Below are 71,739 nucleotides of genomic sequence, written 5' to 3' on the forward strand. Positions count from 1 at the left end.
ACTGTAGCAATGAAATCATAAATTGCACAATTCAGCTAAAGATCAGTTTATTTGCTTCACTAAATGAAAAGTTTGTCTTTGGGAGAGACGTGAATTAAAAATACCTTTTGTTCAAATGAACAGCAACAAAAAAAAAAAAATAAAAAAAATTCAGAATTTGTGGATAACAGAATGATGGCCAAACAAGAGGGCTCCTTGCCTTTCATTGATTAACGGTCAATTGGAGAACCCGGACGGGCGCGTCTGCTACTCCGCGGAGCGTTTTGGCGAACGATGTTCCGCTCCGGCCGTTTGGACCCTGTTCCCAGACGCGATCCATGAACTCAATGGGCGAGCCACTGTTACTGTAACGCTTCAAACAAACGCTACTGGCTCTGGCTGCTATCGCCGTAGCACGGCGCCCGTCGCTTCCTTTATAAAGTTCAAAAAAACATCGCCCGCAGGCACCCCCCCCTCCCCTTGGTGATATTCCCTTGGCGCCGCCGCCCTCCTCACAAGGTGAAGGTACGCCTTCTCCCCCTCGCTCCCCATATCTCTCTATAAAAATCCTCTCCTTTTGCCCCACTCCTCTCCATCGCGATCGTCCCTCTTCCGCCGCTGCTTCGTTCTCGCTGAGAGAACCCCTAAAAGCCCTCGCAGCAACCGGAGGGTCGAATTTCTTGAGGTTTGAAGCGTGTGTCGAGGGGATTCGGTTGTTGATCGAAATGGAAAGCAGGGTACTTAGGGTAACGCTCGATCTTGTCCTCTGTTTCAGTTCTTGATACGATTAGAAGGGGTGGGAATGCGTTTAGATTTGTCAGATGATGGATAGGATTAGTTCTTTTACCCTGTAATAGCGAATGGATTGGGTTATTTATATTAGAGTTGGATCGGTGGGAAAAATTGTGATCTTGAGGTTGCCAATGCTGGATCTTCTTTCGTTGATGAAAGCCTGTAACTTGGGGTGCTAAAGGAATTCAAGTCTCATTTTTTTTAGAGGCGATAGGGCTTCATTTGTTTCCAGTTGAGGGAATGAACGTCAGAAAAAAGACTAAAGGAAGGAGGACGGAAGTGATGGAAAGGGTGATTTGTGGGGTCATTAGTGATAAGACCATTCTCCTCAGACCAAATGGCGTTCTTTAATTAATCACGAGTATTTCTGTTTGTGGCCGTAATGCAACTTCTATCGGCCAAACTTTTTATAGGATCCACATCCTAATTAAATACAACTAACTCTTTAAGCCTGTAGTATATGTATGCATGTGTGTCTCTCTCTCCGTGTGTGTGTGTGTGTGTGCGCCCCAAGAAAGCAAAATTAGTTTTATACACACACACACACACACAAAAAAAAGAAATTCCAATAGAGTTCAAAATGACAAGTTCCAATAGAAGTTTAAATTGTACTATCTCCGAAGAAACACAATTTGATATCTAGGATTTCTATATCTTGGAGCTAATTTAATTAGTTGGCTCACTGAATAATGTGGATACGTCTAAAGATTGTAAAGACTGCATAAAAGAGCATCCATGCAGTTGGCAGTCAATTTATTCCCAAAAATCAAGACCACATTCATAAGTACTCTCAGTCTATAAGAAAGTATATTGATTCCAGGGATTAGATAGTCTTAGCCCAATAATATTTTTGTATTTCATCATTGAATTGGTATATATACTGAATAGCCAACTTATTTTGATAAAATAGAAAGAATATATCTTATTATGTTTACTCTGAAAGGATTCTTTAGTCAATGTGATATTTGTTTTGATAAATACTCTTCTAGAGTGATATTCTTTCACCTGGGATATTCTATTCCTTATTTTTTTGAACTTCTTGTAATCCTAATCTTCACGAAGTTCATTGGAGGAAAGAAAAGGACTCCTATGTTAGAGTAAAGGGCTGATCCTGGTAATCTTGAATTATGATTATTGTAATTTCGATGAATGCTAGCGCCTCCTTGGTATCATAAGTTTATATCACGACTAGTATGCTAGTTTGCCCTACATGCTAATTGGCCTAGCACTAGCTGTAACGTACACCCAGTTAGAGGGTTGATGCCAAGTTAAAAGCTGGTTGAACTTGTTTAGCTTATCTTTCATAAAGCCCTGTTGACTTTCTGCTATGCTGAAATGAAAAAGGATTGAATGAGGATGCTAGGGTATATAAGGATTTCTCATATAATGAAGAATCATACCAATGATAAGCGTAGTTTGTTATTTTGGTTCTATTTATTGTTTTGACAAAAGGAAAAAAACATAGTCGATCTTCTCAAGGAAAACCTCCCAAATCGTGTTTGGATTGGATCTACTGTGTATGGATCACTAGCAATAAATCGTTTCTTTTTGAATACCTAAGTTGAAACTTAGAAGCAAACTACTCTGGAAACAAACTTTTCATGGTTACTAGGTACTGAAGTAAGTTGAGATTCTATTCTAACTTGCTCAAAATCCATGTTCATATAGTCTTGCCCTGTAGTGCTTGAGCTGTGCTCCTTGCAGACAAGATTGCGATTATCCTGACTCCGTACTAATAATTATCAATTATACTAAAGGTTTCAACTCTTTCCTTTACCTTGGAATGTTTCCCTTTTTGCTTAGGAAATCATATCCCTTTTATTCCACATCTTTACTGTCTTTCTAGATTTTAGCTTCTTTCTGCCAGTTAGAACATTTCTTTGTTGTTCACTGAGCAGTAATAATTCCTTTGTTAATCTGTGGTATTTTTCCATTTCATTTTCGTATAAGCATGTACTTCATAAAAATTTCCATGCTTATCCTGCTGCTCAAATTCCTTCATGTTGAAGCATAGTTATATTAAGGACTTGCTGTTGCATGAAATTTACAATTCAGTCTCTTGCGCGAGTCAGTTCTTTTCCTTTTTTTTAAGATATCTGTATTACATGTTAAATTCTTATTGGCACTTTGTTGTCAATCTGGTTTTACAGTAATTTTGCTTTCTTGGGGAATATATGAGTGTGAAGCTCTATTACTGCTGTCTTGGATAATCTCTTCTAATTCAATGGCTCTATCTCCTCAAACTTATGCCATCCACAAAGAAAAGCTTCTTTTCAGGCCATCTACAAATTTTTTGACGAAGTATCCCAGGGGATGTAATCAATCAAGCTTTTATTCAAATTTTTTTACGAAACAGCAAAGCTTGGTCAACTCATCTTCTGCATCTATTTATAAACAAGATAAACATCTGTCCTTTACATGGCCCTCACAGATGGGTCATTTGAGAAGACCAGTATGCAGGAGTGGTGGGCCATGCTATTCTCTTGATGTTGAAAAGTCATCTATCTCAGTAGGAGAGAAGTTTCAACTTGATGATGTAATAGAATCTCAACAGTTTGATAGAGAAATCATGTCTGATATATTTGAAGTGGCTCGTGAAATGGAAAAAATTGAAAAAAATTCATCTGCAAGTAAAATATTAAGGGGCTATTTAATGGCTACTCTATTCTATGAGCCTTCCACACGAACAAGACTTTCCTTTGAATCTGCTATGAAAAGACTGGGAGGAGAAGTTTTGACAACAGAAAATGCACGAGAATTTTCCTCTGCAGCAAAAGGAGAAACTCTTGAAGGTACATCATTTCTGTTTATTGTTAATTTCATATATTATTCCCCCATTTGATGTGAAAGCAAATGGGACATGCAGACACAATAAGGACCGTTGAAGGATACTCTGATATAATTGTCATGAGACACTTCGAAAGTGGTGCTGCTAAAAGAGCAGCTTCTACTGCTAATATTCCAATTATTAATGCTGGAGATGGTCCAGGCCAGCATCCAACTCAGGTACATAAAATATGCAAATTTACTTTTCTCTGTGACAAGACCCCCCTCCCCCATCCCAAAGGGGCAAAAAAGGAAAGAGGAAAAAAGCACATGGTGACATGAATAGAGAAAAAGGAAAAAAAAGGCACAGTAGTAATGAATAACTTACAGAAGACATAAAACAAATGATACATGGGTTATTTGCCATATTAATTCTTTTACAGCTATCAACTTCTTTTGAGAAAACCTAATAAGAATTTCGTAAAGTAATGTAGAAAAACAAAGATTCGGTTATCCTATAAACATGCTAATGACTTTCAGAATATAGCGGTTTAACTTTCTCGGAGACATACTCTATGCATAAATTGGCCTATTATAGGACTTAAATAGGGCAATTCTCTGCAATTTGTATGCCACATAGGATATTGGTTATTGTGCAAGACTCAGTTTATCCATCAAAATGAGTCACCATTTCTGGAAAAAAAAATAATATCCACCTTGATGTCTATTCGTGAGCTTAATTTTGGCCAAGAATTGTTTGTTGCTGTTGTTTCAATAACTCTACTTGGAGATATAAGAACACCTATAATAAGAAGCTTATGACACAGAAATGATAATGTAATGTATGAAATCAGCAAGTTTTTTTCAGATTTAGAAAGCTAAATTTTCATTATTTTATTATATATATAAAAGCATCCTTCTTAGGCAGTGATGACTCCTAAAAGCAATATGAACAAAGAAAAGCAGAATTTGATCGTGTTATTCATTGTTGTAGAACTTTAATTTGTTAGTAGGAAACATGATCTTTCAGCTAATTGATTGTTTCTTTATTCTTTTTTTTCAAAAAGAAAAAATTCAAAGCCACTATATGTTCATATCAATAGATAAGCTGATTTAGAAATAGAGGTTATGATACAGGACAAGGAGAATACCTCACTTCAAGGATGTCCTGCAATTAAATATAATGCAATCTGTATTGCTTGTTAGATGCAATTATTAATTATTATTCTTGAACCCTGATCTTTCCTGTTTGTGTATAGGCTCTTTTGGATGTATATACTATTGAAAGAGAAATAGGTAGATTGGATGGAATTAGACTGGGCTTGGTTGGAGATCTTGCTAATGGGAGGACGGTCAGATCACTGGCTTATTTAATTGCTAAGTACCAAGACACAAAGATCTACTTTGTCGCTCCAGACATTGTAAAAATGAAGGTTAATTTTGTTCACAATGTTCCATTGACTTCATACATTACTTTTTTATATAATTTCAGCTTGTGTCTAGGTAAACTCTTTTCTTTTCTTTTTTTCCCCCCATTTTTCTTGCCTTCTCTTCAGGATGAGTTTTAATATATTTTATTATTAACAACTGTGTTTATTGTAAAGGTAACATTGATGGAAACTGTATTTGTTCTTTACAGGATGACATAAAAGATTACTTGACATCTAAGGGTGTGGAATGGGAAGAGAGCATGGATTTATTGGAAGTTGCTTCAAAGTGTGATGTTGTTTATCAGACACGTATTCAGCGAGAACGGTTTGGTGAGAGGATAGATCTTTATGAAGCAGCTCGTGGGAAGTACATAGTTGATAGGAAGGTGCTTGATGTTATGCCAAAGCATGCTATTATCATGCATCCTCTCCCAAGGCTCGATGAGGTGATTAGTTGTCTACTTTTCACATTCGTAGTTGAAATGTCTCAAATATCACTCTTCCTCCTATGAGCAGTTAAATTTACATCCCATCCGTTGTTTGTACAGATAACAGTGGATGTTGATGCTGATCCTAGGGCTGCATATTTCAGACAAGCCAAGAATGGTCTCTATATTCGGATGGCTTTGTTAAAGCTTCTTTTACTTGGCTGGTGATGGATAATGAGTCAGTTATCTAAATTTTTTTGTCCGATCTTCTAAAATTTCTTTTTTGCTTATGTTTTGCTGTATCCCATTCTGTTCTTTGTTTTGAACTCTCTTTTTTTCTCGTTCTTTCTCAAAATTTTGATGGCCAATTCCAACTTCCACCATCAAAAAAAATCAGCATGATGAATCATTCTTTTTTCCCCCGTTTTTGGTGATGATCAATGTCAATGGACCAACCTTTTGTATTATTTATATTTAATGCTCTCTCATGGTAGTTGATGTATGTAAATCAGATTTTCTTTTTTCTGGTGATTGGTAAGACCATGGAGAAGGATCATTTCATCATATTATCAGCGTCATATTTTCATTCTCTCATTGTGATTTCACAGCTATTCTGGAAAATGCTTCACTATCTAGGTATATCACATTCTTGAAAGCAAGCAAATTGGTTTGCAACTCCCATCCATGAAGAGAGACAAGAAACGTGAGTTTGATCTGTCCTCATTTCAATATTGAGCTCTCAAAGGGGACTGCAGAAGAACATGCTCCATATCTTAGAAATCAGATGGAAGATCGGTGCAGGATCACTAAAACATCTACGCGTAAATGTATGATTTTCTTTCCTATTACGATAGATTTTTTTAGCTGAAACAACCTTTTGGATAATTACATTTTTTTTTTTGGGTTCTCGAAATTTATTTTGTTTCACCCGTTCCACTTCAGCCAAAAGATCTTGTTACTAAGCGTTGATAGATGCAAGAGAAAACCTGTGAGCGGTATGAATGCAAGGCATAATCCTACCAGACTGCCATTGTTATATGAAACACTACATTTTGGTTGAAGGCATCACCGCTTATTAATTTAAGCCTCATCAGCCTTTGATTATGCTATTAGTCAGCATGTAACATTAAGCAACCAGCGGCCGCACCATCCAGTGGGGGTCGGTAATAGATGACAATTATTAACCATTAAACAGTCATCGTTTACTGTGGGTCTCAGAACCAAAATAACTGCATGTTTCTTTTGCCACGGACTGTTTGTTTCGCTTGCAATTTTATTTCTGCAGATGCGACAGCTAAATCTTGTTATTAGGCTCAAGCCTCTTAACACCTCATCAGTAGTGTCCATGTAGAAAAAAAATCAAAAAAAGAAAAAAAAAATTGGCCTACTGCAAGAGGGTCAAATATATGGAGGGGTTCCAGTTTCAAATTTATGATCTCCCAGAGCAACTTTTTATTGCACCAAAACAAAATGAACATATTAAACAAAACAAAATGACTTCAGTGATGGTGCTACGGGAGCTGTGGGTCCTTGTATGAAATTCCTTCCAAAGATATAAAATAACAAAAGTTGTATTACAAGGCAATTCCACCTGATAAGAAAAATTTATAATTCCTGCTTAGCAGATTCACAAGGTGGAGTATGATGAAATCATCAATATTGACGATTATCAAATCCAAGTCAACAGAATTAAAAAAATAAATCAAAATGGCAACTAAGACACAGGAAAAATATTTATATACAAGCTTGAGCTTTTTAAAATAAATGTGCTTGCATTAATGCGCTACGCATGGGAATCGGCTTGTAGCCTACCAGCTGGGAATCGCAAAATTTGTCAAGGGACTAGACAAGAAAATTATCTATCATATGGAAGACCACATCTGCACCATCAGAGTTCAACCAGTAACTCTTCACCTGGACATTTTTGACAAATGGATAAAAATATTAAAATAGATCAGTTAAAAGTCAATAAATGTGAAAAATTGTAAATATCACATAATCACTCAACGGGTACGCGTCAGATGATGTAACAAATGAGAATATCAAGGCGGACGTGGCAAGATCGGGATGGACGGATTTACGGTGGTGTAGCAAAAGAGGGAAATTTCATGTGTCAGATGGAGTAGCAAACATGAGAATTTCATCAATTAAAGCCTGCATGTCTCGTAAAATAGGGACAGACAAAGAAACAAAGTATCAGTGAAAGCTTAGGAGTGGCACATCTAATGTGATACAGAACCACTCAAGATGATCACCTTTGCGCATGAAGAAGGCTACCTATGATCCTATGTCAAGGTGTTAGGTTTTGTGCACTGATTCCCATTATCAGCAAAATGAGCCCCACATGTGCCCAAGAAATGAAAAGAGGAAAAGAATAAGAACATGATCTTCCCCAGAAGTCCCGGAGTGCTTCAAAGAAGGTTCATAAAGACAGAACATGCAAAATAATTTGTCCTCCCCACCCCATCCTTTCCCCCAACCGGTCTCCCTCCCTCCCCCACCTCCCCCTGCCCTCCTTCTTCCTTGCACCAACCCCCCACCCCCCCCCCCCCACAAAATCTTTTATTGACAAAGGATGATCAAATTGTTGGATTCTAGTGATGGTTTTGCACTCTTTCACCAAAAGAATATAGGAGCCAAAAGCAAAGTTGCATCTTTTTCTTCCCCTGAATCTTTTATTAACAAAAGGATGCTCAATTGTTGGATTCTAATGATGTTTTTGCAACTCTTTTCACCAAAACAGTATTGGAAGGGTGATGTATCACGCACATTCCACAACAAAGGTGTCAAATGTTATGATTGTTGGTACTTGCTCTTCGATACTTTTTATGGCTCAGCAAGGGTTTTGATACCATGTTTTATTGACAAATAATGTTAAGCACACAGATGCAAAATGGCCAAACAATCATTAGATACTTTCTGATTCTTAGGCATTTACCAAGTTACTTTAACAATAAATGTTAAGAGCATGATGGTCAACATAGTTAAATACTTGAACCATTAATGACCATTTAGTATTAACATGGTTCTACTAATTTACATAAGACTCTTAGATAGTTAAGCAATTGGGTTATTTGTAAATAGAAAACCTAAAAGATAAAATGATATGTGATTAAACAAAATCCTTAAATAAAGCAATAAAATCTAAGAACTATTACATACAATTCCCTTACTTGTAAGCTAGAACGCATTATTAGTAAACCTAGGAGGCAAAAAAAATATTAGGGGGTAAATAAAAGCAAAGGGCTATTTAAGAAAAAAGATAATTTTGGCATGTAACAGTGAAAAATGAAGTATTACTTAAAGGAACATCTCGAGTGAAGATGAGGGGGGAGGGGGCATGCAACATATGGTCAAGCAATTAAAGGAGGGAGGCCTTTCTCTATTCACGACTGCTAGCACAGGTTACTCATGTCATTTACATCTAACAAATCAAGAGTATGAAATACCTTCAAGGGAAATCAATTAACATACTCAAACCAATTTACTACATCACGTCGAACAATTTAGGCTTTTATATCTAGACAATTTAACTAATAATAAATTATATTAAACAATGTACTTACTAGGTTTCGAAGATATTTGCTAGATCATTTATCCAAATGATATGCTTCTCTGACAGCCACTCAGACATGTAAACAGATCCATTTAGCTAAGTAGACTAAATGGTGCTTGATGTTTAAACAAACACTGCTTTAATGAATTGGCAGTGCCTAGTCATTTTAACTGGCATTACAGGACCCAGTTAGTCATTTTTGGGCAACTTTGGTTAGGATAATGTGCATTGGGCTACCATTGATAAATGAGGACGATATGGCCACCATAGTGTTAATATCACTATAATTCAAGAAAATAGAAAAATATATAATATGTTACACCCATGTCACATAGTAAGATCAGGTCCATCTTAATACATGATAAGAAAATCGGACTCATAGATTTCTTTTAAGAAAAGAAATAATAGTAAATGGGGACTAAAATGAATCTTGGGAGTTTCAATCATCATCAAAAAGCTAAAAATAGTAAAGTTGCCGGTTGACCAAGCTAGCAAAGACTTTGGTTGTTATACCCAGTAACTTGGGTTCCTGCCTTCACCAAGGTGTAAGGGTTTAGCGGTATCTGGAGGAGGGCTACCCTTTTATGTTGTAGCACATTCATTGTCTATAGGCCTATTCTACCATCTCCTCTCCAGCCTCCACCCCCCCTGCCCCACCAAAAAAAAAACAAAGAAAAAGAAAAGGCTAAAAATGAATCAGCAGCATGCCATCTTGATTTATGTGTTGTAGTGTCAAGATCACTGGGGGTAAATATTTTCAAGCTCTCAAATAAGTAATTCGAAATATGGTACAACTAAACATGTGAAAGCAAACTCTACAGCAAATTTCTTAAATTGCTTTGGTATGACCAAGATAAAAAGAAAATATGTGCTTAACTACTTGTACAGAGGGGGCCATGCAAAAGACTATTGTGCCGGATCAACAGTTTAAAAGCAAAGGTCTTATATCTAAAGATTACAACAATTATGACAACAAACAAGTCAAGTATCTTAGAGCAATAATAAAACAAGTCAAGATTTAACTTTTTTACAAATATACTAAGATGAGATGATTTGCCTGAATGGTATTATGTGCAACATATCTTTGCCTACTTTTCTGAAAGCTGACATCCACACGCTCCCAAGGTACTTGTGTAAGACCTCTAATCATCTCCTCTGCATATAGCAGATTATTCATTAGAGCTGCTGATGAAGCATAAGAAAAGTACCATTTTGACATACTCCCCGATAATAATCTAAGATAATTATCTGTTGCAAGGTCTAATACATTCCAAAGATTTTCTTAGGGTCAAGACATAAGTAGCAGAAGAAATGCTGCTGCCATTTATGGATAAGTCCACGAGCTTGGCGTATCCAAAGTATTGCTTGTAACTGGGAAACAGAATACCCAATGATCAGTCCCATTTTTGTACATCTATACAGGGTAAATGTGCTAAAGGACCTAGAATGTGTTGTCAACATAAAAAATACATGAGTCTGCTGCACATAAAGTGTCACTAGATATATTATTTCAATTTCATCATTTAGGAATAAAATGTGGTTTGCGTTTGTGAAGCTAACACAACGTGGTACCACAAGTAATTTCTTATTTCTTCCCTAATGCTTATGCTCCTAGATGACTCAATACAATACATATTAGGCTAGTATGCAGTAGCCATAAAGAGATTTTAGTTCTTTCTCAAACTCTGTCACAAAGTCCAACTCGTTATAAAAGTTCACTCCGGGTTAAGATGTAAGCTACAAAAGATGTGCTCCTATATCCAATCAGAAACCTGGCACTGGGGAATACATTCAGGAACATCCTTTTAAATGTGTATAGAATGTTTATATTGTAAGAGATCCATTTAGCACATCTAGTCGACAGACAAAACACAAGAGTCACCTTTGTGCATAAGTTTTCTTCCTTGACATACTAATAAATCAATTCAATACTATACGAAAGAAAATTGATCTAAAATTATCCAAAAATGCATATCATAGATAAATTTATATTTGATCCTCCAATATTATTTCAACTCTTTTACATCAGTATCTAATGACTTATATAAAATTAATGTAAAGCTAACACAAAGTGGGTATCGCAGATAATTAGTTATTTCTTCTCTCATGCTTCTCCTCCTATATGACTCAATTGATACTAGGCTGGTATGCAGAAGCCATAAAGAGACTATAATTCTTTCACAAACTACCTGTTACAAAGTCCGACCCTCTTAGGGTTAAGATGTAAGCTAGAAAAATATGCTCCTATATCCAATCAAAAACCTGGCATTGGGATTCTAATAATGGGTACAAAACCAACACTTCATGGATTCCCTTCAGGCAGGCCCTTTTAAAATATATATAGAATGTTCATGTATTAAGAGATTTATTTAGCGCATATAGAGACAAAACACAAGGGTACCTTTGTGCATAAGTTTTTACCCTTGACATACCAATAAATCAATTTGATAACATACGAAAGAAAATTGATCAAAATTGCAAAACTACCCAAAAATGAATATCATGGATAAGTTTGTATTTGACCTTCAAATATTATTTCAACTCTTTATACATCAATATCTAATGACTTGCATAAAATTAAGGCTGTAAGTTGCCATATGCTTATATGTTTTGATTTTCGAACCAAGAACTTATTCTCCTTCTACTTATTTACTAAAGTTAACATTAGAAAAGTCCATAAATCATTGGGTCCACAGTGGCTAGTAACATGCAAGTGACTCACTTTGCCCTTCGTGTGCTGGTATTGACGCTAGAAAGCTCATGGAGAAGACATGATTTCCATGCATCCAGATCAGTATCACATTTCATTTTCTCAGGTTTCCAACTGCAATTCAATGGTAATGGGTATGGAAAACAAAATATTGAGCTGGTAGGATGATCCTGACCACCGAACTAATAGAAAATCATTTAACAGTCCACAAAAGCATATACCCAAAGAAGTTGGGATCATCAAATGCAATTGCTTTAATAGGTGTGAGCCTGCAACCAGGGAAACATCCTCAACTGTCTCTGCACCAAAACAAGTTATATTTCTCCTCAAGCCAATGGCCTAGATAGAACACATAAATATTTCAAATTGCATGTCATGACCATATCCAACAAATATGGATACTTACATGCATCAGATATAGCTATGGTATGTGTCAGTTTCCTATCTCAAATATCATGTTGTTGGGGAAAAAAAAAAGGCTTCTGTTACTTGTTGGATATGTCTCAGATACTTCTTGGATCCACTTGCGGATGTTATTTTTTAATAAGAATGTTAACTTTTTGATATTGAACGAGATGGATAGTTAATTCTAGTATCTATACTGTTATAGTATGGGGTATGGACTATGGTCTATGAATTGCAATAGCAAGTATATAATAGAGTTTGTGACTGTTGATGTTATTGGAAGTATGAACTAATTATTGTGAAAACTTGTTGACAATTTTTTTACATATATGTAAATCATACTTATATATTTATTGCTGCACCCCACAATACAGTATCACAAGTTTCAAGATTTCTTGCATTAGCATATCTATATCAAGTTGTACTCATTGTTTTAAAACTCAGCTGTTACAACTACTATAGTGGTTTTGGCCTGAAAATCCTGTGCTGAATACCATAACAGCATTATATGATGCTTGAGTATGCAGTGGCCGATATATCAGGTAAAAACTGCTATAGCAGCCACCAAGATACAAGTTCAAAGTGAGTGATTTATTTCCATAGTGTGCTGGACTGGTTTCCAATTCAACTGATCCAGCAATCAGCCCATTCAACAGGCCAGTGAAAGCACGGGCTAGACTACTTAGTTCATGCCCTAGTCGAACAGAGCATGGGAGAGAAGAGGAGAAAGAAAAGTGAGTTATGTTATATGGTTGTGGAACATTATGTGATTGTGGATATCTTTATTTATGGTTGATATTCTATGATTATGGATATTTTTATCCCATGAGTAATTTTATTGTGTTTGGTGGAGGATGGTATTTCTCATTAGATTATGGGCCCTCACCTATATACAGGAGTTGACATAATATAATGATGTTAGGTGGATAATATTTTATATTTCTCTCATTTTTTTCATTTTTTTGGATGGAGTTGATATAAGGTATAATTTTTGATACTTAGTAAGAAAACTATTTATATATTTTAGCGGCGAATTTTGGGCACATAGCACTAGGTATCATCTATGAAGCCCCCTACTCGTCATGTGCCCACTATACATTGGTCGAACTAGCATCCTTCATCCACATCCACATCTTCATCCTTCACTAAATTCTATAGAGAAAACTGGTGTTATTAATATGTGCCAAGAAAACTCTCTACCATCTCATTTTGTTAGTTTTATGTGTGTAATCAGAAATTAGGTTTTACTACATACACTTGCATGCCATATAGGGACTCGATGACAATGTGTGTGAAAGCCTCATGACACCTAACTAAGGTTGGAACTGGACCATGGTAGGTCGGGTTTCCATGCAGCCTAGGCCCAGCCTGGAATATATTTTCAAGCCTCGGACCAAGCCAAACAATTTAGAGCTTCGAACCAGGCCCGCGCTCAAATTTTTTTTGTGGGCTTAGTCGAGCCCAGACCGAAACCCAAAGGGCCCTAACCTAAATCGAGCCCGAGCCCACCAAGCCCTACTCAATGGAGGGTAAGATAAGGAGAGCAGTGGGATCTCGATAGGGCAACATGGAGGAGAGGGATGTTGCCGTGGTTTGAGGAGCGAGCAATCACAGGGTGAGTAGGCTTCTGTCCTGGGCCATAGTGGCTCTCCGACAACCGAAAAGATCTTTCTAGCAGGGTGGGGGAAATTGGAATCCTTGGGAGGAGGGAGGGAGGCAGAGAGATGATTTTGAAATGGGTGGTGGATGATGATTTTGATGAATTGAAGGAATATTGGAACCCTAGGGGAAGAGTGTTTCCGGATGGGGTGGGGCGATATGATTTTGGTAGCGACCGAATAGATGACTGAAAGAGAGATTCCGGTGAGATGGGGAGATCGGAACCTTAGGAGGGAGAGGAGAAGAGAGTGAGTGAGAGAGTGAGAGAGAATGGTGAGATGTTGCAACGAGGAGGGTGCGGCTTCATGAGGGGTGGGGTGGAGTGAGGGGGTTTAATGGGTCAGGGTTCGGGTTAGCCAATCTTGGTCACACTTTGAGTCAAGCCTCAAGCCAAGCTTGATTTTGATTTGGGCTCTACAATCCAAGCCTGAACCCTCTCAAGCTAGGCCCAAAGTGTAACCCAAAGATGGCCTGACCCCACAGTACCTCGGGTTGGCCCAAGTTCATTTTCATCCCTATAACCTAACCAACAAGTTCTAGCCAAAAGTAGAAATTTCTTGTTAAAAACTCCACATTTTGGTTCAAGGACTAGTTTAACACAACAAGCATGTTGAATTAAGGATCTGACGCCTCAGCAAGATTGAGATTAAAGCCCTTAAGATACTATTAGATAAACCTAGTCAAGATGCCACACATGCTCCCCCAACTAATAATGTTAGTATGCCACTTTCACTCCACAAAAGAAAAACGGAAAAAAGCAAATATTTTTTTGAACATGATGTATTCTACAATTTAAATTCCTAAAGATGCAAGCGTGAAAAATTTTTGATAGAACTATATACCAATCTAAAACTATTCAGATACCTTCCAAGTCATATTTTTGAGATTCTACATCTTCATTAAGCTTGATCTCTGCATTTCCTTTATCCGCAAAAACAATATGTGGATACTTCTCATCCTCTACAAGAAGATGATGCTGCATGGATGGAAAAAAATCATGATACTTACTGAGGGTAATAAAGAAATTTTTATCCCTAAAATAGCATATTTTATGTCCACACAAAATAGAAGACGTCAATACATACTTTCGGTAACTCATGTTGACGACGAATTGACGATGTTCTCCATCCTACTATATCTTTTTATCTAGTTAAATGCAGATACTTCCAGATGTCATGACTGGAAAGTTACTAAAAAGAAAATTATGAAAGCAGACATAATTGTTATAAAAAATGAACACAAACAGGATACGATCATAATTTGCATTGGCATAGGCAACACGACGCTTGAAAGAGCGCAAAGCTGACCTGCAGAAGGGAACAACAATGAACATGTATGTTTTATTATCATTTTGAAAATGTCTAGACCAAGGCTCACAATCTCAATGCTGAGTCCATGCAAAACTATATTGAAACTAGGCACACATAAGCATACCCATATGGTACCGGTTCACTTTTTTATTTTTCATTTTTTTGATTGCTATGATTACTTCGAAGTCAAGATGATGTTTTCAAGACTGTAGATGAGAGACGGGCGGCCAGGAGACTGCGTAACACCTAGGCACTAAGGCCCTGTTTGGGGGAGCTTTTGGAGGGTCAAAAAGCACTTTCTGGCCCTCCAAAAGTACTTTTAGATAAAAAATGGTGTTTGGTAAAATTTTCGGAAAGCTGTTTCAGCTTTTGCGGAAAGCTGAAAACAGCTTTTGGGGAGAAGCTCCAATTTGGAGCTTTCCGAAAATGCTGTTTTCAGCTTTTGTCGGGAAGCTGTTTTTTAGACCAAAATATCCCCATTTAAATCTCACTTTTTTTCCCCAAAACCCTCATCCCGCCTCTTCCTCTCTCACCCATCCCCTCCCTCTCCCTCTCTATCTTCTTCTTCCTCTCAACGTCGCCGCCTTTGTTCCTTCTTCCTCTTCTTTTTTTTTTCTTTTTTTTGTTTTGGGAGCTCATGGTTGCCCACGATGGCAGCCACCATGCCAGCCACCACCCATGGCCGGCGACCCCTCTATATTTCAATGAAATAAAATAATAAATAAATAAATAACTAAATAAAATAAATAAATAAAAATATTAGTAATTATTTAACCAATTTTATCACCTAGCTAGAAAATTTGTTAGAGAGATAAATGGTCATTAGAAGGATGAAAAATTAATTTACACTAATAATTATAATATTTATATATTTATTATTGTATATAATATTTATATATTTATTATTGTATTATGCTATAAATATAATATTATATTACATTATATCATAATACATTGATATGTTATGTTAAATAATTTAATATTATATTAAATTATTATTCTATAATACATAATGTTATAGTACTATATTATAATAATATTATATTACATTACATTAATATTATACTATATCATATATTTATGTATTAATACATATTATATTTTATTATGCTCTGTTGTATAATACTGGTAATGTCCTTTATGGTCATTTTGTCATACAAAGGTACTTTCTCAGTTTGTTTACCAAATACATATTAAAGTGCCACAGCATTTTAGAAATGTATTTACCAAACAGCAAACAGTTTTTTATAAACGCTCTGCTTCAGACAGCTCTACTTCCAAAAGCTCTACTACTAACAGCTCCCCCAAACAGGGCTTAAGCAGTTGCTTAAGCGGCCACCTAGAGCTAAGACAGTCCCCTAAGCAATTAAACAATATAATGCAATATACACAAGCATATACTAGTAGTAAGGAAAATAAACAGTAAGCAATTAAACAATCATAATTCATGCCATAAGAGGACAATAAAATTACGATACATCATTCATCCTACTAAATTTCCAAAATAAACAAAAAGCAATTGAAAATGAACAGTAATACTATAATTAATAAAACTAAACATTAAGTAAATTAGACAAATGAATTTTTCAAATAAAAAGTATATTACAATCTAGAAATCATTATATAAATAACACAAATACCATACGATCATCAGCAATTAATCAAGGAACGTACTCTCCCGAACAACCAAAAAGATTATTTCTTTCAAGCATACACTATCAATGACCAACATAAAAGTTCTATCAAAATTCATACAAAATTACACGAGTCGTAATTCCAAAAGATGAAAAATAGGTCACAGTCAAATACTTAATTTCCAAATCAAATGTTAGTTCAAAACCATGTGCAAATAATAGAAGAAAGGGCAGAAATTTAGCTATGATGAAAATCCTATAATCAACGCAAACTTTCTGACCAGGCAGCTCCATTTCAGTTAGACAACGCCAGACAAGTCTGGACAAGAGATGCTTAGAACAAGGACACCTTTCAACCAAGCATAGGTATTTTGTAAGGTATCACACACGAAAGACACACAGAGCAATTTATTGGCTCAGTTTATTCTTTCTAACGTCTGTTCATTTTTACAAAATTTTCCAGCAAAGGAGATGGGAAGGCTACCTGACGATCAAGTCCACAGGCTCCAAAGGCTCTGAGGCACAAGCCTCAACACCTCATCCTCCTCGTCTTTACATGATAAGCGTAAAACAGCTTGCAACTGTCCTTTACCAGGATTCTGTGTTACATTTAAAGTGTAACACTATACTTGCCGCTGCTCCCCGGAAGCATCACCGACAATAGCAGTTGCTTCTTGTTGCTGCTGCATGCGCTGCCACCAGCAGCAGCAACATTGCTTGCCACCGCTGCCAGGCAACACCAAAGCAAGAGCTGGAATCAGGCTGGGCCTGACTGGGTTTCTATGCAGCAAGCGCCTGGACCTAAAAAGTTTTGGTCTTTGAGCCATGTCAAGGCCCAATTTGTTTCAAAATTCTAACCATAGCTCAACCCAAGCCCAAACCCAAGCTCAGCCTGAATCTAGGCCCTAGCTTCTCCTCCAACATAAAATGAAAGAGGGGTCAGGAAAGCATGAGAGAGAAGAGAGAGGAGAGAGAGATTGGGAGGGGGAGAGAGAGGAAAGAGAGTGGGAGGGAGAGCAAGCGAAGAGACAGAGGGAGAAAACAGACCGAGAAAGAGAAATTGAGGGAGTGGGAGAGCACGGAGAAAGATAGGGAGGGAGAGAGAAGATCAAGAGATTGAGAGGGGAATCAAGATGGACAAGGGGGGGGGGGGGGGAGGAGGAGAGAGGAGGGAAGAGATTAAGAGGGAGGGAAGAGAGCATGAAGAGAGATATCAAGAGGGTAGAGAGAGGAGAGGGGAGAGAACAGATAGTGGCAAAGAGCGAGTGAATGCATGGAGCGAAGTAGACTTATTCTCAAGCTCAGACTAGGCCTATTTTTGAGCTTGAGCTTCGAGCCGAGCTCAAACCAGGCTGACGATAGTCCCAAGCCTAGCCTGGAATGTTTTTAGGCTTGATTTGTAAGACCAAGCTCAACCCGAAGCCGGCTTGGCCCAATAGGCCTCAGGCTAATCCGAGCCCATTTTCAGTCCTACCCACTGCAATAGTAGTCGCTGCTTGTTGTTGTTGCTAGGAAGTAGTCGCAGATCACCAACACTCTGACAAAAGCTGTCATTGCTTGTACTAAGGAGAAAGGTCAAAAAGTTGCACTTCCAAACCATTGGAGGAGACCATTTGTGAGAGGATTTGGATTGTTAACCTCGAGCTTATTTGATGGCAACCCAAAATAGAACCACCATCAGCTGCAAGTGCAATCAAGCAAATTGCAAATGCTATCCATCTCTCCAGCTCACCATTGTTATCATCAAGCAACTCACCAAAAATATCACTTAATTCGGCAGGATTGATACTCTACCTAGCTTGGAGCTAAGAGCAAGATAGTAGTAAATTTGGAGGGATGGTACTATGGTGGAACCAAGATGTAATAGCTCTCCACATATCCCTTTTCTTATCTTTGACGAGCTGCTTTGAGTCTTTACTAGGGAAAGCAGGTGGATCTAAGTCATGAATGATGACCTCTTCTAGTATATCTCGAGGCTTCTTACCCTTTTTTCCCATACAAGACCTAAACATAGATGCTATCTGGTTGCCACCTTTACCAATAATATCTCGCATTGTGAGGGGCCAAACTGTGCCCTGTGCCTAAAAACCTCCCTCTACCACTGATCATTCAGACTACCCCGTATCGCAGCCTGAATCTAGGCCTCTAGTGTCATCTATGTACAATAACTCATACTCATCTGAATCCCTAGAGTAATATGATCATCATTCAACTTCTTGATGATCAATCTCTGCCTAGTTCTCTGTGTTTTTTTCCTTACTCTCCTTGCATTCATGAAAGTACTTCAGCACATGTCGAACCTCATATAAACATTTCTTGTATCCATTCACATCGGATAACCACCAACCAAGTACTTCTTCAATCTCGTCAGCCATCCCTTCTCTACTCTGCACCGCACCACTTGCATCTCCAATGATGCTAAGATCATTACGCCATGCTCCCAACCATGAAATACGGAATCGTTCCGAAAACCTGGTTCAGGGTGTACCGAGCCGTGCCATCGATGGATCGGGACGATTTCAGCATTCAAAACAAGAAAACAGCGAAGGAAGAGGAGAGAATGAAGGAAAGAAAAGAAAAGAGAGAGGGACAGAGGAAGAGAGATGGAGGCCGTCAGAGGGCGGTGAAGGGTCGGGGAGTGGCGCGGAGGGGCTAAGTAGGGGCTCCACCCTCTAAACCCCCGTTTCGTTCGAAAAGGGGCCCATCGAAGCTCCTTTTTCTATTTTCAAAATTTTAAGTGAAGTTGGCAACCCCCTTGCCGACTTCACTTAATATTTTTAAAATAAAAAATGACTTTTTTTATTTTGAAAATATTAAGTAAGGTCGGCAAGTAGGTTGCCAACTTCTCTTAAAATTTTTAAAATAAAAAGAGGAGCCTCAATGGACTCCTATTTCGAACAAAACAAGGATCTGGAGGGGTAGAACCCTTCTCCGCCCCTCTGCGCCACTTCGCCATCCACGGGCCTTCGACGGCCTCCATTTCTCTCACTCTCTCTTTCTCTCACTCCCTCTCTCTCTCTCTTCCTCTCTTACGTTCTTCCTCTCCCCGCCCTCTCTATCGTGTCCACCAACCTTCACCGCCTCTCTCCCTCACTTCTTCCCTCTCCGTCTTCCTATCCCCCCTCCCTCTCTCTCTCTCTCTCTTCCTCTCCCATTCTTCCTCTCCCCCACCCTCTTCTGTGTTGGTACGTGTCCGGCATGAAACAACATAGGGACATAACAAACCATACCACCGGTTAACCGGTACGAGCCCTGGTACCGGCACAGTGATCCTTGCTACCAACCAATATCAACATGCTCGTCCTTCTTCATTTTTGAATCCATTTCTACAAGTTTGATGGCCATCATCATAAACCACTTCATTCATTATCATGACTTGCATAAAGTGGATCTACACTTTTTTACAAAATAAAAAAAATATTATTTATTTCTAGGCATATTAGTGTCTTCTATAATTTCACTTAATACATGTAATAATTTATAAGAGTTATGTAAAAACTATGCATATTTTTCAAGAAAATATGTCCAATTACCAATATACATTATTCAATTTTTCATTATTTTTAGTTGACTTAATATTTTTTAAGTTATTAAATATCTAAAAATTTTGAAATTTACATTCTAGTGAAAAATGGTTGTATTACTTCAGAAAATACTTCTAAATTATCTGTATAGAATACTATTTTTAATATAATAATTAAATATTAATATTTAATTAGAAAATACCTAATAAACTAATTTAAATTTGGATTACTGTAGGGCCCTAATAGGGGTTAGTAGATATATATTTCTTAGTCCATGGGCATGCCTTAGTCACTATTTATCTGTTGAAACTTATATGAATTTGGACTTAGGTTTGGGGAGCTTTAACTATGCTCAAATTTAAAAAATTGCTGTCAAAAAAAGACAGCAAATAACATGCACACTACAAACATGCTATCAATTTTTGAAATTTTTGAACATTATTTTTGAAATATTATTTTTAAACCAAAAATATAAAAGGCCATTACTCAATTATGTTCCTGACAATCTAGGATCCTAGGAGGGGTGAATTAGGGACAAATCTAATATTGGCATTTTTTAATACAAAGTGGCAGCCCCAAGACGAACTATGCACTTGTTAGTCCAAGCTTTTACCATTGCAACAAGCAATAACCCCATTTTAAACCAAAAATATATTTTTTAATTTAAAAATTACACAATCAACAAAAAATAATGGTTTCTACTTTAATGAACAAATCACCCTTAAATCTACAGCATGCAATGAAATCATGCCAAATTTTTTTTAAGAAAAAGAAAGCATGACCTCCCCTTGTTTTAGCAATTTTTGGCCTATTTCAGGCTTGAAAGAAAAATGAGAAGAGAGAAGAAGATTTTATCTTTTTCTTCCTTGATCAAGGATTTCGGCCTACAAAATCCCTCCTTCCCTTTCTTTTCCACACTTCACCACACTCCCAAACCTTCAAAATTTCAGAAGGAGAGTGGTCTGGAAGCCCTTTCTTCTCTATCTCTTCAACTATTAGCTCAGAACCCACAGGTGTCAATCCGAACCAAGTTGAACCGAGCAGAACCAGGTGGTTCCCCTCTGTTCAAATTGATTTGGGCCAATTCCTACTGAGTCCCGAACCAAACCCCCTTACCAACTTAGTTCGGCAACGATTCAACACAATACACCCCAAACCAGGCAGTACGGTATAATATGCCCCGAACAAGACAATTCGGGTTGGTTTTGAGAACCTTGGTCCAGACTTAATAGATAGTGGCAACTGACAAGAAATAAAGAACCAGGAATTCAAACCTGAACTTTACATCATCGCAGTCATCAACCATTCGTAGGAGAAGTGGAGGTCTTCCATCATCATTATCTGTAAGAAATAGATGTTTTCCAGTCCTCCCAACTATCAAATGTGCAGTTTCAGATGCCCTTCGCTCCAAAAAAGGAAGACCACATAGGAAAGGAATCTGGTGAAATGACACAGGCATAGGGCAGAACATTCTGATTATGGAAGTCCTTTGATTTAAAAGTTAGAAAATCAATGACATGAGATGAGTTTGAACTTGAAAAAGGAGCACTGTTTATGTAAAGTACCATGCAAAATCTCTAAACACCAAGAAAATATAATACAAAAAAAGACCGATACTTGCCAAAGTAACATGAACAGGAGAAAACATTCATGAACAGTCGCCGCTATAAGAAACAAACATAACACTTTGGTGTGATAATTAGTGCATATAATGTAGTAACTCATTTTGATATAGAGAGGTTTATAATGATAGCAACACTACTTATCCATCTTCTTCATCCAAGCCTTCTCCCATCAAACATAAAGTTGGCTATAGAGCAGAACTCAAAGTTGAGAATCTGTGTGGAGGGATTGAGCAATTTTATGATTGGCAATCAACCTAACAATAGCCCTCTATGATCTGGTGCCAAATCCTGGCTAAAACAAATTTAGTTGAGAGGGAATTTCAACTAAACCTTTAAGGCCTTTGATTCAATAGTTGCTAGATGAACAAAGTTGCTAAAAAGATATTTAAGGTAAAAGGATTCAAAGTCATGTTACTATCATATTCTTGATATATATAGTGCGGTCACAAAGAATTCTGAAGACTTGTTATAAGATATATTGATTGCACTTATAGTTAATGCATTAAGCTTGCAGCTTCTTAGAGCATGAATAGTTTGTTGCAACTTGCAAGCTTCCTTACCAGGTAAGACCAAGTGGTAATGGCAGATAACTGAAGAAGTGATGCAAGTATTCGTGAAATTAATATTCCATGTAGTTTCCATATTTCCTATTCTCAAAATCTTTTGACTGAAAGGTTTCAAATCCCAGATGAGAACTAACACGGATCTAATAAAAACATACTCCATCCTCCAAAGAAAAGGCTGTGGATGAAAAATTCATTTGACTACACTAGATACATCATCTCTGGTGTTCCAAATACATCAATAGAGAAATGAGATTGTTGATGATGCCAGACAAGATATATCAAATGATTACAGCATTCCAGATATTGTTTATGACATTTTCAATTAACAAATATATAAGTAATGACAGAATAATGAAGCTATAATGCTTTGTATGAGTTTGCTCTAAGAATTTACTGTTCCATTTTTTCACTTTTATTTCTCAATCAATTTTGATTTACTTTCACAAAAATCAGTGATGCTACAAAATGTTACCCCTTTTCTTTTGCACGACCCTCATCATTCAATCTACAAGTTGCGTACATGCACCACTTACCCTATTATTTCCAGTCCAAAATGGTGTCCTAGACTACCACAAGAATAATGCATTCAAAGACAGTATTTTATGCAGCATAAAAAAGTGCACTTGGATCAAGAAACAAGAAATATATTTCTACCTGTTTATGCCCCCTTGAACCCAGATGGGGTGATGCAAATGTTATAAAGTTCATAGGTTCTAACCCAGCTATTCTACCATCCAAACACCCCTCTTCATCAAACTGGTCCTTGGCATCAGCAGGAGGTAGCTCATAAAGCCTTCCAATAGCATATCTGGCTACCAGGCCACCCAATGAATGAGCCACAAATGAGATCTTCCGTACGCCTCCTCTCTGCTTAACAACTGAACGGACCTACAAAACATCAGGTTCATACACACACTTCTTTCATGAAATCAAAACTTCTTTCCGACATAAAACTCATGAAATGTAAAAGAGCAAACATAGAAGCGCAAGAAATCTATTAAACAGGGGAGTGAAAACATGTAAAACAAGTGGCTTTATTAACAAAATTACCTCTTCTGCTAGCCTCTCACCCATCAAATCAACTCCATCAAATGTCAGTCTTGAAGTATTACACTCACTCCCTGCTTGACAAAGATTATGTTGAATTATTTTGCTAATAAAAGAAAAGAAGAAAAAAAAGGCGCTTATGTTTTATCCTCACAAAAGACTATATAGGATAGTATACCAGGGCTATCATTTTTCTTTTTCTTTTTTTTTTACCATCCAACAAACTGACTAAGAGAAGATATTAAAAATGCTCGTGGAAATCTAATAACATAAGGCAAATGAGGGCACTGGTTTTTTGACTTTTTGATTTCATTTAGGTTTTCCCATGTTTCAGCAAGCTTATATTATATTTATCAGAATGGAGCACAAGCAATGCATGTTTAAAGGGTGGAAGGTTGTGGTCCCATCTAATTCATTTTTCCCCTCTCAAAGCCAAGTTCATTAATAAATACACTCCTAAATTTGTTTCATGAACTTCCGTTTTCCCTCACCCTTAGAGATAGTTGAATCTAGGGGGTGTATTCTTCACAGGAGGAGGTACATAGAGGATGAGACACGAACTTGACAACTCAAGGACACATGAGTTGTGGCTTAAGGACTTCTGTCTATAACAGTAGAGAGAGATGGGTGGATAGCAAAAGAAGTCCTTTGAGGGAAGTTTATTAAGTCCTTTGAGGGAAGTTTATTAACTTATCAAAAGAAGCAAGAAAATATATCCATATACATGTACTTAGGAACCATGGAGATTGCACCAGCAGCAATAAGATATATATCATTCCAATTTCTCACTTTGATGAAACAACCGGTTCATGTTCAATTTCCCCTCAGATATTGTGGCTACAATGTTCAGGTGCTCTGAAAAGAACTTGCCTGATAGGCAGTAGTTCAACCATATTACTACCAGTCCATACTAATTTCTCCATTTCATCCAAGATCTATCCTCCATTTCTAAAAATCTATCCAATTGGTTTTTACACATAATATTATCAACCTCACTATTTTATGGCTGTATTTTGTTATATCTTTACTATATTAAAAAAAGCACAAGCCAAGGCCTTTGGAACTTATGTCCATGGGAAAAATTGGAACTATATAGAGATCTCTTAGTAAATATGAATCCTATTCAGATTTAAATTTGTGAAACTGACCATCATCCGAAACCACTGTCTCTCTCTGCCAACTGCCTTAAAAACTCCACTCCTTCAAAATATTTTATTAGTATCTAATTACTTTCATTTTCATACAAATAGGTATATTTATGTACTTTTAAGCAATTTTTCTTTCCATATGACTTAACATGCATGGACAAGCCTATAGGCTAGTCTCGGCATAAATCCATATCAGCATTCAGCATCTATACTACATCTCTTCAAACTGCCTTCTCTGCTACCATTATGACCACTCAACTACCACCTTCACCCCCACCTTCAATAAAGGCCCCACCTTTCAACCAATGCTCCTATGCTGAGCCAATATTTCTCCTTCACCCTTTGTTTCCAATAGTCCCAGACTCCCATGCTCTTGTTGATCATTGACTTGCCACCAAACTCCAAGCCTTGCTATTATAAACCTGACTGCCAATGATATCTCGAATACCCCTCCACAATTAATTGCTAATTTTAGCAGCCCCCTAATCCAAGCCTCTTCTGATATACTGGAATTACTGTGAAATGTTGCAGTCCTTCCTATCTATAAGTTGATTGTATTCCCTGTATAAGTGCTTATGTTACTGATAAGCTTGGGGAGAAAATCAGGTCCCCCCACCCACTGGATGCCCATGGGTGGGGGGAGTGGCTTCAATTTTTTGAAAATAAAACCAGATATAAATTTATGTAGAATTGGCTGTAATCAGAAAACTAGTAAAATTACTCAAGAAGATTTTCCCAGCTTTAACCTCTTCTTTTGAAGACTTCCTAAGCCTTCTGTACAAATCCAAATCCGACCATACAAGTGTCTTTTTGGCCTCTATTGCTCCCAGCATATCATCCCAGTTAGTCTGCCAACACATTCTCAACTATCAATGTGACTTCTATGCTCTTTTATATACATGTTTCTGATTTACGGACACGAAATCAGAGGCTATAGATGACAGAGATGAACAATGAAAATGCTTCTTGAAAAAATCTAAAACCTGATCTTAACAATTGTTTCATCACCTAGATGCACAGAAATAGCCTCAAAGGATTTCAAGACACTTGGTGTTACAGAAGACTGCTCCTTGGACAAGAGCCACTAGCCAAGGTACACAAAACCTATATAGATTGGATAAGGCTTGTTTTTCATGCTCGTATAATTTTGCGTATTCTCGACTTAAAACAAACTTTTTAGTTCCCAAAGTTGCTGAAATTTTGAATTTCATTTATCTGGCTTGCTTGACATATGAAACTTACATATCTTTACAGAAACGAATAAGAGACCATTTATATGGAATCAAAGCTATTCCTCTTGGAACTAAGGTGATACTTAAATCAGCCCTTTCTAGCTTACCAAATGCATGAGAGACTAAAATGTTTCAAGGAGCTTTCCGCAGGCATACTACAAACTTTTCAATGAGATAATACATGAGAGACTAAGCCCCATTTGGCAGAGCTTATGATGGGCCAAAATGCACTTTCTGACCTTTCAAAAGTATTTTTAGATAAAATAAGAGTGTTTGGTACAAAAAATCGAAAAGTTGTTTTAGCTTTGTCAGAAAGCTAAACAGGTTCTTTGGAAAAGCACTTTTAGCATGCGTCAGGAAGCTGTTTTGATTTATAAATTTTTTTTCTTTTTGGACCAAAATACTCATGATAAAATATTATAATTACAAAAAATATCTCTTTATATTACAAAAATCTGCGGTCTCACATTTGCAAGTAAGTTATGTTATATTATTATGCTATAGTATACAATATTATATTACTAATATTATAATAATATTATATTATATTATATTACTACTATATCATAAATTTATGTATTAATACATATATTTTATTATACTCTATTATATGATACTATGTAATATCCTTTATGCTCATTTTATCATACCAAAGATATTTTCTCAGTTTGTTTACCAAACACATATTAAAGTTCGACAGCATTTTCGAAACGTAGTTACCAAATAGCACATAGCTTTTTATAAAAGCTCTACTTCAAAAAACTCTACTTCCAAAAGCTCTACTGCTAACAATTCTGCCAAACGGGGCCTAAGATATTAAAAAAAGCTTTGTATAAGCAGAATGCAAATTTTTCAATTAGCTGAATGCACAAATTATTGGTTGACTTCATGGCTTAAAAATTGAAAAACAGGCCACACTTTTCTTTCCTTGTTATTAATAGAGATACAAAGGTAGAGCACAAAGCAAAGGAAAACAAAAAGGCATGAAAACAATGAAAAAAGGCTACCCACAACTCTAACAACAGGAAGGCCATGCTTCTAGAAGCCCAAAAGCTAAAAACTCTAGTCCCTTAAAATCCTCTTAATAGTTCACTAAAACATCTATTTAGCTCTTTTTATCTAGCTTTATCTAGCAAATTTTATCTCTCTCCATCCAAATCACTCACAAAGTAGCAAAGAAGAATTTGTTCTTCTAACTCTCTCAAACAGCAACATCCTCATGCTTACACATTATAAATGTCTGAAAAATACAAATCTATAGTATCAGACACATCAGTCCACATTATAAAGTGCACACTCTTTGACATTTTGTAACCCACCTACTTGTTTGATCATTGCCACAGTGCTGACATCTCCCAAAATTACCAATATCCATATAATTTAGAATTGTGAAGTGAATATACACCTGCAGATCAGTTTTTTTATTCTCCCACTAAGGCCATCATAGATCAGGAAGGTGTACAAGATATGACAATGGAGTGCTATGCTACCATCCCAACACTAGCACCATTGTTACAGGTGAACAGCCCTAACTTAGATGCCTAAGCAACCCAAACATGCATATCCATATAAATTTGTATATTATACATCATAAATTTATATTTATCTAAATATGCATGCACAAACAAACAAACAACAAATAGGAATAGATCAATATATGTGTTGTGCATATGCATGTACACAAAATATGCGTACAGGAGTGTCTGCAAAGAATTTTTTTTATCCTTCTTTTTTCATGATAGATATTCGACCATAGAGAAAAGTGATTTGCATTAGAAGAGATAAAAACTACATAGAATGTTAAAAAGAAAAAGTGATCATAAAAAGGTACTTCATTCAAGACTTTAGACTTCCAATCTCCAACAAGTTGGACAGCGGAAGAAGATAAGCAATCTCCATCTCTCAAGCTAAGATGACAAAGGCCCTGTTTGGGAAAGTTGTTGGCAGTAGAGCTGTTGGAAGTAGAGATGTTGAAAATAGAGCTTTTATAAAAAAGTTGTTTGCTGTTTGGTAATTATATTTCTAAAGTGTTGTAGCACTTTAACATATGTTTGGTAAACAAACTGAAAAGTACTTTTGTATGATAAAATTACCATAAAGAACATTGCATAGTATTATACAACAGAGCATAATAAAACATAACATATATTAATACATAATATACGATATAGTATAATATTACTGTAATATAAAATAATATTGTTATAATATAGTAATATGACATTGTATAGCATAGCATAATAGTAATATAATTATTAGAGTAAATTAATCTTCCATAATATAAATAATATTAAATTATTTAACATAACATATTAATATATTATGATATAATGTAATATATATTATATTTATAGTATAATACAATAATAAAGGTATAAAATATTATAATTATTAGTATAAATTAATTTTTCATAATATAACATAATATTAAATTATTTAAAATAACATATTAATGTATTATGATATAATGTAATATAATATTATATTTATAGCATAATACAACAATAAATATATAAAATATTATAAATTTATTTATACGTTCATTCGTATATATTTATTTATGCATTTATTTATTTATTTATTATTTTATTCATTGAAATATATATATTTATTATCTTATTTATTTATTCTTTCATTCATTCATTTATATACATATTTATTTATTTATTTATTTATTTATTCTTTTCTTTTTCTTTTCTTTTTTTTCTTTTCTTTTCTTCTCTTTTTTTCTTTTCTTTTTCTTTTCTTTTCTCTTCTCTTCTTCTCCTTCCTTCCTCTCCCCCCTTCTCCTTTCTTCTCCTCCCGCATGGCCAACGGCGCCGGAAGGGGGCCAGGCCGCGGGAGGGGGCCGAGCCGTGGCTGGCGGCGCCTGCGGCAGTCTCGGTGGCCATGGCTGGCCCCTGTGAAGTGCTCTCCTCCCGCGAGGTCAATGGCGCCGGAAAGGGGCCGAGCCATGGCAGACGTGGGAGGGGGCGAGTCGTGACCGCCGGCGGCTGCAGGAAGCGGGAGGGCGCCCCCTTCTTCTTCCTCTTCTTTGGCACCTCCCCACCGTGGGGGCGGGGACATCCGCGGCGACCGGTCAAGCTCCTTCTTCGGCACCTCCCCATCCGTGACGAGGACGTTGTGGCCGGCGGCGGCCGCGGGAAGGGGGAGATCTTCAGCACCTCCCCACCATGGGGGCAGGGGCATGGGAAGGGGAGGGGGGTGGGTGGGAGACGAACAGGCGGTGTGGGAGACAAACAGACCGTGAGAGGGGCATTCTGGAAGGAATTTTTTTTTAAGTGGGGGTATTTTAGTCAAAAATAGAGCTTTCCGATAACTCAAAACAGCGTTTTTGGAAAGCTCCAAAATGGAGCTTTTGCCAAAAAACTGTTTTCAGCTTTCTGAAAAAGCTGAAACAGCTTCTCGAAATTTTTACCACACACCATTTTTTATCTAAAGGTGCTTTTAGAGGGCCAGAAAGTGCTTTTTGGCCCTCCAAAAGCTCCCCCAAATGGGGCCAAAGTCATATGTAATGTACTTCTATCATATGTTCCATCATATTTTACAAATTACAACATATTTTGAAAGCACAATTATTTGTTGAACACACAAATAAACAAACAACAAATAGGAATAGATAAAGATATATTTCTGCATATGCATGCACATAAAATATACGTATTAGACTGTCTGCAGAGAATATTCTTTATCCTTCTATTTTCATGGTAGATATTGGACCAAAGATAAAAACTAATTTCCATCAGAAGAGAATAAAAACTACTTAGAATGTTAAAAAGAAAAGGTGATCATAAAAGGGTACTTCATTTAAGACTTTAGACTTCCAATCGCCAACAAGTTGGACAGAGGAAGCTAAGCAATCTCCATCTCTCAGGCTCAATGACAAGTCATATGTCATACTTCTATCATTTTTTCATCACATTTTACAACTTAAAACATATTTGAAAGCGCAATTATTTGTTCATGAGTATTAGTGCTACACATTCACCAATTTATGCCTAAAGCTATGGCAGAAAGCTAATTTTTTGACAGAACAAAAGAGAAAATAAATGTAGTGGTATAATTAAAAATCGATTGCTACCTCTTAGGCAATGGTTTGAGAACACTTATGCGATTGCTTTGGCCATTAGTAGGTATATTGCCCAGCGTTGCCTGAATTATTTGACAACTACACTAGCACACCTTGTCATCTATGCTACATATAAAATGACAGTTTTAAAATCAACGAATATTCCTTCATGATTCAGTCCATCACTGTTTATACCAACAATACCCCTTCTATTTATCTTAAAAGTATGTTAATTATGCCATTGGCTTTCTCCCTATGTTAACTACTACATACACTATGTCCATCCTTTTCTAATCAAGACTCCTTTCATAAAACTCCCAAACAGATTGGACTCTTTCCCTCAATCAACTCCTATATAATGGACTCTTTGATTTGACTTTAAACCAATTGGACTCTATCAGCGCCCCCCCCCCCCCCCCCCCCCGCCCTCTCTCTCTCTCTCTTCCCTGCAACATGCACTGCACATGCCTACTTACTAGTCCATGCTAAAATGGCAATTTATTTAGAGAACGAACAAATGCACAAGGATAGGTAAAAAAAAACAAGAAAACTTTGGAAGCAAAAAATCATGTGCAAAAAGTCAGAGAGGCAAAAATATGGGGACAAGATCACTCATGATAAGAGTAAAACTTGTTTATGTGTAGCATATTAGCACAATATAATAGGTGAGAACTTTTGAACTTCTATCATGACAAATGGCCAAAACACGTCCTAGACACGCTTTACAATCCACTGTTTCTAATTTAGTCTAGAAACTGAAACTGAAGCGCCTCAGGCCAAATGGAGGTTGATTTCAGAATTTCAGCCAAAATTAACATGTGGGGTAAATTTTTTAAAATATTTAGTTATTTTTAAATTGAGCATGCTCTGGTTAATAAATTAAGCCTCTAGAAAAGCATTTTTATTGAGATTAATAATTCAAATTTTGCAATTATTAAGTAGATTTACAAGTATGTAGGTGTTCGGTTGCAAGATATTAAAGAGAAACATGATATTTTGAAATAATATTATTCTCATGTCATTGTTTCAAATTATTTTAAACTAAGCAAGATCTTAAAAACCTTGCTTACATTTTTTGAAGTATCATAGTGCAATGAAATTCGCAAACTAGTACATTTAAGTTTTTGTTTTTAAAAAAAATATTTCAACATGAACGTATGTATCTGGTGTTCAAAATTCTGAACAAATAACATATTATGATTTTAAAATGGTTCATAGTCAAGTGCCATTTCTGTAAATTTTCTTCTACTTGTTTAGAGTTTTAAAGTTTTTTTGTTGATAACTATTATAAATTTGAGAAGGTGTTAGGTGTTAGAACATGGAAGAGTGTATAGAATATGCCCAAAGGTTCCAAACTATATGACATACTCTGAAACGTATTCAAAATATCTGCTTTAATATCTTAGTTTTTTATTTTTGTATTTTCCTTTTTTTATTATTCCTTGGACCAAAAAAATTGAACCTTAAATTGAATTTAAAGAAACCAAAACACATTTGGCCTGGTCAAAACTAAACAGAGTTTTCAAATTTCTGTGATGCAATCAGACTAATTCTAAATTTTGCAAGTAACATATGGCTCTTCACATAATTTGGCCTTGTGTGAAAAGAACGAAAAGCAAAGCTGATTACCATATAGGAGGAAGTTATTTTTGTAAATTTAAATAAAGCAACCAGCCTAAAATCAACTAAATTTATATTATTTTGTTTTGTTGATTAATATCCTTGCTTTTCATAATTTGCCTACCATATATAGCATGAATTTACAGTGCTTATTGTTGATATGAATCAAATTTAAAACTTGAGAATGGAATCATAGATCATTCTTTCAAGATGACTTATGGACGACTGCAAGAATCCCGGAGATTAGGGATGACAGAAAAACTCACGATGGACAATTACTTTATTTGGAAGCTTTTTCACAAACTGCTCCGCAGCAAATCTCCAATCTTCGGCACTATGATCAAGTAGAAGAAGGGAAAAAAGTGACAATTAGCAAGACTTGTCACCGAACTCAACATAGAAGATCACTTTGTTTCTTTATAAACAAAATCATAAAACAAGAGCATGATAAAGATGTTAAAACCTGGATCAAGAACAACCCAAGGATAAAGGAGCCACAGAGCCCAAAGGAGAAGAGAGATGAACATGTACCTTCCAACCAAGCCATTAACCATTATGACAAGATGCTCCGGGAAACTCCCCCGCTCCGCCATGGCAGCCGCATCCCAGAGGTCCTCCCCGCCGCGGACCTTCTCCACCTCCACCTTCTTCCCCTTCCCCATGGGATCCTTGAAGCAGCTCATCCAACGGACGAAGTCGGCCTTCCCGCCCTCTCTTCTTGGTTCTTGAGCGGACCGCTGCCGAAACCCTAGCTTCACGAAAGCCATTCCCCTCAGGCACCGGATCCGGTGGCCCCCGGGGATCCCCATGCCAGGCTTCGCAGTCCTCGGCATCGAGTCGGCGGCGAGCATCCGCGGTCGGCGGGGATCGAAAGCTCCCAAGAATTCGATGGTTGGAGCAACGGAGGGGCGAGAGAGGGAGCGCATCCGAGAGCCGGATCGGCGTCCAAACTCTACAAAAATCCCAATCCACGGGCTTCTTTTACTCGAGAAATGGATAGAGGGGGGATTCTTGATTTCTTTTGTCTCGCTTTGGCTTTTCGCGCTGTTGGCGAGGCGGGGCACTATGCATCGATTATTTGATAGAGAGATGGATAGGGCGTGGTCGAAAATAGGGCTGTTAATGAGCTCGAAAATAGGGCTGTTAATGAGCCGACTCGGCTTAATAAAAATCCGATTCGAGTTCTGCTCGTTAGTCAAACAAGTTTGAGCCTAATATGAAGCTCGTTTACACCCAAATCCGAGCAACTCATAAGCCCAAATGAGCTCTAGTCTCCCAGTCCAAATGAAAGACTCTCAGCCGGCCCAGCCTAAACAAAAATCTCCCAGTACCATTTGCTGATCGACTCCCACCCGGCCAGCCCCCTCCCGATCGACTATTTGCTGATTTCCCCAGGCCCCACCACCCCAGATGTCCTAGTCTCCCTCTCGGCCTCTCCCACTCCCAGCCCTCTCCCGATTTCCGAATCCCGATCCGGCGATCCCCTTCCCCGACTTGCTGCGGCGCAGCTCTGCCCTAGTTTCTTTTCCATTCTCCAACCATCCTCCACCTCCAAGGCTCTAACTAGCTTTGTCGGTCTGCCCGACTGGTCCTATTACCTTCGAACTTCGAAGGCTTGCAGGCTGAAGCCCCGGCCCTGCCATGCTCCGCCTCCCTTCGCCCGCGCGCCGCACTGCCAGCCGTGAAGCCCGACTCCACAGACAACACCACCGAACCCCCCCCCCCCCCCCCCCTCCAAACCCTTAAAGGCTTCAAACCCCCTTTACCCCTGCTTCCCTCCAAACCCCTCTCGCCCTCCAAACCCCTCCGGCCCTCCCTCTCCTCCGAACCCCTCACCCCTTCCATCATCTGGACCTTGACAACTCGACCCCTCGACTTGCTTCTCCAGAATCTTCCCCAACCCCCGACCCCAACTTGCTGAGTTGCTGCGGCGCCGACCCCCAACCGGCCGACCCCGACTTGCTGGTGAGTTTCCTCTTCTTTCCTCACTGTCCATCATCTCTTTGCTCCTCAGTCCTCACTCCTCAGCTCCTCTACCGTCCATCATCTGTTTCTGTTATTATTGTTGTTATTATTTCTTTATGAAAACGTGTTTGGGAGGAGGGCTGAATGTTATGCTTTCAAGTGTTTAAATGAATTGGCATCTAAATTTGATTGATTTTGTTTTGGCCTTGAATAGGCTTTGTATGGCAGTATGGCATGCTTATGTAGTTATGTACTAAATATGTAATTTGATTGGTTGTTTATATTTTTCAAGAAATGTCAGATGGCCAACCTAAATTCGATCAACATGCCTCTATAGCTTATAATGCAAACGAACTTGTTGAATTGGAAAATATTATTGATAAAGATGATGCAATGGATGAAATGAAAGAAATGGGTACATAACAATCTTGGGATGACCCAAACAGGAGGAAGAGATATGAGGTGTGAACTGAATTTGATATTGTAACAGTAGATGGCAACACAAAGGCAAAATGCAATTATTGTAGTGCTAAATTGGCATGAAAGAAGGAGGGTGCCACAACTCATTTTAAAAGACATTTAAAAGCTTGCATGCCTCAAAAACTTTCTAAGTCTAGCGAAGACAAAGAGTTAAAACAAAGCTTATTGTCGTTTGATGTTACTCAAGGTCATGCAATGCTAGCAACTTACAAGTATGATAAAGACAAGATAAGAGAGATTCTTGCAAAGATGTTTATAGTGCATGAGTATCCTTTTAGGATGGTGGAACATCAGGTCTTTGTTTTATTCTGTAAAGCTCTTAACCCAAAATTTGAGCTAATAAAACGGGTTACTTTGAGGAGTGACTGCATGAAAATGTTTGCAATTGAGAACCAAAAGTTGAGGCCAATGTTAAGAAATGTTGATAGAATTAGCTTAACGACGGATCTATGGACCTCAAATCAAACAGTAGGGTCCATTTGCCTATAAATCTGCAACTATGTAAACACTGCAACATCCAGCTCCCAAGTCCCAGCCTCACATTATTGCAACTTTATTATTTTTTTCCCTTCAGGAATGAATGAACAGGTCTCTGATGGTATGCCAGGACAAGTTTGAAGCAGCAAAAATCCAGCAGATTAAAATTCATGTCGGCAGATCTCTATCTTAGTGTGCTTGTTAATTTGTTTGATACATCAATACAGCGAGTTTCATGTCTGTTGTAACTTGTTGCAATAGAGTTCTATACTTCTATTCAAATCAAAGTTATTTAGATCGAAGTAATCTAGCTCAGACTTGCAGGTTACAACTGCAATTGCAATTGCTATTTAAGTTTTTTGCTATTGAGGATGTGCTGGCCTATTTGTTGCTGAAAATTCTTTGATTGCAGTCAAGCCAACCTACGTGGGAGAAGGAGCATTTGAGCAAGAGGTGATTGGTTGTTTCATGGATCTGTTGCAAAATGGGCACTTTGTTGGTGCAGGCATATAGTCCTTTTGACTGGAGTGTTGCCTGTTAGAGTTTTTCTTTCTGACTGCTAGCTAACTGAAAATTTGCACAAAATAATGCATTGCAAGTTTTAGTGCTGAGTTGGTAGTATGTAATTTGGATACTAGTAAATTTTAGTGTCGAGCTCATATCAAGCCCGAGCCCGAGCTCGTAATTGAAACGAGCTTTACGAGCTCAAGCCCGAGCCTTTGCTTTACCAAGCAAGCCCGAGCTCGAGCCCAATACAAAGATCGGTACCGAGCCCAAGCCTGAGCTTCTGTGAAACGAGCCGAGCTCGAGCCTTCCCAAGCTCGGGCTCGGCTCATTAACAGCCCTAGTCGAAAATTTGAGAGAGATCGAATAGTGTCGGCAGTACCCACGCTTTTGCGATGCACGTGATGACGAATATACGACCAGCAATCATATGGGGCGGGCACGAGAGCAAGGAATATTAAGGCTTTCCACTTTAGTGGCCCATCCTAAAGAAGCCTAAAAATTAAAAGTTTATCCTTTGTGTCCTTAAAACATATTTTTTTTATCAATATATACTATATAACTAGATGATATATATCAAATAAATTAATTATTTAATGAATTAATATATATTTAAATAAATTGATATATAGTTTTTAGAACATAATACTTACCAGTACACAATACATAACTAGATGATAAACACTTAGCAAATTAGTCATCAAATATTCCAATACACATCTCCAAATAAATTGATGCATATTTTCAAAACATCATATTTATCAATATATACTACATGACTAGGTGATATATATTCATTGACTTTCTGATATGTACTATAAGCCTCTTTGACACATACCTAGTGATGATCCCATACACACCACCAGGTATATTGACACATATTTTTTATAATATGTTTCGTATCAGTACGGACTATATATTCAAATAATGCACATCAAGTGAATTACTCATCTAGCAAACTAATACAACATCTAAGTAAATTGATATACATTTTTCAGAATATTTTGTTCATTAGTACTAGTACACAATACACATTTTTTATCTAATTTGCTAAGTATGTATGATTTGGCCATGTAATATGCACTGATAAACACCGTATTATGAAAATTGTGTTTCAGTTTATCTAGAGTTGAGTATTGATTTGCTAGACGATTGCTTTTCTTGGTGTGTATCACTTGGCCTGTAACGGCCCATAGTGGTGGGCTTGTGGGCCGGCCCGAAAAGGCCAGCCCAACTCCTCACGTGTACTACATGTGAGGGAAATAAGGAGGAAGATTTCGGTTGGGAGTCTTCTTCCTCTTTGATCTCGATCTCGATCGCGCCGGAAGCCTAGGGTTTGAGGATGATCCAAACACCAAAAAATAAGAAATCTTTTTGCCTATTTAAGATCATCTATTCTCCTTCTTTGAGATCCATCAAAGAATAGGCAAGATTTCGCCGCCAATCCCAAGCTCTTCCCAGGTTTCTCTCTCGATTTTTTCGAGAAGAGCCGTTGAACCACCTCGTCGAACTAAGGTGAGTGATCTTCTTCTTCTTCTCCTTCCTTTTCTAGTGTTTAGCAGTCTCTTGCTTGGGTTTGAGCTGACTAATTGCCGGGATTCAATCCGAATTAGGGTGCTTTGTTTTAGCGTCTCTTTTCTTCCGAGTGCTTCATCATCGGCCGCCAAGATTGGTCAAGCTTTGCCACCACTAGGGACCTCTGAGATCACGTGATGGTGGGATTGAGAGACAGCCACGATAATGGTTGAGTAGAGGGGTTGATCATGGCGATCTTCTCTCCTTCTTCCTTGCATTGGTTGGCCATCGTTGCCGATGATGCCGCCGCTGAGGGCCATCAGTGTTCGCTGTCTTCAGGGTTGGACCACCCCTGGCCGCCCTTGGTTCTGACCTAAGGGGAATGCGAAGGTCCCTCTTCATGAGGAAGAGAGGAGAGGTTTCTTTCTTCTTCTCTCTCTTATCTTCTCTCTCTTTCACTCTCTTCCCCTTCTTTCTCTCTCTTATATCTCTTTCTACCTGGATTGACTTACTCTCTTGGATTTTTGGACCTGGTAAGGACATCCCTCAGTGACTTTTGGTCGGCTCTAGTGAAGGGTCCTGATCCATAGTCGTTGGGCGACATGCCAATCTTTATTGAGCTATCCATAATGTAGCCTGACTCTTGTTCTTGAGTTGACTGATTAGACTATCTGGATATGATTAATCCAAGTATCCGAATGTTACTACCTGTATAACCCCAATATAGGATCCTCGACCAATGTCGCTATGACCACCCATCGTACTAGACTTACCCCGACTATTGGCGAGTACTGTTGAACTCTATCATCATTAGTCTTTATTGTGTTATCCATACCATAGTCTGATTCTTGTTTCATGAGTTGACTGATTTGATTGGCCAAAGCGGACCAACCCGTATCATTGGACACTGCTACCTAGTCGATCTTGTCCATCCTGCACTCGACTATTGTTATCTACCATTGGACCCATAATTGATAACCCCTGATCTATTATCATTTTGTCGATTAGATATATATTTTTTGATCAGATGGATTGAGTTTCATTGTGTTAACTAGTCAATCCTAATTTTGTATGGGGCTACAGTCATCTAGACAGAAAGAAGTCCAACGAGATCTTAGACTCTAGTTTCTAAATCGAGGTAAGACCCTGATCCTTTATTTATTTTAATTTTTAATTAAATAAGAATAGAGAATATAGATAATCCAAACATTATAACTCTAAAATTAGATAATTACTGAATAATTAATTTATTAATATGGTGAGTGATTGATAAGGCATAAGTTGGTGTTATATTGATATTAAATTGACCGGACATGTTAGGTGTGGATTGGTAACGTTGCAGCTACATTGGATTGCGATAGAGATAAGAATCCCTGTACTAGGTCACCATATATATATATGTTTATACCACTGGATTTGCATCGTGAGATTTGCATCAATGGATTTGGTTTAGCATGTGAGGATATGTATTATATGATTTTCAAGACAAATATACTTATATGGTTGTTATATGTATCAGATATTAAAATCAGGATTATATGACCAAGATAATTTGATCTTGAGAGAAATATATTATGTAAGTGGAAACTGATTTGACAAGAGTAACATGTAAATCAGACGGACAAGATAAGATTTAGACTAACCTTGTCATAGATAGCCTCTATGAGCTTATGCGCATAGGGTAGCATCCACAGGCTTACGTGTGGGATAGTGCCCATGGGACTAATGCATGGGGATAGCCTTCACGAGCTTATACATAGAATAGCCTCTACAGGCTAATACATAAGAATAGCCTCCACGAGCTTATGCATAGAATTTTGTCGTTCTTGGACTGAATCATGATCTTGGTTAGTCCAAAGTTGGAAGTTAATCAATGAGAAACATAAAAATTAAGTTAATGAGAAATGGATAAAATGACATAAGAAATTATTGTTGAACAATTGAATACATTGATATATATGTGTGTGTATGTGTATGCATATAAATTTATGATAAAATTATAATGTGCATATTATTCGTATGAGCTTTCTAAGTATTAATACGATATTCATATTATCTGGTATTGCCAATTGATTATTTTTTTATTACTTATGGTGTAACGGTTTGAAATTTTAACTGGGCTGTAAAGCTCACAACCTTCTTTTTTTTCTCTTTTTCAGAGTTGCAAGTTGTATAGTACTTGGCTATGGTTAAGATCACCTAAAAAGGGGATGCTATATTTTTTTTAATCACGAGAATGATGACTTTGTTACTAAGATGAGTCTTCGGCTTTTAGATTTCTTCTTTAAGATAAGTACCAAAGGAAATATGGCAAAATAGGAAGCCCGCTCCATATTTCTTTCTCTAGTGCTCGCTCCATATGTTTTTTGTTTCAAAGATACAAAGCAAATGGAAACAAAAATCATATGGGTGAGCACCAAAGAAAAAAATATAGGATGGGCTTCCTACTTTGCCATGTTTCCAATAGGTATACCATCTTAAAGAAGAAATGTAAAAGTTAGGGACTTCTACTAATAGGGTCCTTAGTCCCGTGATTTAAAAAAATCTAAAGAAAGAAAGTCGTGCACAATATTCTTTTTCTTTCTCGTCAAACCTCTCCATTCATGTTTTTCCCGTCAAGCCATCTTTTTCGTTCGTAAGGTCTTTCTTCTCCTTTCCGCGTCCCTTTTTCCTCCTCCAAATCTCTTCTCTTTTTCAAGATATTTGCATCTAAGAGTTCATTGAATTTAATGAATGATAAATATATAATTTCTTATTATAGACAAAGGTAAGAAACACTATGCTCTGAAAATTCTATATCGATTTATCTAAAGGTATGTATTAGCTTGCTAGATGACTAGTGTGTATTATTTAACCATGTAGTATGTATTGATAAAAAGCATGTTATGAAAACTATATATCCATTTACCTAAAGGTATTTATTGGATCGCTGCTTGATATGTATTAAATAAGTTTACAGTATGTATAGGAAGTCGATGAGTGTGCACCATCTAGCCATGTATTACGTACTGGTGAACATAATATTCTGAAAAATATGTATTAATTTATCCAAAAGTATGTATTGGATTGCTAGATAACTAATTTACAAAGTATGCATTATCTGGCTGTGTATTGTGTACGAGTGAGTATTATGGTGTACAATTGTGTACTGATTTACTTAGAAGTTTGTATTAGTTTGCTAGATAATTAATTTATTTAGTGTATATCACTTGGCCATGTAGTGTATATCGATAAAAAAATATATTTTGGAAACCAGGAAGAAAGAAGATGCTGTGCAATTTTCTTTCTTGGTTTTTTTTAAATTTAGGACTAACAACTCTGTTAGCAAGAAGAGTCCCTAACTTTGACTTTCTTGTTTTAAGACTGGCACTAACAAAAATATAGTAAAGGTTTTTTTTGCACAAATACCCTTTTAAATACTAAACTTTGCATAAATATCCTCCTAAAATTGATATTTATATGTATACCCTCATAAAACACTTGTTTTGTATGTATACCCTTCTCTCTTTTTTTTTGCACATATGTACCCGTGCCATTTAACATCGTTAAGAAGTTAGTAGTTTAAAATTAAAATAATAAAAATACCCTTAATGAGTAAATGCATACAAAAAAAATTTCTTGGATTTTTGAATAAATATCCTCCTAAATATTGGAATATGTATGAATACCCTCCCAAATTGATATTTACATACATGCCCTCACAAAATATCTATCTTTGTATGAATATCTTTGATATAGTGATTCAGCTGACATGATTAGCCAAAATCACATTTATTTAAATTAAAAATTAACTAAAATTATGAAATTATCTTTTTACCCTTGAAACGTGTAATAAATTTACGGATCTCGCTGGAAACTAATATCTCTACCTTCTTTAAAAAAAAAATTTGATCTCTCTTGATCTATCTCTTTTACTCCTCCATTCGGAATCAAAACCATTTCCTCGACTTTCTTCTCCACCATAGGCAGCTCTTCTCCCTCTCTTTTGTTCGTCAGAGTTCTCGTTGCTGGAATTTGAATCCCTCTCATTTCTATCAAAGTTCGCCCTTCATTGTATTATTTTTTACATGAAGATAGTTAGATTCTGTCTTTAGCTTTATGAATTATTTAAAGAAAAGTGTTGTAAGAGATTTGCAATATTTATCGTTTCGTGTATGAGATTTGCAACATTTATCATTTAAAAATGCTATGACAAGATGGGCCCTATACCCTAGATTTTTTTTTAAAAAAAAATCGAGGTTCCAAAAAAAAAGTGACTTAAGATACACAACGTAAGAGGTAGCCTTCTATTATATGTCCAATAAAGTTGTTAATAAGTTTGAAGGATTCTGAAGTCCTTCAACAATTTTGCTTGGGGATGATTCATGATGTTTTTCCACTCATAAATACAGCAGTAGCAAAAAAACTTGATCAATGCAATCCATCGTGTGCCCTTCAGAAATTCTAATCTTTTTCTATATTCTAATACATGCCTTCATATATGCATCTATAATAATAAATATTACAGGCTATGTTTTAATGAAATAAGATATTATGGTTGTTATAAATGAATAAGAATAAAGTAGAATAATCTTATGTTTAGTGACCGAACTTTCATAACTCTTTTTGTTATCTAATTATTGAATCAATCTTTTTTTTGAGCAATATTTTTGCAGAAAATATTAAAAATTAATCACTAGACTAAAATCTGATTGTTAAAACAAGTTGAAATAGGCAAAAATAAAATTAGAATTTTTTGCATGTAAACTCTTCTAATTATATGAAATTACATAATTATCCTCGTAAAGTTGCTATTTGTATGTATACCCTTATAAATATTTTTTATTGTATGTCTACCTATTAAGAGTGTTTAAGTTATTTTTAATCTTAAACCATTAATTTTTTTAACGGCGTTAAATGGTATGGGTTTATATGTAAGAAGAAAAAAAAAGTATATATCGAAAAAAATGTTTTATAAAAGTATATATACAAATATCAATTTTGAAAATATATCCATATAAATTTCATACTTTAAAAATATATATATAATAAAATAGAAAACCCATTCTATATATATATATAAATTATGCTGCCACCGTACAATTTTTAGGTCTTGTTTGGGAGAGCTTTTGGAGGGTACTTTTTGGCCCTCTAAAAGTACTTTTAGATGAAAAATGGTGTTTGGTAAAATTTCCAAAAAGCTATTTCAGCTTTTACGGAAAGCTGAAAACAGCTTTTGGAGGGAAGCTCCAATTTGGAGCTTTCCAAAAATGTTGTTTTCAGCTTTGTTGAATAGCTGTATTTTTGACAAAAATGTCCATATTAAAATGTAATAATTACATAGTTTGTCCCTTTATAAACCTAAAATCTACTGGAGCCAAGAACCCTAGCCATCAGACCCCCTTCCGCAAGAAAAATTGTTAGAAAGATAAATAGTCATTCGGAAGATAAAAAATTAATTTACACTAATAATTAAAATATTTTATACCTTTATTATTGTATTATACTATAAATATAATATTATATTACATTACATCATAATACATTAATATGTTATTTTAAATAATTTAATATTATGTTATATTATGAAAAATTAATTTATACTAATAATTATAATATTTTTATACTTTTATCATTGTATTATACTATAAATATAATATTATAATACATTATATCATAATACATTAATATGTTATGTTAAATAATTTAATATTATGTTATATTATGAAAAATTAATTTATACTAATAATTATAATATTTTATATCTTTATTATTGTATTATACTATAAATATAATATCATAATATGTTATATCATAATACATTAATATGTTATATTAAATAATTTAATATAATTTTATATTATGAAAAATTAATTTATACTAATAATTATAATATTTTATATCTTTATTATTGTATTATACTATAAATATAATATCATAATATGTTATATCATAATACATTAATATGTTATATTAAATAATTTAATATAATTTTATATTATGAAAAATTAATTTTACTAATAATTATAATATTTTATACCTTTATTATTGTATTATACTATAAATATAATATCATAATATGTTATATCATAATACATTAATATGTTATTTTAAATAATTTAATATAATGTTATATTATGAAAAATTAATTTATACTAATAATTATAATATTTTATACCTTTATTATTGTATTATACTATAAATATTACATTATATTATATTATATTACATCATAATACATTAATATGTTATTTTAAATAATTTAATATAATGTTATATTATAGAAAATTAATTTTTACTAGTAATAATAATATTTTATACCTTTATTGTTGTATTATACTATAAATATAATATCATAATACGTTATATCATAATACATTATTATGTTATTTTAAATAATTTAATATTATGTTATATTATGAAAAATTAATTTTTACTAATAATTATAATATTTTATACCTTTATTATTGTATTATACTATAAATATTATATTATATTACATTACATCAAAATACATTAATATGTTATTTTAAATAATTTAATATTATGTTATATTATGAAAAATTAATTTATACTAATAATTATAATATTTTATACCTTTATTATTGTATTATACTATAAATATAATATATATTACATTATATCATAATACATTAATATGTTATGTTAAATAATTTAATATTATGTTATATTATCAAAAATTAATTTACTCTAATAATTATTTACTATTATGCTATATTATAATAATAATATTTTATATTACAATAATATTATACTATATCGTATATTTATGTATTAAAATATGTTATGTTTTATTATGTTTTATTGTATAATAATATACAATGTCTTTTATTGTAATTTTGTTATACAAAAGTACTTTCTCAGTTTGTTTACCAAACATATGTTAAAGTGCCACAGCACTTTACAAATGTAGTTACCAAACAGCAAATAGCTTTTTATAACAGCTCTACTTCCAACATCTCTACTGTCCACAGCTCCTCCAAATAGGGCCTTATCCAGCAAACAGGTAGGCTCGAGCGTGATCTTCCGCGATGATGGATACCACGTTTATCTCGGAGACCCCGGCTTTATGGTCAGGTCGCGTTCAAGGCACGTCAAACGTGGTGGCGGAGTGGGTCGGAACGTTCCAAACGTCTCCGCATAATATCGTACGCACATTAACGGGACCAGAGCCTAGAGTCGGATCCGACTTGTCCACGCCTCTAACGAGACTTACTAGTTTTGATGGTTAATGAATACATCACACAACCAGATCAATCCACGGTCATCTCGCCACCGTCTCCATCTTGAAAGAGAAAGGAGCTTGCGTGTCCGAATGTGGGGTATGGCCATTTCAACGGACTACATCGTGTCTCTCTACTCGCCTAAACCGTGAGTGCTCTCCAATGGAAACTCCATGAGCGAACCATTTAGAATGATTATATTTAGAATTTTTTTACATAAATATTCTTCTAAATATCAAATTTTGCATAAATATTCTTTCAAAATTTATATTTACATATATACCCTTATCAAACACTTATTTTGCTATTCTATCTTTTTTTCTGTTTTTATTTTTGCACATATACCTATGCTATTTAACGACATTAAAAAATTAATATTTTCAAATTAAAATAACTAAAATATTCTTAATGAGTAGACATGCAAATAGATCACGATTTTAATAGCAAAAAAAAAATTAAAAACAATAGCATAATTTTAAAATTTTATTTTATTTTTAATTAATATAAATATGATTTTTCTTAATAACGTTAGAACAACCGTTATATTACGAGCATTTGTATAATAATAGAGTTTTACGAGGGTATACATGCAAATATGAATTTTTGAAGGATATTTATACAAAATTCGATATTTAGAAAAATATACATTCAAAAAATCTTCAAATTTATAAACATAAAAACCACAACTTCCAATGATAGAAAATTTACTCCTCCACAGAAGCATTAATCTGTACAGAGAGATCTGGCATTTTCTTATCCATCCCGACACCGCTACCAAATCCATTATCTAATCAGAGACCTTTCTGGAAGCAAAAACGTTCAAAAATATTAGACGCCTGGATCATGAGACCATTTGTCGAGTGGTTAAGATCTGACAGAAACCATCCCCGAACCATTGCTCCTTTTTTCTAATTTTTTTTTTCCAGAACCAATTCAAGGCTTCTAACAAGCTCATTTGTCTTTAATCCAAGCTCTGAATTGGTTGGATCCTCTTATATTTGATATCAAGACTAACATCCAATCTTCTACATAACATCAAGAATTATCTCCTTGGCTTTTGATGGTGTCTCGGTGAATGTTTTAGGCTATCTTGACATCCAGATGAAGGTTTCAAGAGAAAAACAACTTTAAGAGCAAAACACGGCATTTGAAGATTTCGTATCAATCTTGGCTTGAGACCAACAAATTAACCAGATTGAACGGGCCACGCAACAGCACAGCTGCTGCCCATGGTTTCAAGCGCAGAATTCATATTTTGCACAGGATGAGATTTTGAATGGAGGGAGAGGCCTAAAAATACATAAACTTCAGGGGAAAAAGACACTACTTGAACATGAATGTAATACAAAACAACTAAATTTGCAGAGCATGCAATAAAAACATTAAGGACAACATCAAATAACATCAAGAACACATGTGTTACTAAGACATTTCATGAACAAATGATAAAAAGAAAAAAAAAAAAAAAAAAGCTTCATAATGTATGAGGCTCATGCCGGGTTAGGGGAGGGGATGGTCAAATGTAAGCAGTCTTACCCGTTTCTATGTTTTGAATTAGTGACACTTAGGTCACAATAGAGCAAATTTACCATTGCCTCAACAAATCATATACAAATTATGATTAAAAGGTTAGCAAATAAATCACCTGCTTGCGAATTATCCAGAGAAAACATAAACTGTAAACAATGTAAAGGATGTCTATTAATTCAAAGAATATCATGATCACAGGTCTGCCCGTGGAAGTCCGCTGCCATTGCGCTTCCAAGCACACAGGACAGTGCACAGCTCCAACAGGCAGTGCATCTTGTTACTGAAAGCAAATATTCCTGTTCCTCACCTGGATCCCGTGAAAAGTTTCAATGTCAGCTACAGTGTGATCGAGACAGCCAAGCAGACTTTCCAACCCATCAAAAGTGTCGATGGTAAAAGGTAATCAAGACCCAGGTCCCACGCGGTGGGTAAACATCCAAACAGGCAAGCACACTGATTTGAGCTATGCGTGTGCTTGGCGCCATGACAAAAATGCAGCAATTCCTTTCGTCTTACTGGCAATCTTCTCAGAATTCTTACCTACTAGAACACTTGAAAAGATAGGATTTTGTTACATACCAGGCCATCAAAATTATAGTACACCTTAACAGGAACCGAATTTGAGATCAGGAATTGGAGTCAGATCTCTCAGTCTTCTCGGGAATTGAAAGGTTGTCCTCAAGCATGAAAGAGAGGTCATGCATCTGAGATAACAGTTCCTCAACTTTGAAATTGGCAGATTCTGGAGTTAAAGCAGCAGTAGAATTCTTATTAATATCAGTGGCCCCTTGCACAGAAGAATGGGAATCCACACCAAATGTCTCATGCATTGCACTCATCCTGCAGGCCGAGCAGTGATAAAAGAACAATAATTTATGCAGCCCCAATTTATTAAAACAATATAAGGGACAATTTCAAACCCTCCTCTAAATTTGTAGTCTTACTTTGCAAAAGATAGAAACAGAGGTGAAGATAAGCCAGCATGACACATACCCAAAACCTGATACTACCCTTAGATACGAAGTACAGAGAAAATCCAATGATAAAAGAAGACTACTCGTTACTGACCAAAGCAGACATACCTAATATATAAAAATAAATGGAAGATAACTGCAATAATAACAAGAGTATCAGCAACGTTTGGTGAAACCAGGAATAACAATATTATTGATGACTCCTGATACATCATACAGTTTGGTGGGAAGTACAAAAGGATAGAAAAAGAAGTAGAAAGTAAATGCCACAAGTCATTGTTGTTTGGAGCATGATTGATGTGGATGACGGGCTTGTAAACTTTTTTGTTGCCCCTTTCCATATTGGTCTCCTATTTTTCCTTACCACTCTTAAAGAATTTGTAGTCATTCCTCTAGTATCTTCTTATTTTCACAATTGATTTTATTGCTGCAAATATATATACATAAAAACAAACTTAACTAGCTTATATATATATTAAACAAACAAGATATTATAAACTTAACTAGCTTGTATATTATTAAACAAATAATGAATCATAGGAACAATAACTTTTAGGCTAACAGTTAATAGTTTAAATGTTCGTATAAAAGTGCCATGATTGCAGGTTAGTGTAACTTATGAAATGGTAATACGATATTTTATCTACGCAAGACTAAACAACTAGGTGGCTTCTTGGGCTCAAGATGATGCAGGTAGTTGCTTAAGTGCTACCCTGAATAATGGAGCAGTTGTTCTGGTTGCCATTGATAATAATATGGCATGTTAAAACTTTTAATGTTTAAGAAAAAGATATCCCATATAGGCATATCTAAAATTTCTTTAAATGGTTTCACTCCAAAGAGTCAAGTAATAAAAAAAGGGACTCTAGTAGTTATTTAGATATGACAGTTGTGAAAATATCCAATTCCCAATAACTTAAAAGTTGCTTCTCTTTAGATATTATCAAATATGACTATTATTGTTTCATTTTATTGATATAATATTAACAGCATGCTCATATATAATTAAGTGCAAAAATGTAAAAACTCTGTCCTTGCACAATCTTGATGAATTGGACCCTAATATTACATAGGACCAGTTACATTTGTTCATGCCAGAAAATCTGCTAAAAAAAGGAAGCCTTAAGGGATTATTAACAAGAGTACAAGAAAGAAAATATTCCAAGGAAGGTGATTTAAATTTAAAAGAAAAAAATACGGAGGACAGAGAAATGAGAGAGAGAAAAGACAAAAGGGAAAGGAGCGTTCACCCTTCTAGGTCGACCAGCTAAAGTTGTGACCTGACATTAGTGCACTAGCTTATGTTCCCTGCCACTTATGGACAGCTACATCAAATAAAGTAGGTCCAAAAAACCCCATTAAATGGGACCCAATTACATAAAATACATTACATAACAGCATGTACCAATTACACAAAATACACTAGATAACAGCATGTACCAATTACATAAAACACACTACAAAACAGCATGTACACTGATACACAAAACAGTATATTTTGTAGCGACTGTTCTTTATAGGTGTTTGGTGGTCATTGTTCTCCAACGTGCATGTTTTTCATATAACAAAATTCAAGCATAGACCTCATTATATCTAGTGAGAACACTTAATTGTTCAGCGCATCTTTATATTAGTGAACTTTTCAACTAGTAATCATATTAATTTCCTAAAAGAAATTGAAATTGGATAGAGCACTATAGAGTCTTTACGTTATACAAGTCGAAAACATAAAGATCAACATGTATGCATATGACAATCAACTACAGAGTCTCTACTTTATATATGCAGAGAACATAATAATCAAAATGTGCACCACCTAAAGATACTTCCAATGTAATGTATATGCCTTTGTTAAATAAAATTATTGAGTCATTCTATCTTTTTTTCAACAGTACCTCACTAACCGGCGTGCATTAGCTGAATATCGATGAATAGCTAAGCTAGGACTTTCTTTTGGAAACTTCTTCAACACTAACATTACAGAAAAATTAATTTTATAAGCAATAACCAGAATGAATATTCATCATGTACCTGTTAGAGATTGAAACATCTAACGGCATATTGTTCCCCTCACTAGAAACATTTTGACTGCCAGGTGTTTGAGAAAAGGAGTATGAATGCAAGAAGCTGCCAAATTCCATACCTTGTAGATCCGCTAACCTAGTATTCGAAGGATATGCATGTAATGTATCCCCAGTTTGTGCCCTTGAACTCAATAAACTCCCCGTTGTTTCACCCAAGCTGATCAGACCTTGCCCATCATCAAGTGGGTCATCATTACCATTTACGGCTTTAGTTTTGTCAGATTCTTTTGTAGACTGTAGGTCCACAGACTTTGTTTCTGATGGATGATCCAACAATGTTGCCCCAGTTTGTGCCCCTGAGTTTGATAAACTTCCCTGTGCACTACCTGAGCTAGCAAAACCCTGCCAATCATCAAACAAGTTATCATTACCATCCATGTTTTCAGTCTTGTCAGACTCCCTGGTGCTGCTCATAGGCCCGAGATCCAATGAATTTGTTTCTGAGGAATGCTCAAACAACGTGGCCCCAGTTTGTGCTCTTAAATTCGATAAACTTCCCACTGCTTCACCTGTGGTAGTAAAGTCTTGCCAGTCATCAAATGAGTCATCATTACCATCCAGGTTTTCATTATTGTCAGACTCCCTTGTACTGCTTGTAAACCATAAATCTGCTGACTTTGTTTCTGAAGGATGCTCAACCAATGTGGCCCTAGCTTGTGACCCTGAAGTTGACAAACTTGCCTGTGCTTCACCCAAGCTAGTAAAGCCTTGCCAATCATCAAAGAGATCATTCTTACCGTCCAAGTTTTTAGAATTGCCAGACTCCTTTGTGCTGCTTGGAGACAATAGATCCACTGACTTTGTTTCTGATGGTAGCTCAGACAATTTGGGCTCAGTTTGTATCCCCAAATTTGATGAACTTTCCTGTGCCTTGCCCCAGCCGGTAAAATCTTGCCAATCATCAATAGAGTCATCATTATCATTTATGCTTTTAGTATTATCAGATTCCTTTGTGCTGCTTGGAGGCCATAGATCATCTTGAACCTCATGGTCTGGCATATAATTTGAGTTATTATTCAGTTCATCAATATTAGTTTCATCTTTGCTCTTGAACTGATCAGATTTACTTACTTCCCCAGTTTTCATAGGCCAAAAATCATCTGGAATCCAAGTATTACTTGAGGAAGGTTGACCTGCATCATATGTAGATTTTCCTGTGTTACCTTTGCTGCATATCTCATTCTGTACATCAGTCTGCCAGTTGATAGTGACCTCAGGCCTTGGTGCAGTAACAAATTTGGTATTTGATAAACCCTGAAACAGGTCGACTGATTTAGAATCAGAATCAGAAGTATTTGAATTAGCACTTTGAAACTCGGCCTCCCAAACTGTGAAAGAATCTCCAAATTCACCACTTTTATTGTTAAAAGAACTTGCTTTCATGTCTGAAGACCGAAGGTTCTCAAACATACTATCTGAACCAGAAAAGTCATGAATTTCTGTTTTCATGCTTTGCTTGCTTGGCATCATCTGTTCATTAGGTATGCTAGGAGCAGCAGAAGCTGCCTCTATCTTAGGTTCAGAAAAAAAGTTATCAAGGTCAACCCCTGACAACTTCAAAGCAAAAGCATTGGTAGGGGACTTGTTGTTTGTACTGCTATTATCAACTTCCTCCTTATCCAAAGGCCACTTCAGTTCCAAATCCAAAAGATCAGATAAAACCAAACCACCCATTGGTGTATCCTTGCCCTTAGGATCACTTGATTCAGTTTCCAAAGTAACAGGTTCCTGAAAAATAATAAAGCATAGTTTCTCATAGAAATATTCATCAAAGAAACTCATGATTTAAACTTTTTAGAGCAAGAACAAGAACAATACTGACTTTTAGATAACAACATATACTTACAGCATTTCCTTTTCACCTGTGTTTCCTAATAATAATCAATAGATTACATCCCTATTTAAAAGTCGTAAACATAGCTTCCTAAGTTATGTCTACCGGAAGACTCTAATAAGCTTCGACTTTTAATACACATAAATATTCCCAAAACATTGTTGGAACAATAAGCAATGCACATGTTAGTGTCTTTAAGATGCCAAAGCACTCATGTGCATTCACTGCACTAACTCTTCCTCTTCCTTTCTTTAGTTGACAGGTAAACAAAGTTGTTTGCTCCTATTCCACATTGTCAACTCCTTATGTTGAATGAAAGCCTATTCTCTACCACCTATCATCTCTTCTTCTTGAATTGTACAAATTATCACTATTGCATTCGTCAAGGGGGAGGGATATGGTTTTATGTCAATAGACACTCCTTGTTTTCTAAAAAATTCATACAGGAACTACCGTGATCAGTTAATATGATTGTTGTGGTTCCAAAAGGTCACTAAACCTTTAGAATATCTTAGACTTTATGTTACTAAATATTTCTTGGTGGAATGCAAATTTATTTATGCCAGCTATTCTTTTACGCAGAAACCGAGCATTCATCCTTCATTTTTTATTTTCTTTCTACCCTGCATAATCCCCTACTTTATCCTTGGGAGTAACAATCATTCTCCCTTGATTTTTCATCAGATTGATGACGGACAAAACAAGATTTCAGATCCCCCTTAGCAGTCCCACCCGAAATTACACGAAAATCAACTCTAAATAACTTATAGACCAAATCCTCAATTCTTGATTGACTTCCAAGAACATAAAAAAGATCCTTTTTTTTCTCTCTTCGTAAAAGCAGAACGAACTCTTCGGTGTGTAACCCTAGAAACCACATATAGCCAGATAAAAGAGAAATCCGGCATCAAATCAAAGAAAAATACTCACAGATCCATCGAGACCAAGGGATTCGAGGAGCTTCCGGCAGCCGACGGTAGAATTGAAGGAAATCTCGTAGGAGAAGCCTTCCTTCCCCCGGTCGGCGCCGCAGTAGATGCAGAGAGTGGACTGGAGACCACGGAGGAGGCCGCCGCGGCATCGCTTGCAGCGGAGGTAGGGGGGCAGGGTCGTGTCGAGCTCCGCCACCGCATCTTCGATCGAGGCGAGGGGCGGCAGCGCCGGGTCCGTGGGGTTGTACGACGGGACGCCGGCCGCCTTCCGGAGGCCGGACTGAAGCCGGTGGATCAGATCAAAGGGGATCTCGTACGCCATTGGGAGCTTGTTCCTGTGTCGGTGTCGGCCGATTCACTGGTTCCAAAGGCCAGCGGTGGTCTCCTCCCCGCTCTCACTCTCTCACAGATCTCAGCGCTCGTGAGCAGGATTGCCTACCTCTCTCCGTCGGAATTCCTGCGGTTCCGTCTTCAGGCAAAGTTTAGCCGACGAAAAGAAGTTTAGGCCCCCGGGTTTTCTCAAGTTGAACTTTGATGGCAGTGTGGCGGCAGATGGGAGGTCTGGAGGGGCTGGTTTTGTGATCAGAGACCACCGTGGCAGCTTGGTTGCAGCGGGGGGGCATCATATACCAGGTCTTACCGTTGTTGGGGCAGAGCTGCGAGCTGCCTGGGAGGGGATTACCTATACGAGACGGGTGCTCGGTGCTGAGCGGGTGTACATTGAGGGAGATTCATCGACGGTGATCGAGTGGATTCGGTGTGTTGACCGGTTTGGGGATGGCCACCCACTCATTTGCGATACCCGCAGGCTAGTTGCTGAGCTAGGCGAGCATCAGATTGCACATGCTTATCGGGAGGCGAACAGGGCTGCAGACTGGGTCGCCTCCTATGTTGCACGACATTCTGGGGAGTTCTTGTGGACATCCATAGCAGAGCTCCCGCCCCCTTTGTACTCTTTACTTTCTTTTGACTTGGCAGGATGTACTCAGATTAGAGCTATATGAATTGCCGTTCTCACCAAAAAAAAAAAAAAAAAAGTTTAGGCCCGGGGTCTAGAATTGGGTTGCTCAAATGGGCCGAGCTCAACTCATTTGTAGCATAGCGGTCCACTGATAGTAGGATAACGGATCCATGTTCTAAATCATTGCATTGAAAAAAAAAAAAAAAAAAAAAAGAGAGAGGTCATCTGCAGGCTTGAATCCATCGGCGCATTTATTCTTTTTTCTTTTCGTTAACTTTTTTTTTCTAATTTTATTAGCTACACTCATACACATTTTGTATGAGGTGTCGCTGTATAAAAAAAGACCACTCCGCTTGCCTTTATTTGAAGTCACAAATAGCCAAAGAACTGGCATGGCCAAAGGAATGTTATGTGATGAGTTGAATATGTTCCTCTATACTTCTTCTTCTTTTTTTCTTTTTACAATGTTGATATTGAAAAATATTATATTCAAAATATTGTATTTGAGTGGCACTAAATATTGTGTATATAGAAGTTTCTATTCATTTCAAAAATAAGAGTCAACACTTATTTACATGCGTCGCTTGTCGTGTCCATTCATGAGTGTAAGAATTTACGAATTACAACATCTCCACTTTGATGTCGCACTTCTACTTTTGTGCCATTAACTGTTTTGAGGATAATAGTCTTATCAATGGGTCTAGTCAAATCTTTGGCTGGTGTAGTAAAACATCTAAGAATAACATCTTGTTGGCACCAAAAATATGCATGTTATAGCTTTTTAAGTCTCTCACTATGTGTGCATGCACCAAAGTATATCACTTTTCTCATAGTAATGTATGCATGAATGTACATCAATTTTTCTCATATACTTCAAAGGGAGAACAAGAAGGTCATGAAATTAGTTTCTCATTGGGGCTTTTTCCTTTTTTAAATGTGTTCAAATTAGCCCTACAATTTAGTCCGTATCGATCATTAAATACCAACAAGTCATGTCATATGACTTGGAACTTCTTTAGATCTAATACGCTGGCCATGGATGAGACAATGCATATCAAGAAAACCCTTTCTTCAGAAGGAGGTCAAGCATGAAAACCATGGAAAACTTATAACTCTTTTAAGAACTTATAATTTTCCATAAAGAAACCATTTTTATTTTCCATACATTTTTTGTAGTCCATAAGTCTTGAAAACAAATATCAAAGCATGTCAACACCCTTCGAACTTCAATAATGTTTCTATATATGATACTTTTTTAATAAGTATTCTACTCGCAGTCTCACCATTCACTTGCCTTGTGTTACCCGGCACATTTCTGCACGTTTTAAGTTTTTATCCTTCTGAGTTGAAGAAACCTCGTATATAAGATATAAGCCCATGTTTGCACTTTACAAGAGGCAAACGTAAATAAGGTTTCTGTTATAAATATGCTTTAACAATGTTTTGCATCAAACACAGAAGCTTTTTATAATAAATTTATCCTCTATCTTTTTGCAGAGCTGATCGCTGCTGTGCTTTTTCAGATGAACCTTTAGAGTCCTGGGAAGGTAACCACTGCTCACGTAGGCGCCGCAATTGGATTAGGTCAAATCGGATATGAGTTAGTTTGGATACGACTCATATCAGAAATTCATCAAACCGAACCCGATTTATTTATTAAATAGACCAAAAATTTAGATTACTTATTAAATAGGTGATCCAACCCAGCCCACATAACCTTTTTTTATTAAACATATCAAGTTAAGTTAAACGGGTTAAAGAGGTTAAATGAGTTTTAAATAGGTTAAATAAATTTAAATAGATCAAACGAGTTAAATGGGTTGGGTTAAATAGAACAGAAATAGGTTGAGCAGTTTTAAATTGATTAAATTAGTTGGGCCATGACACAACCTAATTATTAAACAGATCAAAGGTTTAAATTTGAACCTAACCAAATTTATAAATATATTTAAACAAGTTGATCTATTGATGATTGTTGTAGTTCAAATTTGGCCTAAGGGTGACCACACCGGTGGAGTCGAGGGAGCCGCCGATGGTTGGAGGAAGAAGACGGGGCCACCTCCTGCACGGCAGCGATGGCGGACCTGCACAAAGCCTCACCGGTATTTCCGATGAGGGCTCTCCGACGATCAAGTTAGAGTGAGATAAATTTGGTCCGGCCAAAAAGTTTCTTAGAAGTTACTTGATCGGGTTATTTATAGTCCTGGTGGAGAGGCTCAGGTGGCAGAGGCATTGTCCACCCTCATCATGAGAGGGGGTGGCTCTGAGTCGAATGGCGCGCAGCTAAGGCTGCCGGTGGCGTGTGGTGCTGTCTGTTCTTGAAAACGGTAAGGTGTTGACAGTCATAGCAGGGTATGGCCGGAGTAGTCATGGCGTTGTCTTTTGACTGTTGAGGGCCAGCTATCGAAGCGTGGCGCAGTGGCGTTGCAATATACGGCTACGTACGAGAGTGTGGGCACACACATGGATGCGACTGTTGGCGAGGCCGAACTTGTTAAGAGGTCGCATCATGCATTTGGCGAGGTCGGCTAGACGGGTGTCGAGGATAGCTCAGCTCTCCGGATTCCAAGGTGTGCTTGGTGGAGCGCGCTCGAGGGTCGGGGCATGCTATTGAAGCGGTCGCCCCGAGCTCGATCGGGGCAAGTCGGCGAATATTGGAGGTCGATGGAGCTTTTGGCGGAATCCGAGGTCGGGATGATTCTGAGCCGGACCGAGGGTTTGACCGGTCGGCATTGGCGTTTGTTGGGCCAAAATCGAGCGGCCTTTTGTTGTGGGCTGGACGATCCATTTCGCCCCTCATCAATGATTTAAATCTATTTATGTCACACCCAGATCTACTTAAAGCAGGTTGCTTGTAGATTGAGTTGGCTGGTCGGATCATAAATTGCTATATTTACTTAGAAATGCTTTGTACCATACTAATAAAATTATGCCGACCATCTCCACTGAATGATTGAAGGATGTTATAGAAGTTAATCCAAATTCCACATTCACTAACATGTCCCACTTGTCTTGGTTTCACGTTCTAATCACATGAAATGATTCCGCACTTGCTCTCCAAGTTCACAAATTGTTTTTTTTTTTTGGTAAAATGGAATTTATTAAACTAATCTAGAGTAAATACATCTATGAGAATCAGAAAATAAAATGTCTAACAATTGAGAAGGAAAATTAATCACAGACATCCATAGTGCTGATCCGGTATGAGTAGCAACATTTGACACCATCCAATCCACTGCACTGTTAGCTTTTCTAAAAACATGTCTTACTTCGAAAGACTATAGAGATGCACTCATTCTACCTCAAGTGATGACCGCTGAGTTTTGAAGAAGAAGAAGTTGAACCGGTTAACCACTTAATAACGCTCAAGGAATCCTCTTCCAAGATGAGAGAAGCTTTCAAGATTTTAACTGTGAATGAAATACCTTCTCATGTAGCAGACAACTGCATAGGAACCACGGTGTCAAACTATCTAACTTGAACTATTACTACCGCATCACTTACATTCTTAATTGTTGCCACTCGGAACCAGCCCGACATATACGCCGAGTTAATAGGGTCGCCGGAAATCCCAGCTTGTCCGCCATCTCAATCGAAAAGATTAGATAGAGTCACAGCATGCCTCCGCGATGATGGTCCGATGACCACTACACTCAACCGGTGATGATCCCAATATGAGCGTCTATGAGTTGATGTTGGATGGTGGTTGGTGGAGGGACAACTTTGATTGGTGCTTCGATACTGGCTCTAATCTAAAATAGCAAAAACAAAAAAATCCATTCATTAAAGTGTATCTGATGAGGAACCTTTCGATGTCTAAATCAAATACAACTCTCAGAACATAGGAGGCCTAAGAGGAGCAAAAAGGTAGCGTAAGAGAGTGAAAAGAGAACTTATCTGCAACGCTTCCAGAAACACAACATATAGACGAGGGCCGGAGCCCACCCGAATTGTTTAGGACTATACGCTAGTTGATAAGGTAACAAACAACATATCTCACCCATGAATCATACCCATGCTTTTCTTCCGTGGGGATTTGCTTGGATGTCACGTATATTACGACACAACTAGCGATTACGGTCAAGTTGTTGCCGACTAGAGGAAAAGTTTGCAATGCAAAGGACTCCACGCACCTTTTGGGTCGGCCACATGGTAAGTTTTGAATGATCAGCAACTAGCCTTCAATGATCAGTTTACCTCATTGACAAAGATTAGTTCCGAGGTATATCACTAATAATAAAGCTCACCCAAGTTCACAAATTGTTTAAGCACGTACAGGTACCATAGGATATCAGAATGATCAACTCAAACCCTACATATAACTCACGACGGCCAGCAGAAAGTCTCAACCAAATCTCATACACAAATTCAAGTCTAGAATATTTTTAGCATCTCTTCTTTCAATCTTTCTTTCAATGCCCATCCAAAGCCTCTCCTATTGTATACTCTTAGGAACCTTCCTCCTCATCTCCTCATCCCTCATCCTACCTCGAGCCAACATCTCCAGGGAACACGTCACTCACGGCGACTGCTAGAGAGTAGTATAATTCAGCAATTCCCCGTACCCCACAATCGCCTTCGAGCCAGCCTTGGCATCCCTCCTCTCTGGTGGGGCTCTTCGCTAGCCAAGTATGCTGCTTGGTGGGCAAACTCTGCAAACCAGAGGAGGAGAGGTTGTGCTTTGTCCTACTCCAATACCAACTACGGGGAGAACATCTTCTTGTAAGAAAATATAAAATATATAAATAAATCTACCTCATCCTATCAATTTAAGCTTATGGAGCAAATGGTGATTTGCAGGACCAAGACTTCTCGCACTATACCCAGATGGTGTGGACTGCGGAGCTAGAGCTTGTTCATCAGCTATACCCGGGTTGTGTGTCCATGGGGACACCTTTTTCGCTCGCAACTATGACCCTCATGGCAACGTCATGGGTAAGAAGCCCTCCTAGTACACGTACACTCTCGAGCAATCATGCATTTAGATCTGAAAAAAATAAATAAAATATAATAATGAGCTACACAAATCCAGTAAGCAACATAATACCTCAAAGTAGGATCTAAGCATGCGAAAGAATAAGTTAAAGAGCAACATATTAATTGAAAAATAAATCAATTCTCGAATAATACATATATCTCTTTTTGAAATATATTATTATTTTTATAAACTAACACCAGAAATGCAACAACAGGCTATGGTTACGTAATCTAGTGGATGAATCAACATGCACAAAGTACTAAACACTACTATTATTAACCATCAGTGTTATACTAAATATCACTATTCTAATCATCAATGGTGCAATATCGAAACCAGTTTCTCATATTACAAGTCAACAGGGCCAACAAATATTCTTCATTAGCGGAGCCAGATCATATCTATGATGAGAATACATACATATAAAACAAATTTTTCATAATTTGCCCAGTCACATTTTTTATTTTTCATAACATAGCATATAACATATTTTAAAAATATTTTCTATCATAATATTGTTATGCCTAACCCGTTTAACTAAGTATAAAACAGATATCATAATCAAATTTAACTAATTATTATTTTATCAAAAATTTGGAAAATATATTTTAAAGCATTAGGTTACTTACCTCTTCTTACTTCAAAATTTTACTTCAGGCAGGCGGGTTAGGTTCACCTGTTTTAATATCATTAAAATATTATTAATTTATCATTATCTTAGAAGCCAAACAAAGTTTAAAAAAAAGATATTATTGGGGATACAACCTCATGGCCCAATCATGATGGATGAAAGGCAATGTTTATCAGGCGGCAGTACCCGACTGGTGAACTAAACTGATGAAGATCAAACATAATTTAAGTAGCTCAAGAAGGTCAATGATGACCAAATTCTAAAGAAATTTGATAATGTCGAGGTAATGAGCCGGCCAACTGCTCGGGTACCGGGGTATTCAGACCTTCAGCCCCGGGTCAACTTGGATCCGAACAAAAATGACAGGATCTTAAACTAAGATCCCTAAGTATACCTAAAGAGAGACAAGAGAGAGAAACAATATAGAAAAACAAAGAAGAAGAAAAGAAGAGCAAAGAGAGAAAAGAAGAAGAAGAAAGAGGAAGTAAGAGGTGAGGGCCACAGTCAGGTGGTTATGGTGGTCGACAGCTGGAAGATCGGCGACAGAGGTGACCGGCGGCGGTGATAGGGCGGCCGACAATGACAGGAAGAGGAAGAAAGGGTCGAAAACAAGGCTTTCAGCTCCCCTCTTTCTTCCTTCATGATCTCCGACGATGGGGCTCTAGTGACGGCCCAAGGCATCAAAGGGAACAAGTTGCCATCTCCGGCGACAAGTGTCGACAGTGGAGGAGGTTGTAAAAAGAAGAACAAAGTGGTTTTTGAATCCAAAAACAGAGGATGAAGAGAGCCTCTTCTTTATTAAATTTTTCTGGCAAAAAGTCAGCCGACAATGAAGCTGGTGAACAGAAAAACCAAGGAAAAGAAGATTAAGGGTCATACTTCTAATTCCGGCAAGGCTTGGCTGCGTTTTTGGGCGAGCACAAAAAGTTTAGGCCGTCGGCAATCAAAGAAGAAAAGGAAAAGAAGATAACGGCATATGTGAGGATCTTTCGATGAAGATGAACTAGGAAGGGTCGATGGCTTAAATAGAAGTAGAGGCTAGGCTTATCTTAGCCTCCGACAGAGTACATGGTGGAGGAGGACTCTTCTTACTCCTTTGCAATGGTTCACCAGGGCTCTGCCCTGTTCTGAATGGAAAGAGGGCCTTTAGGTCCTCATTTTGTGTCGGACCGGCCTAGCAAGGCTGGGCCTCAAACTAGTGCTCGCTGGTTTTGATTCAGTCGATTATTTGATAAAGTTCTGCATGCAGTTGAATTTACCTAAGACTAAGTATTGCCAGCACATGTTCATCATCGTAAAGAATTTTAACATCAATAATTGATCTCGCTTTACAGATGGTCAACTAATGACACCAAGTATGAACACATTATGCCCTATCAGTAGGGTCATATCTAATAACAATTAAATAATAGGTTTCTCTATATCAAAATAATTTAAAATTAGAAAATAATACAGAAAAATATGGCTTCTATCCCTTCTTAGTTCTTACAACTTAAACATCTCTTTTTTGGCCCATTCTGGGTAGGTACCTTTTATTTAAGATTTCTGCGCGCTCATTTCAAAAATTAACGGAGGTTAGATGACAAATCATTGGCTGGAAGTCCAACGATTCCAATCTGATAAGGAGTCGAGTTGGTCCGCTTATGATTAACATTTACCAGAACTCAACAATTATATCAAGAAATTTCCAGAAAGTGGCTTCCGACCAATGACATTTCCTGAAGAGTCCAAGGTACAGGGACAGCACAGCACTTACGACACCAAGGACCAAACTTCACATGACAGTCGCTGTCTATTACCGATGGACCTCGGGCCCGTCCAAACGATACCCAATGAGCAGCCTAAACGTGTAATGCCAAAAAACATAAACTATGCTCACTATGCCACCCATGAACCCTTGCCATGGCCCATTTAGCTAACCAAACAAACGAAGCGAGCACTCACGGGCTGCCTTCGCCCCACCCGAAAACTCACGAGACCACCCACTATTTATTCTCCCCCCTCACCAAACTCCCAATTCCAGCCACACCACTACCAAGAACCAACCATGCAACCTTACACCCTCCTCCTCCTTCCTTTACTCCTCTTTCTCTCCACCCCAATCCAATCATTGGTCTCAAACCCACCGCCCTTAGCCAAGGTCGACAATGCGACCATATACAACATCTCAAAAGCCCTCTGCTGGAAATGCTTGGGCGAGTCTATAGAGTTCCTCTTTGCTCACAACTTGGTCCGGGCAGCCCACTGGGAGATGCCATTATTCTGGGATTCAAAGCTGGAGGCCTACGCCCGGTGGTGGGCGGAGCAGAGGAAGGCGGACTGCCGGGTGTTGCACTCGTTCCCTGAAGGGGGTTTCACGTTGGGGGAGAACGTGTTCTGGGGCTCGGGGTCGGAGTGGCGGCCGGCGGACGCGGTGCGGGCTTGGGCGGAGGAGGAGAAGGACTACTCGTACGCGGCCAACGCGTGCGCGCCCGGCCGGGTCTGCGGCCACTACACCCAGATCGTTTGGAAGAACACGCGCCGGATGGGGTGCGCCCGGGCCGTGTGCGACCACGGGGACACGTTCATGACTTGCAACTACGATCCGCCCGGGAATTATGTTGGCGAGAGACCCTATTAGTGTTATTGGATCCGATCAATGGCTCTGGATCGGTTGACTGATGTCGTCATTGGAGTATCTAGGCTTGTTGGTCTTCTGTTTTAGTGTATATTTAGGTTCTGTCTGGGAAATATTTGTAGCCATTAGTCTGGTTGCAGGCACAAAATATTGTGGCATATATGGTGTTGGGTCTAGAGTAGTAAATTAGGTTTACTGTGGAATATATTAGTCTACGAGGATATGACCTTAAATGTGTAAATTTTGAAATCAGTCATGTGGTCAATCACGTCTGTTAATGTGATACGGTGTCGACAGCAGTTGTGATAATAATGTTTTGGTGCAAAACGCTTCGCTTGCAGTCAACACCAGCATTACAGTAATCTAGTATGCTACAGCTTTAAGTTGAATTTGTATTCTAATTGATCGATCTAATACAAGACTTGCAGTGGTCTTAGCTGGAAAGTGGTGACAGATGAATTTACAAAACAAATGGGGTCCTCTGTGTTGCAACTTCTGTACTGTAGAGTGCAGAACTGTCATCAACAGCCACCATATCAGCCATCTCAGAAACAGGTGGCTCTCCTTCATCCGTTGAAAAGCATCCAAACATATTCCTAGAATAAAAGAGAGCTATTTATCTCAGAAATGGATGACGTAGCGGCTATACATGATGGTACAAAATTTTTCAGTATATAATTAGTCACACCGCAGAGGATCTGAACTCCATGCAAAAGGCATGGAGAGAACTTCCTCCCTGCAATATTTTCTTTTAAGAGAGAACCCCTTCTAAAAACAGATTTTTTAGAAAAAAAAAAAAAGACTACAACCAATTATAATAGTAGGGACTGGAACCCAACAATTCTCTCTAATTCTACTTGATTTAGTCCGATGGAGACAATCCCAGTCCAATATATAGTAATGCAACCCAACCTAGCGGCCAAGATCTATTAATGCAACCCAAACTCTTGCAGCAACGAGGATAATTAACCTCCAAAACTTCCTTAGACATGGGGCAGTTTCAAGAACTAGGAGACTGGACAGGATGAGGCATGTACGACTACGTATAAGGCAAGGATTGGGATACTGACATTCCATGGAATAGACATTTTTCTATTAATTAGATCCTCCGGGGTCAACGATTTGAATAGGCCAAAATAAGGACATTTTTCCCCTAACGAGCCCGCAGCAGGACTAAACGCAATAGCTAAAGACTCAATTGTAAACGTAGAGAAAATGAGAACAAGCGATCTCTTTCCGTAGGTAAAAGTTCATGAGACGAGCTCAGGCACATGCTCTTGCCTCCCCAACTATAAAACCAACCACCAACTGTAAAGTCAAAGGAACAAACCATTTTTATTCGTCACTGCCATCCAAGCCACTCTTCCTTGGATTCCCTGACCTCCTAAATTCCTCTATTAAAATGCTGTGCCTCCATTACTAAAAGAAAACAGTATACCACCTAACATGTGATCGCTACACTTACTACCCTGCCACATTCACCCGCTTTGTGACAAGGGCTTATCTGGCGAAGCCCCACCCTTAAATCTAACTGCATGCCTTTTTTTTTTTTTTGGTACATAATTCATCAATCAAGCCCATGTTAAAGCTTTAAAAAAAATCAAACCATATAATTTATTTTACATTACGCGTTTATGTATATGAAAATTATAACACAATAATTAATCAATCAATCAATGATCAATAGGGTCTCTCGCCTACGAAGTTACCCGGGGGGTGGTAGTCACAAACAATGAAGACCCCTCGGCCGCCGGCGCAGTTGACCCGGGCGCACCCGAGCCGCCGGGTGGTGCGCCACACGATCTGGGTGTAGTGGCCGCACTTCTCCCAGCCGCCGGCGCACGAGTTGGAGCCGTAGCGGTACCACTGCCGCTCCGAGACCCAGGCCGCCACCGCCTGGGCCGGCGTCCAGCCCGAACCGCTTCCCCAGAAGATGTTCTCCCCGTATGGACCGGCCGAGTGGACCAGGGCGCAGTCCCCGCGGCGCCGGTTCGCGTACCGCTCCGCGTAACGGGCCAGCCGGGGGTCCCAGATCAGCGGCCTGAGCCGGAGCGCCGACCGGGCCGTGTTGTGCGGGCCCAGGAACTGTCTCGCCAGGCTGGGGCCTCCGTCGCCGCCGGCGATGGCTTGGTGGCTGAGGAGGAGGAGGAGGAGGAGGAGAAGGGAGGTGAGGAATGGAAGCATGGCTTCAAGGTTTAGAGGAAGATTGCTTCTTTGCTGGTTTGGTGGGTTATTGATTGGGTGGTCAAGTGACGCTCATATATGGAGTGGGTTTTGGTAGTTTGTGGTGGCACCCATGTTCGATTAGATTCCCACTCTAGCTTTGGGAGGTCCAACTAGGAAGAAGCACCTTTATATTGGAAAGAATGTGATACTTTTTAGTTGCTGTTAAAGCTTCGAGGATCTGGAGTACGGCTGGGGAACATAATTAATTAAGTAATTTTATTAGTTGGACTCTCGGAGGTTGCAGTTATATTTACTAGACAAACTTCAAACAGATTGTTTCTTCTAATCAAGTGACTGATCTGTTAGTCGTCCGTTTTGTTGTTCCAAATCACTAAACTCATCAGAGGTATGGCCATGAGCAGCGCAATTCAAGGAGCCTTAATTCAATTAATGTCATTTGTGTGTGGTTGTGTGTTCCTTTGAGAAATTAATTTGTGCTGATTTAAGTTGCTACCACGAGTATGGATATATTTGATTGTTCTGAGATATATCGAGCAATTAAAGTCCGGTTCCAGATCATCCAGCATCCATGTATCATGCATTAGATGACAGGACAAGGCCAAAAGAGAGTTTGTGCGTGTATACTTATATGTGTATATCTATGATGTATGTATGTCCCATCAGTAGGTGTCCATACATCACAATACTACAGGTAATTGGTTAGGGCTAAGATTCATATTTCTCGCCTCCGAGGATGGTGGAGGCCAGAGCATTATTGCATGCAGAAGAGTTCATTAGCACTGCTGAGTCTTCACCTACTAAGTTGGCTAGGGATATTTGGGCCCTCTTTCTACTCTTGTAGCGTCGAAATATGTCTCCGTATCCTAGGTGCCTCCACCTCCTGACTTTCTGAAGGTGAACTTTGGTGGCAGTGTTGTCGAGGACAGACGCTGCGGAGGCGCATGTTTTGTCATCAGAGACCATAACTCCAGGCTAGTGGCGGCAGGAGGTCTTCGGATCTTCGATTCCTCGGTGGTATGTGCAGAGCTCAGAGCCGCCTGGGAGGGCATCTCCTATGCCCGACGGAGTTTAAGGGCAGACTGGCTTATTCTAGAGGCGACTCGACGACAGTCATTGATTGGATTCAGGGTCAGGGTCGTGTAGGCAAGGGCAGACCACTACTACTTGATATTCGCAGACTACTGCAAGCGTGTAGTGCCCATTAGGCCATACATGTCTTCAGGGAGGCGAATGGTGCTGCTGATTGGGTTGCTTCCTATGCGGCGCACCATTCTGAAGGTTTTGCTAGGAGAGAGCATGGCACAGTGCCGAGTTCCTTTTCTACTTTGTTGTTTTCAAATTTTGTTGGCCGTATTCACACTCGTAGGGTGTGAGCCGCCGATGTACCCAAAAAAAAAAAAAAAATCATATTTCTCATCTTGTCTAATTACCTGTTGCTGCACAACATAAGGTTAATAAGTGATTGAACCTGAACTTCTAGTTGACTTACAATTGAGAGCTAGATGCATGTATATGACCCGTGCTCATCTTTGTCGCAAGAGAGATAATGCTATCCCGAGGTAGAGCGCACATGTGATAAGTCGCAATCTATTATCCAGTTTGCTTGTATCACCCAATGCGGCAAAGTGAGTGGTTATTAATACAAGAAGATAAGAAAAAAAATACCAAAATATTCTCTCAACTTAGGGCCATTTTCACTTATTACCTCCTAATTCTAAAAATTTTCAACGTGGTTCCAGAAGTTTGTTAAGTGATTCAATAAAATTCCAAGGCCCACTTGATGCCAAACATTGTTAAAATGTCATCTAAAAGGATACTTTTACCCTTTCCATTATTTAAAATTTCTAATAAGTTAATCGAGGTTGGGATAACTTAACCGAGAGTATAAATTATCCTTGGGGTAAGTTATTCAAATTGGGTTGAGTTTATAAAATGATCCGCCAATGGCTAGGGGGTGGAGGATAGGATCGGACAAGCTCTCGACTGTGATGAAATGAGGAAGTGGTGGCACTTGGCAACATTCCGACAATCATTGTACAATTGGGGTAGGGCCAAGAGTCCTCAATAATAGAGAGCATAGAGCGTAGGAGAAAGATGGGGGAACATAGATAATGTAACAACCCAACATCTCATTCAAAAAGGCTAGTCGGAAGGTATTTCTTGATCCTGTATATATATCCAAAATTTATCCAGCGAATAATCGATGTGGGACTAAATACATGCCTGCACGGGTCTTTACATACTCCTATTTAAGCCCTGACGTCTTTGATAGGCTAAGAATTCAAATCCATTCAAATCTAATCACAAGCACCACGATCGGCCCATGATCGATCCTAATAAATCTGTGCTGCAATGTCCCCTCGTCCACATAGGTTATGGCCAAGTCCGTTCTGATACAATTTATAACAACCCAGAATCTCATTCAAAAAAAGCTAATTGGAAGATATTATTTGGGTTTCTTGATCCTATATGAGTACGCAAAATCTATCCAACGAATAATTAATGTGGGACTAAATACATGCCCATACGGATCCTTATAGATCAGGCTTTGATGATACAGTCGTTTCAGGAGGCCTTAGGCTCAAGCACAAGAACTAGATCATTATACGACATCCGGTAAGTATTGAGGGAGAACCACAAGTTGGTATCGCAGGACTGCTAACCGAATACGTCGACGATGATCTCTGATTGCATGTATTCGATTAACATTTGTATCTGTATTTATATTCATAAAAAAAAATAAATATAGATATGGAAGATAACTATTTCATCCATATCCGAATATCCGATTCTATTTATAATCTTATTTAATTTTATATGATACTCATGATTTTTTTTAAAAAAATAAATAACCACAATAATATGCTATTAACTTGATTTATCACTTATTGAGTTTGATTTTGTAGTAATAAAGTTTAATTATCCGATTTATATTCGTATTTATATCCATACTTTCGATATCTAATTTATATCCATATTCGTTTAAAAAATAAATATGGATACAAATTTTTATACCGACTAATATGCGTATATGTATCTGTATTCGTATTTATATTTGATAAACAAAATAAATATAGATGTGAATATGCTAGCATCCAATCCATATCCGATTCGATTTCATCATTACTTTCAGTCTTTCTCAACATTACACAATTTGCGGTTGTGGTGAATAGGAAAAGGACCATAAATTAAAAGGCCGGTCAATAGGCTCTTGTTCTTACACGCAAGTTCACGGAAGAACCACATGTTAAAATGTACAAACATTTTCTTCTATTTTGCAGCAGATATTTTTGCACCAACTAAACAAAGAGAGGAGGAAAATAAAATCCTTAAACCAACCTTATACCTGTTTGAATAATTGGGCCGAGAATCCTATTGGATTCATGAGCTAGGCCAGTACAACCGGCAAAATTACAAATTATATGCTGCGATAGGCATATATTTATAAATACCCAAGAATAGTTGTAGAGCAGGCTAAAATTGGCGCCACTCTTTTTGGGGCCTGTTCAAATTCTCGGGCCTGGAGCAGACCTTTATATTCTCCCCTCTTTAAAAGAGTTTCGCCCTCGAAATTTATTTGACCCTTTTATACTTTGAGAATACTTCTCACTTTTCTTGTTCTTGAACCCCCAAGTAGCCTTGGAAAAACCAAATCAAGACCTCTATCATAACACCTTCCAAATTGGAGTTAATATTTTTGACCAGATTAAAAAATAACTTATCCCACCACAGTTTTGCTGCACAACTCTAATAAAAATCCACCAAAAATATTTTAATTCACTAATTTATTTCCGAAACAATAAGATCTCAAAATTTATCAGGCCCCACAAATTATAAAAGGAGTCACAAATTGTCTATCAAAAGCCAAACTCTATAAATCACTTCTGGCATAATCCCTAATGATCCTAAATTTTGATGCTGCATATGCCAGAATTCCTATAATCTTAAATCTTGATACTGCTACTGTCATGCCCCAAACCCTTCATTTGGGTCAATAATCCCACAAATTTGAATCAATAGTCAATAAAAAAAATAATCCAACTAAATAAATTTACTATAATCTTTGTTTCATTATAAAATTTTTTAACTGGTACCAAAAAATAAGCTAACTAAATCCAACTCCATGCTCAACGTATTTTACTCCAACCTACCCCTCTTTTACGGATCTTTGCTATATATATGTATATATGAAACACGTGACCGGCACTCGCATAATATATGTACTTCCCTTCTTCCGCTCCTGATTCCAATCTCCGTTCGCATAATAAGGTGTTCGACATGAACTCTTCCGCCGAGCACCCGCCGCACGTGGCGCTCGTCGCCTTTCCCTTCGGCACCCACGCCGGCCCTCTCCTCGCTCTCGCCCGCGCCCTTGCCGCCGCTGCTCCCGCCACCACCTTCTCCTTCCTCAGCACAGCCCGATCCCTCGCCTCCCTCCGAGGCGGCGGCGCTGTCCCGGCCGGGAACCTCCGGTTCGTCCCTCTATCCGACGGGATTCCGGAGGGATCGTCCGCGGCGGGCATCGAGGAGCAGATCGGAATGTTCCTGGCGGCGGCACCGGCGATCGTCCGGAAGGGGATAGAGGCGGCGTCGGCGGAGGCGGGCGGGGCGGCGGTGAGCTGCGTGGTGAGCGACGCGTTCCTGTGGATGGCTGGGAAAGCGGCGGAGGAGATGGGGGTGCCGTGGGTCCCGCTGTGGACGGGCGGGTCCGGAGGGCTGTTGGCCCACCTCCACACCGACTTGCTCCGCCGTATGATTGGTGTCGGCGAAGAAGGTACGTCCGATTTCTCCCATTCTGTGACTTTTTTTTTCTTCTTTTTTCGTGGGTTCGTCAGCCTTACGGGAAGGTTGGAGGTTGTTATGCGTAGCGACAGGGCTTCATTAGTCGTGCCACCACCTACCCGGAATGAAGAGTAGTTACGACTACCTTGTTTTAAAGCCTCAGTCTTACTTGTCCGTGTCTGCGTTATTTTGACGAACTGGTAGTGTGCTAGGGAGTCGGCATCATGCTTTCCCCGTGGCTGCGACTTTATGGTTCGCGCATCCCGCTTGAATACAATCATCGAAACTTTTACAGGACATGGTGGTTCTGGCTGTGCTTCTTTAGGGCAAAATAAAAGTACATAAAACTCCTTTAGGTAAAAAGGAGTAGGTGGGAGTTTTAGATATTTGTCCATTTTCTCGACCACAAACGTCCCTCTCTTAGGGAGCTAACAGCATGTTTTTCTCCCCACCTTGTTTGGTATCATCTCCTTTTACATTTTACGCAGGTGGTTTGATTGATTTTAAAAATCATTAGAACTTAGATTTAGTCCCATATTATTTATCCGTCCTAAAGAGCTTGGATATTTATATAATTTTTTTTAATAAAAGTGAGGCAGGGTAGACACCCGGCTTTTATTGAAGATATGAAAAAAATGACGGGAGAGGATGGAAGATTGGAAGAAGTAAGATTCCAGCTGGTATATAGAACAAGATAAAAAACAATGAGAAGAAAGAACTGGACATCTTGTATGTCAGCTTTCATGATATTTCTAACCTTCGCCTAAATTCTTCTGAATTTTGAAAGAACATCTTGATCATATAATGTCGACCAGTCATTGAAGATGTAAAGTTCTTCTGAGGCTACGACCGTAACAGATTTTGTTAAGAAAAATTCTAAAATTCCGTTCTTTCTAGCATACCCACAAGAAGCATAAGAACAATCGGTCCTTTTTTTCTCCTTTCTTTTTTTATCCTTCTGCGATGGATCCGTCCCTAGAGAAATGGTCCATGAACAATGAAACAGCAGATTAGGGCTCTCCTGACTGAGGATCCTCCAGATTAGTGCTTTGGAGCCCATTTACGTTTTTATGCTGCCATTCTGCCATTTTCACAACACCTCCACTATTTTCTAAGAGTCCGTTTGACTTAGACATCGGAAGGTAGCCCGCTAGATACTCTCTAGCTAGAGGACTTCTCTATTTTTGCTATTTCATGTTGGATCCAACATCGGAGCCAAGGTTCGAGGCATAGTCTATACTGTTCAACACATCTCAGGGGTGACCAATATCAAAGTCATTATCATCTGAGCACAGCAGTCACAACATCGCCACCTTGGAGATACATCACGATCTTCAGCTGACTTTCCTAATTTGAGTAGTTGACCTTCCAAGCACTCCAATAGTTCGACCAGGTTGGAATTTTGGTCGGGCTGATATCACAAATAGAATAATCAAGACTTTTGCAAGACATGGTGGTTCTGGCTGTGCTGCTTTTGGGCAAAACGAAAAGTACATAAAGCTAAAAGCTGCAGGTGGGAGTTCTAGATATTTGTCCATCTTCCCGACCTCAAACGTCTCTTTCTTCCTCAAGGGTCTTAGGGAACTAGCGGCATGTTTTTCTCCCTACCTTGCTTGATATCTCCTTTACAATTTATACAGCTGGTTTGATTGATTTAAAGATCATTAGAACTTAGATAAAGGTAACACTTGGCATAATATTAAGATATTGTGAAAGCGCATGCATGCATATGTTTAGTCCTTCACTGCAAAGATCTTAAGTACTTATACAAATTTAAGAAACTATCAATCTTTTCAGATGAGATTCTGAGCCGTTAAAAATGGTATCAGAGCAGAACCGACCTATAACCCATATGGACTAGATGGATACTGCAGCATGGACCCAATTAAGTTGACCACAAGCCAATCATAGTATTTGTAGTGGAATTTGTGGGATTTGGATCCTTGATCTGGTGAGAACGTAAAGGCTTAAATGGAGAGAGTATGTAAGGATCCATTTCTAATTATTCTGTTATAATATGGAGATTATGCATGTATTTATCCTCTCTGGATGCAGCAATGGGCAAAGACTCGTAAACTACTATCCATGGAAACGGGATGTAACTTACTAATGAACAAACTAAATACACTGACTCTGGACCATCATTAGTTATGGATCCAATTCAATCACTGTTGGGCCGTCTATTTCCATATTTCTGGACTCATCTTTATGTTTCTTGCATCCACGTAGCGAACCCGGGCCGGGCGGACGAGATTCTCGACTTCATCCCCGGCCTCTCCGCCCACCGAGTCCGCGACCTCCCCGAAGGCATCATCTTCGGCCCTCTCAACTCCAGCATTTCCCTCCTTCTCCACCTCATGGCTCAGCAAATCCCTCGCGCCGCCGCCGCCGTCGTCCTCAACAACTTCCACGGCCTCGACCCGTCCGTCGATGCCGGCCTCGCCGCCGCTCTCCCCAACCCCCTTCCCCTCGGCCCCATCCACCTCCTCGCCCCTCCCCTCGCCGAGCCCGACCCCCACCTTTGCCTCCCCTGGCTCGACCGCCACGGCCCCGCCACCGTCGTCTACGTCGGTTTCGGCACCGTCACGACGCCGCCGCCGGCCGAGATCGCCTGGCTGGCGGAGGGGCTGGAGGCGAGCGGGGCGCCGTTTATTTGGTCGCTGAAGGAGGCGGCGAGGGAGCTGCTGCCGCCGGGGTTCTTGCTACGGACCCGGGAGAGGGGATTGGTGGTGAACTGGGCTCCCCAGCGGGGGATTCTGGGACACGTGGCCGCCGGGGCGTTCGTGACGCACTGCGGGTGGAACTCGGTGCTGGAGGGGATCACCGCCGGCGTGCCGATGGTGTGCCGCCCCTTCTTCGGGGACCAGACGTTGAACGCGAGGGCCGTGTCGCACGTTTGGGGAATCGGGGAGGTCTTCGAAGGAGGGGTGGTCACAAAGGAGGGGACGGTGAGGGCTCTGGAGGTGGTGTTGAGGGGGGAAGAAGGCAAGAGGATGAGGGAGAGGGCGGCCGAGCTCAAGGCCATGGCGGTGCAGGCGGTTCGGCCCGGTGGGAGCTCCAGCGAGAATTTTAATAAGCTTTTGAAGATAATTCATCGAAATTAAGTGTCTTTAGTCGGCTAGCGTTTTAAATGTTCTTCCCTTCCCTTGTTGAAGTTTAGCTTATCTTGCCAATAATTATGAACACAGTTGGTTATATTTAAATATCATGTCTTGTGTGAAAAAAATAGCTTATTATATAATCAATAAATTATATAATCTTTAGATATTATGAATGGTCATGATCTCCCAACTTTACTAAAATATTTTTTAAATTTCTTACAGAATTTGATAAGCATACTACCGGCTTGAGAAGGCAAAATTTGCAAATGGTTTCCACATGACTCCTCTTTTTTTTTTTGTGAAATTCTCTTTTTCTTTTCTGAAATGAGTACTGTTTTTCTTTGGATTTACAATCATGCCCTCCACTATACTTTTGAATGCCCCGTTAATCTCTAAATATGAGAGAGTATGAATGATCATCACCTCCCATCTTTATTAGAATTTTTTTATATAAAATTTAATAAATGCACACTCAATTTGAGGTGGCACATCCCTCTCTCAGGGAAGGGTTTACTTATTTATAATTGAAGTGGCTACGGTAAGTGCCATTTCTTGGTATGTTACAGATGGAAGGAGCTGAGGTGTTTGGGCTTAATTTAGGAACACTTCAATTACTTGAAGCATGAAAATTAGGTTTGGCAATATCACAACCCTATCATCACCCCTAAAAGTGGCTAGAAAAAAAATTCTTATTAACCAAGAATGACATTGTAAGGGGCTTAACAAAAGAAAAGAAAAAAACAATGACATTGTAATTTTGTTAAGATTGACCAAGCTTGAAAATAAGATTGAGCTTAGCTAGTTTGTTATTCGGCGAGCCAAGTTGCAAATCAAATGAACTAAAAATCTATTTCCATAAGATAATAAAGTATTGTAAGATTGAATTACCTGATATGCTTGTGCTTGTAAGAAATCTCAGATGAGGCTTAATAACCTTAATTAAGCTGTAACTAGCTCAAGTAAAGTCAGACAACATTAAGATGGATTCAAACTTGATTTAGTGGTTGACTGTTTCTAATCAAACCAAAGATAAGTAGGTAGATTTCATCCAATGATTAATTATATAGCGACTAACATATACTATAATATATAACACCGATTATGAGTAAGGTTGCAAATGGGTCGGGTTGACTCATGACCGGATCCGACCCGACCTGTTTAGATCTGACTCCTTCCATTTTGGAGGATCCCTAGGGTCGGGCCGGGTTCTAAAATTGGACCCGTTCTATTTTTTGGATCAGGTCTGGATTTACTAAATTCAGACCCAACCCAACCTATTGAAAATTTTGATATTTTTAGGTTTTCAATCCTACAACCTGCCCCGACCCGACCCAACCCGAATTTAGAAAATTGTTTGAGCCTGCGGGCCGTAGGGGTACAAACCAAACAAGTCAGTTAGAATTCTGAAACTGGGTGCTTAAGGCCTGGCTTAGAGCTCTGGCCCAAACTAGAACCCCACCCCCC

At 38.1% G+C, this 71,739-nt stretch overlaps 6 protein-coding genes across 17 annotated transcripts; 3 read left to right on the top strand and 3 right to left on the bottom strand.

Annotated features, from left to right (window-relative positions):
- The first annotated feature begins 466 nt into the window (after positions 1–466).
- LOC103718403 (aspartate carbamoyltransferase, chloroplastic) lies at positions 467–5,987 on the top strand. Its single transcript, XM_089929106.1, has 6 exons — positions 467–498; positions 2,922–3,563; positions 3,638–3,777; positions 4,797–4,970; positions 5,177–5,413; positions 5,516–5,987. Exons 2-6 carry the CDS (start codon positions 2,996–2,998, stop codon positions 5,621–5,623), a joined length of 1,227 nt encoding a protein of 408 aa, XP_089785232.1. The 5' UTR covers positions 467–498; positions 2,922–2,995; the 3' UTR covers positions 5,624–5,987.
- Positions 5,988–6,916: 929 nt separating this feature from the next.
- LOC103718401 (putative lipase ROG1) lies at positions 6,917–32,600 on the bottom strand. Of its 11 annotated transcripts, none has more exons than XR_605826.6 (11): positions 32,032–32,600; positions 31,767–31,834; positions 23,435–23,505; positions 23,039–23,272; positions 21,468–21,631; positions 14,977–15,032; positions 14,811–14,863; positions 14,590–14,701; positions 11,883–11,960; positions 11,674–11,775; positions 10,073–10,106 (listed from the first exon to the last, which is right to left on the bottom strand). XR_605826.6 is itself a non-coding variant. In XM_088716677.2 (10 exons), the coding sequence occupies exons 1-10, from the start codon at positions 32,424–32,426 to the stop codon at positions 7,284–7,286; spliced, it is 1,242 nt and encodes a 413-aa protein (XP_088572803.1). In that variant the 5' UTR covers positions 32,427–32,600; the 3' UTR covers positions 6,917–7,283. The 11 variants fall into 11 exon arrangements, 5 of the variants coding, with proteins under 5 accessions (XP_088572803.1, XP_008805427.1, XP_008805429.1 ...); XR_605825.6 differs by lacking the exon at positions 10,073–10,106 and adding an exon at positions 10,196–10,322; XR_015975744.2 differs by lacking the exons at positions 11,674–11,775; positions 11,883–11,960 and adding an exon at positions 6,917–7,309 and having other exon boundaries at positions 10,044–10,322.
- Positions 32,601–45,209: 12,609 nt separating this feature from the next.
- Positions 45,210–51,568, bottom strand: LOC103718400 (uncharacterized). Of its 2 annotated transcripts, none has more exons than XM_008807202.6 (3): positions 51,017–51,568; positions 48,200–49,980; positions 45,210–46,034 (listed from the first exon to the last, which is right to left on the bottom strand). In XM_008807202.6, exons 1-3 carry the CDS (start codon positions 51,338–51,340, stop codon positions 45,821–45,823), a joined length of 2,319 nt encoding a protein of 772 aa, XP_008805424.4. In that variant the 5' UTR covers positions 51,341–51,568; the 3' UTR covers positions 45,210–45,820. The 2 variants fall into 2 exon arrangements, with proteins under 2 accessions (XP_008805424.4, XP_008805425.4); XM_008807203.6 differs by lacking the exon at positions 45,210–46,034 and adding an exon at positions 46,036–46,595 and having other exon boundaries at positions 51,017–51,521.
- Positions 51,569–59,536: 7,968 nt separating this feature from the next.
- LOC103718399 (CAP (Cysteine-rich secretory proteins, Antigen 5, and Pathogenesis-related 1 protein) superfamily protein) lies at positions 59,537–60,594 on the top strand. Its single transcript, XM_008807201.6, has one exon. The coding sequence runs from the start codon at positions 59,636–59,638 to the stop codon at positions 60,206–60,208; it is 573 nt and encodes a 190-aa protein (XP_008805423.3). The 5' UTR covers positions 59,537–59,635; the 3' UTR covers positions 60,209–60,594.
- A 1,193-nt stretch (positions 60,595–61,787) lies between these two features.
- LOC103718398 (pathogenesis-related protein PR-1-like) lies at positions 61,788–62,524 on the bottom strand. Its single transcript, XM_008807200.5, has one exon. It carries the CDS (start codon positions 62,387–62,389, stop codon positions 61,886–61,888), a length of 504 nt encoding a protein of 167 aa, XP_008805422.4. The 5' UTR covers positions 62,390–62,524; the 3' UTR covers positions 61,788–61,885.
- A 4,059-nt stretch (positions 62,525–66,583) lies between these two features.
- Positions 66,584–70,439, top strand: LOC103718397 (myricetin 3-O-rhamnosyltransferase UGT77B2-like). The gene is made up of 2 exons (XM_008807199.6): positions 66,584–67,166; positions 69,404–70,439. The coding sequence occupies exons 1-2, from the start codon at positions 66,611–66,613 to the stop codon at positions 70,276–70,278; spliced, it is 1,431 nt and encodes a 476-aa protein (XP_008805421.6). The 5' UTR covers positions 66,584–66,610; the 3' UTR covers positions 70,279–70,439.
- Positions 70,440–71,739: the final 1,300 nt, after the last annotated feature.

This window comes from Phoenix dactylifera, chromosome 2 (assembly GCF_051530095.1).
Source record: "Phoenix dactylifera cultivar Ajwa chromosome 2, Ajwa_hap1_PhDact_Kaust_v1.1, whole genome shotgun sequence".
Taxonomy (NCBI): domain Eukaryota; kingdom Viridiplantae; phylum Streptophyta; class Magnoliopsida; order Arecales; family Arecaceae; genus Phoenix; species Phoenix dactylifera.

Coding starts and splice junctions, on each gene's coding strand:
- LOC103718403 (XM_089929106.1), top strand. CDS start 2,996: ATGGCTCTATCTCCTCAAACTTATGCCATCCACAAAGAAAAGCTTCTT. Junction 3,778..4,796: donor CAGGCCAGCATCCAACTCAG/GTACATAAAATA, acceptor GTTTGTGTATAG/GCTCTTTTGGATGTATATAC. Junction 4,971..5,176: donor CAGACATTGTAAAAATGAAG/GTTAATTTTGTT, acceptor TGTTCTTTACAG/GATGACATAAAAGATTACTT.
- LOC103718401 (XM_088716674.2), bottom strand. CDS start 32,426: ATGCGCTCCCTCTCTCGCCCCTCCGTTGCTCCAACCATCGAATTCTTG. Junction 23,273..23,434: donor GTGAGAGGCTAGCAGAAGAG/GTAATTTTGTTA, acceptor GATGTTTTGTAG/GTCCGTTCAGTTGTTAAGCA. Junction 15,033..21,467: donor TGCGATGATGTAAAGTTCAG/GTTTGAATTCCT, acceptor TCCCTTCTGCAG/GTCAGCTTTGCGCTCTTTCA.
- LOC103718400 (XM_008807202.6), bottom strand. CDS start 51,340: ATGGCGTACGAGATCCCCTTTGATCTGATCCACCGGCTTCAGTCCGGC. Junction 49,981..51,016: donor CCCTTGGTCTCGATGGATCT/GTGAGTATTTTT, acceptor ATTATTTTTCAG/GAACCTGTTACTTTGGAAAC. Junction 46,035..48,199: donor GATGTTTCAATCTCTAACAG/GTACATGATGAA, acceptor CTCGGCCTGCAG/GATGAGTGCAATGCATGAGA.
- LOC103718399 (XM_008807201.6), top strand. CDS start 59,636: ATGCAACCTTACACCCTCCTCCTCCTTCCTTTACTCCTCTTTCTCTCC.
- LOC103718398 (XM_008807200.5), bottom strand. CDS start 62,389: ATGCTTCCATTCCTCACCTCCCTTCTCCTCCTCCTCCTCCTCCTCCTC.
- LOC103718397 (XM_008807199.6), top strand. CDS start 66,611: ATGTACTTCCCTTCTTCCGCTCCTGATTCCAATCTCCGTTCGCATAAT. Junction 67,167..69,403: donor GATTGGTGTCGGCGAAGAAG/GTACGTCCGATT, acceptor GCATCCACGTAG/CGAACCCGGGCCGGGCGGAC.